At 32.2% G+C, this 68,668-nt stretch overlaps 5 protein-coding genes across 5 annotated transcripts; 2 read left to right on the plus strand and 3 right to left on the minus strand.

The window, feature by feature from the left end:
• Positions 1-5,930: 5,930 nt before the first annotated feature.
• On the plus strand, positions 5,931-9,461 carry HELRODRAFT_188636 (hypothetical protein). Its single transcript, XM_009021416.1, has 9 exons — positions 5,931-6,119; positions 6,727-6,822; positions 6,935-7,144; positions 7,345-7,419; positions 7,526-7,666; positions 7,820-7,888; positions 8,069-8,215; positions 8,572-8,655; positions 9,124-9,461. The coding sequence occupies exons 2-9, from the start codon at positions 6,757-6,759 to the stop codon at positions 9,175-9,177; spliced, it is 846 nt and encodes a 281-aa protein (XP_009019664.1). The 5' UTR covers positions 5,931-6,119; positions 6,727-6,756; the 3' UTR covers positions 9,178-9,461.
• A 4,359-nt stretch (positions 9,462-13,820) lies between these two features.
• Positions 13,821-20,615, minus strand: HELRODRAFT_161503 (hypothetical protein; the record flags this gene model as incomplete). The annotated part of the gene is made up of 8 exons (XM_009021417.1): positions 13,821-14,711; positions 14,822-14,898; positions 15,536-15,586; positions 15,705-15,866; positions 16,997-17,521; positions 17,717-18,007; positions 19,211-19,320; positions 20,563-20,615. The coding sequence occupies 8 exons, from the start codon at positions 20,613-20,615 to the stop codon at positions 13,821-13,823; spliced, it is 2,160 nt and encodes a 719-aa protein (XP_009019665.1).
• A 431-nt stretch (positions 20,616-21,046) lies between these two features.
• Positions 21,047-22,551, minus strand: HELRODRAFT_161504 (hypothetical protein; the record flags this gene model as incomplete). The annotated part of the gene is made up of 3 exons (XM_009021418.1): positions 21,047-21,787; positions 21,894-21,982; positions 22,293-22,551. 3 exons carry the CDS (start codon positions 22,549-22,551, stop codon positions 21,047-21,049), a joined length of 1,089 nt encoding a protein of 362 aa, XP_009019666.1.
• A 10,279-nt stretch (positions 22,552-32,830) lies between these two features.
• HELRODRAFT_184981 (hypothetical protein) lies at positions 32,831-35,736 on the minus strand. Its single transcript, XM_009021419.1, has 7 exons — positions 35,612-35,736; positions 35,232-35,401; positions 34,688-34,764; positions 34,358-34,429; positions 34,008-34,141; positions 33,746-33,838; positions 32,831-33,418 (listed from the first exon to the last, which is right to left on the minus strand). Exons 1-7 carry the CDS (start codon positions 35,653-35,655, stop codon positions 33,322-33,324), a joined length of 687 nt encoding a protein of 228 aa, XP_009019667.1. The 5' UTR covers positions 35,656-35,736; the 3' UTR covers positions 32,831-33,321.
• Positions 35,737-36,329: 593 nt separating this feature from the next.
• HELRODRAFT_65246 (hypothetical protein) lies at positions 36,330-38,846 on the plus strand (the record flags this gene model as incomplete). The annotated part of the gene is made up of 8 exons (XM_009021420.1): positions 36,330-36,386; positions 36,696-36,775; positions 36,946-37,001; positions 37,161-37,306; positions 37,698-37,778; positions 38,256-38,314; positions 38,460-38,538; positions 38,781-38,846. 8 exons carry the CDS (start codon positions 36,330-36,332, stop codon positions 38,844-38,846), a joined length of 624 nt encoding a protein of 207 aa, XP_009019668.1.
• Positions 38,847-68,668: the final 29,822 nt, after the last annotated feature.

Below are 68,668 nucleotides of genomic sequence, written 5' to 3' on the forward strand. Positions count from 1 at the left end.
TATCAAAGTTTTCGCTGATGTGTTTTTTGTTTGTCTTTGTCGATTGTGAGTGCCGTTCGGAAATGTTATTCCTAGAAACGCAATCATTTCATCGTTGTTCATGTTCATGTAATCATTTCACAATTTCGCATCACGTACATGGTTCAATTATTATTTTATTCTCTTGTCAAGAAACCAGGAAAAAAGTTTCTGTTTAATACTCTCTTTAACGTGCCCCCAGATTAAGTTAATTTCATTCTTTAAAATTATGACTATTGATTTCAAACTTCCAACATTCAGCTTAACTAATATTTTTTTTATAAAAAAAATGAAATTTTTATTGTGATTTTTTAAAATTTGAGTATGGGAGTCTATTCATGATAACATAAACAGCCAATCCATCATCCATTTCATTCTCCAGATCATTCAACACACCACCTACTCCATACTACCATACTACTTATCCTATCTTGCTGGCTCTCCGCAAGTAAAATAAAATCTAATATTTTAATTTTTACTTAAATTTTTTCAGACCACAAAATAAATTGATACTCTTTTGATACTCTTTGATACTCTTTGATACTCGTGAATACTTTTGCACATTCTGAAATATTCTTGCATACTCTTCAATTTTTTTTAGATACAAATTACAGCGACGTTGATTTACGAACTATGTGACACCGTTCACATGGTAGTCTGCAGGCTTTGTTGCATCATCAGCATTATTTAAACCAAACTAAATTTCAACGTAAGATCTTTACGTGTGTGAATGAATGGCTGGTTAGTAATAAAGTTTTTTGAGGTCTTGTTTGAATAAATAGGCCCTTTAGAAGCTGAATTAACTTTTAGAAAATTTCATATAGTAGTATGGTTGGATTTAATTGAAAGGAATTTTTATAACACTTAAGTTAGGATAAAAGGTCTTACGAAGTTTTTGTGAGTGAATTTGAAATAGTCATTTGAAATTGTTGAATTATCTATTGAAAATGATGAATTTTTGTTTTGTCAGAGTTACAATTTTATGAACATTGATTCAAGCGCTTTTAGTTCTTTGAAATTATTCATCCATTAAGCGCCATAATCTAAGATAAGTTTGAGATTTTTTCAAGAATTAATCTACAGGTATTAGAAACCGTAAATTCAATTTTATCTTAATTGGTTTTATATTTATTTAATGATGTCACTTTATCCTTTCTATTCAATTCATTTCATTTTTCATCATCAAAATGTCAATTTATACGATTTCAAACTGAAAAATGTTCACCTCTCAGAATTGTTTGTTTTCTTAATTCATTTTCATTGTGATATTTTAATTAATTTTTTTAAGCGATTAGTTTTAAAGTTAATTAGTGAAATTTTAATCAATTCTATGATTAATTTATCTGCGATTTTCATTCACAAATTCTTCACATGATTGATTTATAATTTAAAATTGTTTATTTTCTGCTTTTCAAGATCATTTTCTCAATTTTTTAGATTTTTTTCATTCAATTTTTTTAAGTTCAATTTTTTCATATTAATTAAAACGTTTAGTTTCATCGATTTTTAACGAAACATTTTGCCCGAATTTATTTTCATATTTAAGATTATCAGTTTTAAACTTCCAAGTAACTATTTTGTTGTTTGCAGATTTCTTTCGTACTGACGCCACCAAAACTTCTGGTGAAATTGAAATGAACAACATAACTTTCAAAATATATCGTTGTTGAACAACTATTATTGAAATTTTCATACGTCAAGTGTTTTTTCAATTTTTAGTTGAATCTAACCAACTTCATTTTCTCAAAAATTTCATTACTCAGAATTTTTTCAAGTTTTACACAGAAATCAGTTTCAAATTTATTTTAATTTAAAAATTATTTTATGTCTGAATTTTTTTAAGTTCGTGCACGAATCTATCAATTATTTTACTGCCAAGTTCTCAGCATAACTTCGAAATTTGACATTTCAAAGTTTAATAGAAGGATATTTTGTAATTAAAAATGAAAAAATAATAAAAAAAATCGTAGATTACTTATTATTGAAGAAATAAACTTAGAATTTGTAATACTGATGTGTTTGTTCATATATATATATATATATATATATATATATATATATATATATATATATATATATATATATATATATATAAAATCTTATAATGTTAACATTTTTTAATGTTTTAAGCATATCTGTCGAAATGGATAACTAATTGGATCATCATGAATCTTGAAATGCGAGTAACTCACTTATCATACGAATGAATGAATGAATGAATGAACGAACGAACGAACGAACGAACGAACGAACGAACGAATGAATGAATGAATGAATGAATGAAATGATATATATCATCCCACCAGCGCTGGTTTTTTGTGTCTGGATGAACATTTTACAAGTTACTACGTTGAATTTTTATACTGTATCGTGATTAATATCTGTTAATTTTTCGTTTCGTTTGAATTTTCGTGCAATTTTTTCTCATTTTATTTGATAAAATTTAGTTCTTTAATGTAACAATAATGGTTTTTTAACGTTTTTTAGTGATAATTTTTTTTATAAAATTCTTTTCGTTATAATAATTAAATCGTACAATTTAACTTACTATTAGTTCAGTACTTTGGGTTTATGCTATTCTCCATACGAAATTCTTTCAAATAATTTTAGGTTTTTTTTTGAGTAGCAAAATTAACAACAATTTATAAATTTAGATATACTTTAATATTATTTGATGATTTTGAAAAATGATTTTTTCTTAGTTTAACGTGGATTTGATTTATTTGTTGAAAAAATGTATCTGCTTTACTTTCTAATTTATTCATCTAATGTTTAAAATGTTTTTTTTTAATTGTAAATAACTCATTATAATAATTAAGTAGTTTTATAATTTGAAAGTTTAGCAAAATAAAATCTATTTCGATTGTCTTACAACATTTATTCAAATGTCTTACAACAGGTTTTGTCAATAACTTTTATGAGAAGGTATTTTTATACGAAAATGATTAAACAAATTTGAAGAATGAACAACGAAATACATTGATTCTTGCAAATAATACTACTACAATCAGCCTCATCATCAACATCATCACCAACACCTTCATCGTCATCACCAACATCTTCATCATCGTCATCCTCACCATCATCTTGCGTAGAGAACTGTCCTAATAAGACGGTTGATAAAAATAATCTTACATCCCCATCAGTCATCCGCAACAATCTTGATACAGTATCTCTACATTTAAATGTATGCTAGTAGCAAAGTATCCAAAACAATCTTGATACAGTATTTCTATATTTAAGTGTATGCTTGTAGCAAAGTATCCAAAACAATCTTGATAGAGTATCTCTACATTTAAAACATAAAAACTTGACTCAGATCAACTTGTTTTATAGCAATTTTAACGAGCCTTGCTAACCAGTATTTTCATCATCATCACAATAAGAAAAAGAAGAAGAAAAAAAAACAAAATTAAATGACTTAGATGTAATTAATGCTTTTTATGGCATTTTTCACCCTAGGACGCTAATCATTCTCCTTATCATCATCATAAGATAATAAAAATAATAATAAAAAAAAAGACTTAGATTCATAATCTTCATCATCTAAACAATAACAAAAAAGAACATGATTCACTATTTTCGATCATCATCAAAATGTTTATAATAACAATAAAGAATAATATAAATTGTTATTATTAATTGAATGTACGGCAAGGACGACGTACATAAGTTTCACCGAAAGCCGGTGCGTACATACATTTGAATGAATGAATGAACGAACGAACGAACGAACGAATGAACGAATGAACGAATGAACGAACGAACGAACGAACGAATGAATGAATAAATACATTGTTTTCTTTTTTTTATTTTTTTTTTCACTTGTATAATTTTAATTTAATAATTAATATAACTAGAAACAGAATATAAATTTTAAATAGAATTAGATAACATTTTGACATCATATTAAATTTAATCTTAGTAAAAATTATTTAAGTTATTAAGGTGATCTTCCAATTACAACAATTACTAATCAAGATTTTTTTATTACAGGTGTTAGAAAAAGAACTAACAAAGAAGCCTGAGCTTATGGTTTTACCAGAAAAATCTCTTCATAAGTTGCTTGCCCCATCCAGATAGTCCGGCAAAAATGAGGATGTTATTAGGATGGGTGTATTTGGCTACCCATCTCGACCCCTCTATAAAGATTTATGGGGAGAGTTTAAAATATTGATTAGAACTGGGTTAGTTAATCAAGTTTAATATATCTTTTATTTTTTAATTGTAGAATTATGAGCATATACATGCTAGATTACTAATAGATATCAATCTTCTGATAACCTAACATGTTATTGTTTATTAAATGCGTTCTTTGTTAGTTATTAATTTGTAATCAATTTAATGGGAACAAAATATGACTTAGTCCTTCTGCTGAAAACAAAATGTTTATAACAGATCAAAGGTCTATTCAAGAAAAATTGATGATTGAAACAAAGTTATCGACTCCAATATTTTTATTAGGTTATAAAGCAGCCTGTCAAATATGAATAACAGCTAGGAATGTTATGATTCGAACTGTAATTAGCGAAAGCAGTGTAGTGGAAGTACATTTTTAAGATATAAGAAAAAGTACGAAGAAACATTTTGGTAAACATAACTCGAACAAATTAGAGTGCATTCAACGAAGTTTTAAAACAAAAGTATACCACCAAGTAGAAATATGACGTTAATCACAGACATACCGAAATAATTTGAGTGAATAATTTGAGTGATTAAGAGATCGTGAACCTCGTCAGCCGTCAACAACGCCGCTAATGAATTAATTGCACGATTGCAATCTTGGTTTGTGCGTCACTGTAACCTCCTATTTCAAAAAATGTTGTCTTTCAACGTTAGCTAGCTGACAGAGCTTTTTATACACATTGCATTGTCAAGCTGTTAGCATGAGCTAACATTACACATGTTTAATTAACGTTCTATTTATAATTTTTTTCAAATAGATATGCAATAAATTGTTAATGAATGGTCATTGGCCGTTTGAAACAATAACAACCCATCACTGTTATTATAACTGTTTAAATTTCCAACTCGTTTGTATGCTCGTGAATGAACGTGATGTTAACAGATGCGGTGATGCTGTCAAATGTATGTGAGATGCTGGTTTCTGTGTGTGATGATGTTGAGTATTGGAGAGTAATGTTGATTATTCAATGTTCTGTGTATGGCTAACAAAGTATGAAAGCGTGGGATTGTCAACAGTTTAAGTGCGGTTGATTGGGGCTGGTAGATAACATTTAATCATCTCATGCGTTTTTATTTGGATGTGTGTAAATGTCTGCTCTCGAATCTTTCTTACGTTCGTGAGAAGAAATGATGCGTGACTATGTTTGCATTGAGTTCGTGCTGTGTTGCTTGATAGTTGTAATTGTAAGGTGCGACAATGTTCATCATCATCTTTTACAAATCAGATTACTCTTCGATAGATTAATTAGATTAAAGCATAACTAAAGATGCACAATTAGAATTTTTCAATAAATGCTAATCAAACATCGATATGATGTTCAAATTTTGGGAATAATTTGCAAACTAGCAAATTAAATAAAAATTATTAATATTGTAATAATAATATTTATTATTACTATTATTAATGTTTTTACTATAAATATTATTATTAAGAATATTTTATTATTATTAAATTATTATTTCGAATGCATAAACTAGATCGATGAGTGGATGTGTGTTGTGTGTACACGAACGTGCATATGTGTGCCTATATGAGTCTAAGTGTGAATGTATAAAACTTCCTAAAGATGTGTGTATATGTGTGTTAATTGTATACTTTATATTGTTTGCAGTACAGTTGTATGTAGACTCTATTGTTATACTATGTTTATTGATCAGCGAAGCAACGTCAATAAATATTATTATAATATAATTATATTATAGAAAAGTTTAACATATGCGTCACACAAATACGGCAACACCTTTCTGTAATGTTCATGAGATATTTTGAAAGTTTTCAATTTAAAGTTTATTTTTATTCTAATTTTTGAAAGAATTTAACTTTAAAAGATATTTAACACTAAATAAAAATCATTTTATATTACTTTGTTCAACAAAAATAGTCTAGACTTTAAATACAGTCAGCTCTAAATAAGGTGGGTGGTTTGAATCTATTTATATACGATTTAAAATAGAAAAACACATTTTTTTATTTTATGTTAATATGGTTTTATTGTATAATATTAAGAAATTTGTAAATGTTAATAAATATTTTATTTGGTTTTATTTGATTGCGTTGACAAATATTTAATTCAAATAAATTTTAAAATGAAAAAATTTTATGACGCTTGATCAACAATCCGAGAGAATGGTAGATTTTTTAATCGTGTGGAAAGAAATTTTTTGATTTTTTCACTGGATATTGTGAGGTCATATTTTCAAAAAATGGAACTTGAGCAGGCTATATTCCGGGATATTTTAATTCGTATGTGTTTGAGAATTATTAAAAAATTAAGTCTAAGTTTTATTTGAAAATATATTGACCTGCTAAATAAACTAACAACGAATATTAAAATAAAATTTGAGGACACCGAAAATGGATGTAATGTAATGTTATGTAAACCTCTAAATTTATCTTTAGTCTATTTTTCTAATTTTTTTTAAATCTATTTATCTGTGAACTTAAGAGAAAATAGATTTTAAATATTTGATTACCGCATTGAGTTAATAATTGATCAATTTGTTGCTTGTTTGTTCGTACAGTGAAGAAGTCAGGACATCAGGTTTGCGAAGATGGCAGCAACATGCGGTGCTAACTTTGCCAAGATTGTTCTAATCATTTTCAACATCATATTCTTTGTTAGTATTTCTCACTTGACGTTTACAGAAAAGTATAGAAACCGAAATCAATATTTTGCAATAGTTTATTTATTTCAAATTCCCAACATAAATGTAACCCATTCACTCGCAGTGTGCCGGCGTGGTGTTGATAGCAGTTGGCATATGGATAATCGCAGACCCGAACATCATAGAACCGATAAAAATTTTCAGAGATGCGTTTGGTGCTAGGTTTTTGAGGAACGCTTCCATCCTTCTCATCACCATGGGTGTCGTCGTCCTTCTCGTCACCGGCCTTGGAATCTTTGCCGCTATCAAAGAAAATGTCATTGCTCTCTCTGTGGTCAGTCGAGTGATAACAATTTTCCGAATCTCTGCGCTTTAAACTGCCAACGATTGACCATTTCGTTTATTGTATATTTCAATTCAAAATGAATATTTTGAATAAGTTTTTGATAAATTTAAAAAATTTACACAAATAAACAAGTTTTTGAAACTTGAAATGTGAAATACAATTTTATAACAATTCACTACTACCTCCAGTACATCGGCCTCTTGTGTTTCGTCTGCTGCGGAGAAATCGCAGGCGGAGTAGTGGCCATCGTCTTCAAAGACAAAGTAGGTCTTTTGAAATAATTCAATATATTTCTCTTAAAAACATTTGGCTGATAATTTACATACCAAAACAAGAAATTAAAATTTGAAACCGTTAATAACAAAACAGGCTATAGAACAAGTTCAAACTTCGATTGGGCAGCTACTCGTTGAACAGGCGTTCGCTACCAACTTTACATACTACAGCGTCACCAGCGGCAAGTGCTGGGTCGGCGAGTGGCCCAAACTTGTCGACTATTTACAAATTAAGGTATTTATACTATTTCTTTTTTTACTTATTATGAAAGAATATCTTTTTATAAAATTTAATTATTAAATATAATGTTGACACGTAATAATTAGTTTATTTTTGGAAAAGTTTTTTTATAAAAATAAACTTTAAAACCAATAAAAAAATCAAAAGTTCGAATGTTGCGGCATGGACAGCTATCAGGACTACAAAGACGTCTTCCAGTTCAACACCACGTACACTGTTAGTCACTCAACTTTTTTAACAACAAAAATCATTTGATCTTTTCACAGCTATTAGAAAATTATTGAATTCAATAGTTTCAACTTAAAATCAGATTAATTATTTAAAAAAAACTATTTTAGTAAAATTATCCAAATACTTTGGTAGATATAAAATACGAAATAAACTGAAAATTTGTAGTGCGGCATCAACGACACAGCGGGTTACTCGGAAAGCGTGCCGGTCAGTTGCTGTCTGCCGAGGCCACAACAGACGCCACTGGACGTTTATTCAGATATCTACGCACTGACCACAAGAGTCAACTGCACGACTGGCTACTATGGAAAAGTACGTCCACCTTGTTGTATAGGATGTGTAGAATAATAATTGTTAACGCCTGACCAACGCGGTGTAAATCCCTTCAGTGTAATTTATTTTTTAGTTATCTGCTAAAAATAGTAATTAAACCTAAACGTCTTTTTGATCTCGCACTTGCTTCATTCCAGTTATAAACTTTTGTACAAATGTTAATACATGTTTTGTTGTTATGTCTCACATAAATAGAAGATACTAAAACAACTAAAACATTATTAAACATTTCACCATTCACGCAAATTAGTTAGCTAAAATATTTAAACAAAAATGAAATAATGGCCACCAAGTTATATACTATGAAACAAAATGAAATTTTAACGACAACTCAGGGATGTACAGCGAAGTTGATATCATTCATCGAGCGTTACGCACCAGTCATCATCGGCATTGGCCTAGGATTTGGATTCCTAGAGGTAAGATTGTACAGATTATTATCACTTACATGAACAATTGATTTGTGAAAAACCAGCCTACTGAGTAATTTATCAATGATTCAAAACATAATGTGTGGATCTCAAAGCAGAAAACAGTCAGTATATAGTCAGAAAAATAATAATTGTGTAATTGTATGTGCAATCTAAAATGGGTTTAATTTGGTAATAGAGCTTTCCATATAAATATATGTAAATAAAATATTTCCTATTATAAATTGTTATTTAATATAAAATGTTGCTTAACATAAAGTATTCTTTAATATGAAGCTTGGAATAATGTAAAACTAAACTTTAACAAAACTAAACAGCTTCTAATATCTTTTTATATGGAAAGCTTAAAATTGCAAATATCGAAAAAAATGGGAGAAAATATGGGTTTGATGTTATTTTTTTAGCAAAAGTTAATCAAATCAATTTTTTAAATTCACGTAATTTAAAAAATTTCAGCTTTTTGGGATCATATTCGCCGTATGTCTCTGTCAGAACCCGAAAGATTATTAATTTCATTTTTTTTCATTTTTTTTTATTTCTATATTTACGTTTTCATGAATTATAATTCTTTTCAATCGAAAATGCTTCTCCACTGCTTAGGTTTGATTTCAATTTCAATTGTTAAATATTACAAAAAACGATTTAGATATTGATTCGCTGTGTTTTTCTAATTTATTACAAACACCAATCTCCAATCATTATTGCATGACGGATGAGTATTTACTACTATGATTCATCGCCCGAAAACATTTGAAAACCTTTATTTACGTGTGAAAAAAAAAATTACTTCCTATATTCTGATTTACATAAGTATTATTTATTAATATTTACAATGGTAGAATTGTTTGCTGGTTGGTATTAATTCTAACGCTACAAACAAACCGACTGACGTACATTATTATAAATATACACGAAACACACTTACACGCACTGTATAGAAATAATTAAATGATATATATACGTGTGATGTGCGTGTGTGTGCGTGTGTGTGTGTGTGGTGTAAACTCATTCCAAAACACTAACACGTTGTACGTATTAAAAGAGTTTAACGATATTCAAACGAATAACTGTACGTGGAATCACCATCAACTGTACGAAACATGAAGAACAGAAAAATAATTCGAAACTTATTATGTTAGCGCTCTTTATTTCGCACTCTAAATTTCAGATTTCTACAAAAAAATTCGATACACTGACAGGTAATGAAGTTAGTTGAACGCATCTTCATCCAATGGCAAGTGTATTAAAAATATGACATATTAGCACTGCTGAGTAGGCTACATGTTCTGTACGCTGTCGCACATCCTGTTACGTACAAACTTAATTTTTGTGTACATATGAGTGTACGCCATTTAGTATGTAACGTACATGAGTTGTTGGCGTTAAAAAATTTAAAGTTTGTCTTTTCAATTTTCCTTACCGGAATTTTTTGAAAATTGTTCAAAAATTTTCAATTTCCAGAAAACAGTTTCTTGAAAATTTTAGTAAGTAAAATTGAAAAAACAAACTTTAAGTTGATTTATATTAACAATTCGGTAAAATTCGTACAATACTGTATAAATACATATACGTACATACATACATACGTGTTATACATACATTCACACATACATGCATACACACACACACACACACACACACACACACACACACACACACACACACACACACACACACACACACACTAGCATACATGCATGCACATGCGAACACACGCACGTATGCATGTATAAACATACACAAACAAACAAACACAGATGTATATATTGTTTAACAGCAGCATCACACACAAGAAACAGCGAAACACAAACTCCTGGTGTATCACATGTTGTTTCTTTCTAGCAGCTCCTACTACACACATATTAGACATCGATCACAACAGCCTCAATTGAAGCTGATGCGATCTAACAACAACACACATGACTAAAAATAACATCAACATTTTAGGGCATTAGCATTAAATAACATCATTGACTAATTACATTAACAACAACAACAACAACAGTAACAACAATAACAGTAACAACAATAACAGTAACAACAACAGTAACAACAACACATTTTGCATCAATAACCACAGAAAAAAAGCAGCAAATAGAAGAAGAAAGATTAATAAATTAATTAATAAGACAGTCATTCAGCCTTGGATAAAATTATTTCTGGCACCAAGCGTACGATTCAATGACGCGCATGAGTGCTTTCAGATGTATCCAATTACAATTCCTAATGAGGAGATTTCGCAATCATTCAAAATTCCCACGCTAATCTCTCCTCAATGTTAGATTGAATCACGATTTAACAGCGGCAGCAAGACTTTGACACTGAAGCAGTGCAACAATTTTTGCCGAGCAAATAAAATTCATAAAATAAAACTCATAAAATAAAATACTTAGGTAAACCGTGTCTGTCAGATACTGATTTTATGATAAAAAACATATTTTAAAAAAAATGGAACAATACAACCGTTATTATTAGTGTGAGAGTTAAATCGAATTTTCAAATCGGATGTAAAATATTTTATCACATTACGTCATCCTATGTCGACGTTCATTGCTGCATTGTTTTTCGTGCAATTGACCTCATCGTCAAATCTTAATACATCTATTTTACTCATTCATATACTCTTTCATTCGCTCGTTCATTCATTTAGACACTTTCTAAAGCAGATACACAAACTAAGATATGCATGCAAACTCAGACGCGTTTTTCACAGTACAACAAATTACCATTGATCCGTATCTAAACAGCATGTATATATATATATATATATATATATATATATATATATATATAGTACATATTGTATGTAACATGTATAGGCCTGGGCTTATAAGCTTCCTGAGTATGTTTATTGAAGAATGATGACATCGCCAATATTTTGTTGGCCGGAGCTGGTGGTATTGATAATGATGTTGTTGTTTTTGATGATGATGTTGTTGTTTTTGATGATGATGTTGTTGTTTTTGATGATGATGTTGTTGTTTTTGATGATGATGACAAGGAGAAGGAGGATGGTGATGATGATAGTGTAGACACGACACCGAACTTCATGCTAGCGATTGATTTTTGGTAACTGCAGAAACAGTGCTGTTGCCAAATGATGGTCTCTATGATCATAAAATAATGGTGACGATGAAGATGACGATGATTATGACGAAGATGGGGAAGAAAGTAGATGAGAAATTGGATGAAAAATTGTGGTACATAAAAAATATAGCCCAAAGATTAAAATACTTCAATGTTCAACTTGAATCACATAATAGTTAGAGGTAGTAAGATGTAATTGATCGATATAAAATTTTGAGTGTATAACTCATTTATAAATATTGACACTACGATCTAATCTCTAATGATTAATAAGACGATTTAGATGATAATTATTAATTACGGTTAATAATATAATAATAATAAAATAATATTATAGATTATAAATATTGTGACAACCCACTTTATGTAATCGTATATTGAGTAAAACCTAATCACGATAAACCAGGAGTTGGTAAACTTTTTGCTGTGAGGGCCGCATTGAGAATTATTTTACCTTTGAAGGGCCGCATATGTACTTAAATAGCAAATAAAATTTCAAAAATTTGTAGCTATTACTTTTTTGGTTCTTATGATTTTTTTGGTTCTTATGTCAGGCTGACGACGTTTTTTGGCGAATAAGACCTCGAGGGCCGCATAAAATAGCTTTGCGGGCCGTTGCATGCGGTCCACGGGCCGTAGTTTGCCCACTCCTGTGATAAACGAAAGTGATAGCCTTTTAGATAAATGTAATATGATGACGATGATAACGCATTTGAAATGATGACGATGAAATGTTTTTAAAAATCTCAATATATAGATAGTTATGTTAAGTCAAAGCGCCTTTGAATTGATGTTAATAGCAAGGATTATACAAAAAATAACAAAAAATAATCATATTTCGTCTAATTAATCTCGTAAGACAATTCTATAAAATAATTTTCTTAGTATAATATTACCATTGGAATATAATTAAGTTGTGATTCATGAGAAGCAGCTTAAATAAAAGCAAGGAATGACGAGGTATGTCTTATTTGATATTTTCCGATCCTTTGTCTGAATGTACAGGTGTCTGGGTATGAAAAAGTATGAGACAAAATGTAAACAATCCCAAGTTCGCCATTGTTTCTTTGAATAAAAGTATTTGTTGTATGTAATAGAGTTATAAGAATTAATACTAGATTTAGATGCAGCATCCTCTTGTCGTTCTATTAGCAGCAGTAGTAACAGTTGAAATATTACTTAATAAAACAGTATTTAGTATATAGTATTATAACAATGATTGAAAACAAATTAAACTTGAGATAGCTAGCAGCGGACAAAAATCTAGGACTTTTAATGATCATAAAATTCTTCAAATGTATCTTTAATCAACCGTAAAACTGCTTAATTAAAAAACGAAGCCAAATAAGAAGAAATGATATTGAAACATCGTAATGCTGGGGTTTCTAACTGGAATGTAAATAAAGAGAACGTTGTTACGGGTATGAAGCTAGTTCGATTTTATAACTCGGGTTTTTATATCATCATTGAATAAAAACGGTAAGCATGACATTAGTCTTGTCTGCTTTCACCTACATCCCGTATGTTCGATCGGAACATTTAAGTTGGATTGGAAGTTTTTTCAAGTTTGGAATTAATAAAATATTATGTTTGAAGTTGAATTTAAAAATTATGAAAATAAAAATTTGAAAATTTTTTCTATGTTTCCAAGTAAATGAGGTAGGAGACAATAAATAAGAACAACTGCAAGACAATGTCCATCATCTGAAAAGCCTGACTGGGCAGACCAAAATAAAATTGGAAAGAAGTGAAAATGTACAGAGGTAAGTGAGGTGAATGAATCATCAAATGCTAACAACCATTTTGCGCTGAAATGTGTAACATGGCGAAACTAGACTACCAGCGCGATAAATAACTGAATGATGAAATGTTTAAACAGAAATCTCAAGTCTTATTAAATTAGGTAACTGTGTTAGTTTTCTACAAATCTCACCAAATTTATAAAAAAAAATAAGATAAACATTAAAATGTGACGCTTTCAAAAGCCGTAACGCTAAACAAACGACTACAGCGATATTTCATAAAATCACAACAAACACGTTTACAAATAAGAACACAACCGCCCATCATAATTTGACACTCGCGGACACCGCTAAGACCTGGCGAGGGAGAGTTTTGGAACCTCTGTAGTCCTGGGATGATGTGACCATCGATGAAGCAGTTGCTACCGTTGTGATGACGTTCGTGTTTGTTGGGGCGGTGCTGTTCGTTGTCGGCTCGTAAAATGACAAAGTCTTCGCTTGACCTGATTTCACTTGCAAACGCATAGTGGCCGCTTTCTCGCGTCTCAAGTATTTCGGAGTTTCGTAAATGTGAGTGTCGTCATCACCATCGTATATCAAAGTTCCAGTCTGCTGTGGCTGGTGTGGTTGCTGCTGGTGCATCAGAGGCTGCTGAAGTTGTTGCGTTTGTGGGTGAAGAGGATGGGGATGATGGAGATGGTGGTGATGATGATGATGTTGAAGAGTTTTTCCACCCGATGTCTGACCACTTTGCAGATTGAAAGTTACGGAGTCTCCATATTGGAACAAGCTGGTCCCGTTGCGGCTGTCTGGTCTGTCAATTCCTGTCAACTTGCTGGCAATGGGAGGAGCCATGGGCCACATCTCTCTGACGTAATCGTTGTTGTTTGATGCCGTGGAGAGGGTGCTCTGTGGCGTGTGGCTCGAGTATTTGACGCCTTTCATTGACGACGGCAGCGTTCGACTGCTGTACTTGCTGATGTTCTCGTCAATGTTGCAGCTCGCTACGTTTTCGGAACTGCTTCCAATGGTACTGAGAAGTAAAGACGCGTCAACGAATGATTGGTTGTACTGTTGTTGCAGTTGTTGCTGCTGCTGCTGATAATTTTGAGCATTTCTTAAGATTGGTTTCGGTTTGATTTCTTGCGGTTGTTGTGTCAGAGGGGGTTGGTTGTTAGTTGCACACTGAGATGATGACGTCACTGATATGGAAGCCTGTGTCGTTAGTTGTGTTGGTTTGTGTGGAGTTTGTTGTGGTTGTGGCGCTTGCTGCTGTTGCTGAACATCTTGTTGCTGCAGATGTTGCTGGTGGTACTGCTGCAAACAGGATTGACTTTCAACGGGGTCGGTTGATGAGACCTGCATAGACTCTCGTCGCAACTTGTGTCTCCCTCCTTTGAACCTGACAAGTTTAAGCAAATTTTTATTTATAGTAATTACAAAAACTATTTAAAAATTTAATAATTAAATTCCAATATGTTCTTTAATTTATTTATTCAAGTTTTGGTTCAAATAAAGCACGTGGTATCATTTGTCCGATTATTACAAATTCAGAGTTCTAATAACTTTTCACGTTATTCTCCTTCATGACGTCAACTTTTATGATTATGCATCATAGCGTGACTTTTCCAATTAAGTTGAAACATAAAATTTGATTGACGTGTGACTAAGTGCTGGCAGTAAAGCCAACATCCAACCAACCAACTAGCCAACCAACCAGCTAGCCAACCAACCAGCTAGCCAACCAACCAGCTAGCCAACCAACCAGCTAGTTAACCAACCAGCCAACCATCTAGCCAACCAACTAACCACCCAACTAACTAACCAGCCAAACAACCAAAAACTAACCATTCGTAACAGAGGAGTGCTATGAGAAGGAAGATGATGACGACGATGACTGATAAGATGACCGTTACGACCACTGTTAGCGCTGTTTATTAATATTATTCATTATTTAAAAATATTTTTTAATTAATTACATATTATTATTTTTATATAATAATATTAATAATAATGTAAATATAATAAATTCTTCTAACTGTATGGGACAGCAACCTTGCCAAAAACAAGATAATGTGAATCGTAATTTTCTGTGGTGAAGAATTATATCGGCTTATTAATGAACTATCATTGATTATAATTTCAATGTTTATAATTTCTATTTATAAATTGAAAAATTTTTTTATAGAAAAGCAAAAAAAAACTGACCGGCGGAGCAGTTTTCATAATTTCCAACCCAGACATTTTCCATGTCGTCGCAGTTCATGGCCCAGGTGTGGTCGGAGTGATTGCAGCCCATCAACCACCTCTCGTTCTCATCCTTCCTCATCCAACCGTGCTGGGGTGGAGAGATTTCCGTGCAACCAATCGCTGTAAGGAGGAAAAAATATCATCGATCGAGAAATCATGCATGAGAGGTTATGGATGCTGGTACTTGTGTACTTTTTTTCAAAAATGTGTGTGTGTCTGCATGTACTTTGGCATATGTTTGTATGTCACTGGAGATTTACTTAGTATTCATGCACATTTGTTTGTCTGTTTGTGTGGGTTTGTTTGCATGTATGCTTGCTTGAAATATTTATTCTCTGTAAATTTATGTTCTATGATATGAGCACTAGAGTTTTTGGCTGTGTAAACACATACGATTGTGTGTATTCAATTTTAAGTGGGAATCTACATGCTTTTTTATGTTGTAATATTCGTTCAGCTTATATGCCAATGTTTTTGTATCGTTTTGTATGTATTCAACAAAATTCTGCATAAAAACATGAAGGCATGAATAGAAAGGATGTTTGCTTGGCGATGTGTTTGTAATGTGTATGTACAACGTTTGCCCATATAGTATGTTTATCATTTGCAGGTGTTGATGCATGGAGCTGCATGAATGGAAAGGTGCATGAATAAGTGAATTGTTAGATGTGAGGTTGTGTGTTTATGTGTGTGTGTTATATATGTGTGTTGTGTGTGTGTTATGTGTGTGTTATGTGTGTGTGTGTGTGTGTGTGTGTGTGTGTGTGTGTGTGTGTGTGTGTGTGTGTGTGTGTGTGTGTGTGTGTGTGTGTGTGTGTGTGAACGACGTATCATAGGCTTACGCAATGGAGTATGTGACAGGCGATGTGTGTCAGTGCCTTTGTGTAGGGATGAGAAATGAGATGCGAAACAAATAATTCAATGAAAGATGTCGACGAATTTTTACAATTTTTTGCAAATGCAAATTTTGTTTTTAAATTTTGACTGCATTTTACAAACAGGGTAAATATTTTTTCAAATCATCAAAATTTTATAAATTATAAAATTCAAGTTTGCAATAATTTTATTCGAACAAGTTCAACAATACGTTTCCATCTAGCAAATGGAATTTAATTCCAAAGAAGGAGCAAAATAATTAAAAACTATTTCAAATAAAACTAATGGAACATTTTTTTCAAACATGAACAAAACATCTCTTGCTTATAACATGCAAATTGACGAAAATTAAATTAAGAAAGACAAAAAATTACCATCAAATTTGATGAGGAACCAGAATTGATTCATTTGATCCTGCGTGTAGATCTTCAACTCGATGGCATTGCTCCTTGAAAAAAGAATATGCTTTTCTCGCACGTCTTTGCCACAAATTTTCTCCGCCAGTCTTGATATAGACGATTTATCCGACACAATTCCGTATTTTTTGCAATCGTTTCCGATCCCTCGACTCATCCCTGCTCCTCCATACATGTGACTGTGATACGGATCGAGATTCAACGGATATCGACCGCGATGATCGTAGTTACCGTATCTTCCAGATCCAGGACCGACAACATCCGCGTATTCTCTCCACAAATCGCTCGTTGGCATTGTGAAGTCGATGAGTGTCAGGTTAATCTTCAGTCCCTTGGGCACCTCGATCTTCCAGGGACAGTTGGCTGACCCCAAGTTGGTGCTCATCGTTACGTAGCTGGCTATGTATCCGTGTAGCTGATTATTTATGAGGACACTCCGACCACCGGAAGAAGCACAACTCACGTTGGCGGGAGCTGTCACCACTGAACAAAAAAAATTATTTCTTTTCAGTTTCTATAAGTTTGATAAATTATTAATTTTTCAAATAGTTTGTGTTTCAACGCGCTATGTTTTGAATTCTCATTAAAATGTTCATCAATTTGTTATTTGCAACCAAAAAAATGTTTGTAAGTATTGTGACGTGTGGAGGAAAATCGAAATCATCGGATGCAGCACACCTCTAAGACAATCGTAGTAAATCTTGAGGTAGGGTTTGTAGTTCTTGGGACAAGAAGGGGGTGAGCCAAATGAAACATTGTTGACGAGGACGTTGCAGGACTTCCTTCCGGAGCACATGCGATCCAGATGATGAAGGACACTCTTCTGACATCCCTTCGTTATCCCACTCTCGCCTTTGATGCAGTGGTGGCCGTCCATCTGTCCGAACGTGGCGTCTCTGAACACGATGACCTCATCGTCGCGACTGCAGGCCACTCTGAAGCTCTCGTCATAACAATACTTCTCTTCAACTGAGATTGTAAAAAAAAGATGGGTGGATGGATGGATGGATGGTAGGGAAATTGATAGATAGATGGGTGTTGAAATGGATGGATGGATGGTTGGATAGATGGATGAATAAATGGGCAGATGGATAGGTAGATAAATGGATGGATGAAATAGATGACAACAAATTAAAAAGTGAAAAATTATTGAAAAGTAAACGCTGGAAGGTTATTTTGAAAACTTTGATGCTGATAAAATGATGAAAACGGACGACGGTAGAGATATTAAAAATGAAGATGGATAGAAATTATGAAAAATTATATAGACGCAAAATGTAATTGAAAAAGGCTAGTCCTCTTTTACAGTAAATAATTATTATAGATATGTAATGATAGTGCAATGCATAATTAAACAGCTTTACACAATTTATTCAAAAAGAAATTGCGGAGAAAAAAGAAAGAATTTTAGAAAATGTAAATAAACAAAATTTAAACTAATATTTAAATTTAAACTAAAATTTAAAGTACACACGCACGTTAAAATGGTATGCGCTTCCTTTACTTTGAAGATCTTTCAAATGGAGATGCCACGCAAAAGAAAAAAGAAGAAAATAATGGATTGATGGATGAATGGATTGATGGATGGATTGATGGATGGATGGATGGATGGATGGATGGATGGATGAATATATGTTTAAAAATGAAAAATAATTGGATGGATAATTTAATACTTCCTAACTCTCAGTCATTTTTATGGTCCAAATTTAAATCAGCACACGTTCATTAAAATCTCCTGTTGACAATTTCAAAGTTTCAATCGACCGTAAATTATATTTATGAAATTATACATTTCATAAGAAAGGTTTAGACAAGAGATGGTTCTCTGTCTGAGACTCTAGCCTCTCCACAATAACAGGTGTATTTAGTTTTTGAAAAAATTCTCTATATAAATTTCTTCTAAGAACTGTTTCAAAGTTGATAATGTTTGGTTAATTTTTGCACACCCTTCGCAATAAACAACAGCCACGCTTCTTTTTTCTTCAAATCTCACATAAAAAAAAACTCTGCCGAAATAATTTTTTCATGATTGTAATATGAAATCGTTGTTATTTTTTTCTCCAACCAATATAAACAATAATTTGATAATCGCAAAAAATCAGTATATAGAGGACATTTGAAGTATGTAGAGCTGCTATATTAGTGCAGTAATAGAAGATGTTTTTAACGAACCTTGCAGTGAATTCTGTATACAGAGAGTTGAGATGAGGACGATGATGAATGCTAATGTTCTCCTACTACACAGAAAGTGTACTCTCATCGGAGCGATATGCTGCGGATATCTGGATGAAAAGAATGAACCAGAATGATGTTGTGTCGTGAATACGCGAAAATTGAATGCATGCAAAACTGTTAATGAATGAATACACAAACCCACAAACAAATACACATACATAAACATACAAACGTACAACCAAACGTGTACAAACACAAGCATACAAACAAATTTAATGTTTATTGACAAACATATATACAAACATGCTAACATACATACAATTGTACATACATACAAACAAACATACATACAAACAAACATGCGCATACATACAAAGGTACAAGCGTGAATTAAATAAACCCAATGACATTTCGAAACACACGAACGCACTATCCATCCTTAGCAAATATTTGAACAACAACAGACGAACAATTTGCCCAAACCCATCAACCTCATCATCTAGATGTGTGCTGTGCTATCCAAACTGCCAATATCATTGCTAATCGCTTTGTAGTTTATAATAACTACATAGACACTTCTTTAATCACACTTCTTTGTAAAGTCTACTCACCTACTTACTAGTTAATGTTTAATACTCAAAAATGAATGTGTTATTTTCACATGAGTCAAACTCAAAAGCACTGATCGTACAGCTATCCAAATAAAATGAATGAAACTTCGCCAACGACATCTTTAAAAATTCTAAAATTAATGTTGGGATTGGTGATAATATTTTATTTGATCTAATTCATGTGGCATGTTACGACATTTTAAGAAACATTGGCGAGCTAGACAATGAGCAATCAAAAATGTAATTACAAATAGAAATAATATACTTATAATAATTTAATTTATAAAACTTGTTTACCAGAGATTGTTATTTTAATTAAACACTTAAGAGAACCGTTGAAACGTTCTCATAAATCTAGGTTGATCTTATAAAAATATTCTGTAGGATTCTGAAATGAACTACTTTTTTCTGCTTATTCCCGTTTTGGTGATTTTCAAATTTCAAGCTATGAACTTTTTTTATACACAGGCTAATCAATTATTTTCATGGTCTGATAAGGAGAAGTGCTTTTTCGTATTATCCCCAACCCCTCCATGATCCGCCCCTCTGTGTGTGTATAGGGGAGAGTGGGGATGCTTGAGACACTTTCCGTCCAAACGTAAACAAAATGTAATGCCTTTCATCATTAAACACTTTTTTAGCATTTTAGTTAGAGCTGGGTCTACTGAATAAGATTTTATAACCTCATGCAACATTGTGAGTCATTCTAGAAGACAGTTTCAAAAGTTTTACAGGTACCTAAATGTCTCAACCATCCCTGCTACTGTACTGGTTGAGACAGCAGGAGTCATGCTTGAGACACCATTTAACTCATTGATATTTCAAAAGTTAATATTCCTTGCTTTTGTTTTATGGCTTGCAGAAGTTATTAGCAAGAAAACATTTTATGACATATTATTTAGAAAATATTATAGGATAAATTGTTATTAAATTTCACCAAAATCAAATAAAATTAATTTGAAAAAAATAAAGTTTCGACAAAATATTTATTTCAAATTGCATTTTTTACAAACAAAATTTTGTTCTGTCTTTGAAATACCAGCACAAGCAGTATGTGCCAATTCTTTACATTTTCCCTGGCATTTAATCCAGCTTTCACCATTTGTAGAAGAAGACCATGAAGAGCAACAATAAAGAAACAGAGCATCATCATCATCACCATTATTTTTTTTGCCAGAATTGCTTGAAAATTTCAATTGCCTGCGACTTTTCTTTTCACATTTTACTTTTTTTCTGTTTTTTGTCTTCTTTTTTCTTGTCTTTGAGAAATTTCATTTTTAATTGGAGTATCTGTTAAAATCCTCGTTTTACCTGGCCTGGGGTGTTTACCTTTCAGTTTCCTAGGTGGAGCAACTGGAAATGGCCTGACGTTTTCAGGTTTAAATATTGTAGCGATCTCATCAAGAACATTTTTGCAAGTTTCAATAGTGTAATTCAATTGGGGATTTGATGATTCACTTGGTTTGTAGGCACTATCCTGCTGTGAAAAAACTTGATCTGTAGACTCTAAATTATTCAAACTGTTAGGATTCACAGCTTCACAATCCGTCAATGTTTCATCTGGTGCACCATTGAATCTATCAGTTACTTTGGATGGCAGAAATTCTTCTTCAGCAAAAACATCTGAATTATGTGGCCAAATGCCTGTAACTTTGAATGAGGAAGTGATGTTTTCAATCGTCATTGCACTTTTGTATGCTTTTACCACCAGTCCCGGTATATCATAAATGTCTGGTCGATGAGCAGTATTATTAATCATAAAGTCTTTTAATGCAGTGTTGTAATACCTTTTAAATGGACCGTAAACAGTACGATCAAGAGGTTGTAGTTTGTGGCTACAATGAGGAGGGAAACTGAGCATAACTATTCCGTTGTTCATGGCATAATCGATCGCTTCTATAGACAAGTGTGATTCATGGTTATCCAAGAGAAGAAGCACAGGTGTCTGAATGGAACATCTTAACTTGAAAAACAATTATTGATTTGAATTTACCTTAAAATATGTAATTTGAATAACAAATCATTATCAGAGGTATTGCTTGACCAATGGCATTAATAGCACAACAAACTGTAACCAGTTTGCCTCGATCCTCACTACCCTTAATTGCTCCAACTTGCTTTTGTCCTTTTGGTGATAAAACTTTTATCGCACCTTGAACTGTTGTGCAACCAGTTTCATCGATGTTATAAATATTATTCGTTAGAAAATTATGACGAGCCTTTACGTCTTCTAGATTTAAAAAAAAGCAGCAACATTTGTTGTATTAAAACAAGACGCTCTTCCCATTGACGTTGTTTCTGGTTTTCAAATTGAAATTTGCGTGTTTTGTTTCAAGAAACCATCAAACCAATCCTTCCCAGCTATCTGTCCTGAATGCCAATTATCTGGAGTATTATTCTTATATTCTTATATTTTTGATATGCCAGTTTTCTCATTTCCATTGCCGTCAGACCATAATACATCTTACATGATGTAATTAAATAATTACAAAAAATCAATTCTTCTTCAAATGTGAAAACTCTACGATTTCCCCAAAAACCAATCATAGGTGAATTTTCATTATTTGCAAATCTCTTAACATATCGGGATGATGTAGTTTTGTCTATCTCAAACTGTTTGGCCACTTTTCTCAACCCTTCTCCATTTTTTACTATTAGAACAGCTTTGCGTACAATTTCCAAACTATACTTCCCTCTTTCTGTTTTTCGAATATGAGTTCGTGGCATGTCTTCCAAAATAAATATAATAATTTAAATAATGCTAATAAAAATAGATAAAAAAAAACATAAATAATTTATGTTTTATTCAATTAATTTATCAGATAAATTAATACAAACCAACCTAAATTTATATTTACTGATTATATAACTAAAAGGTAAAGAGTTATAAAAAACACATAATAATTAATTATTCAGGGTTGATTGAGATGTCTCATTCAACCCTTTAAATGATTGTCTCAACCATCCCCAACTGAGGTTTAGGTTATAAAAGTTCTATTAACTTTTTTATTGTCATTGTTTAAGTGACAATATTATACGAGAAGAATCGCTAAATAAACAATAAAATTAATAATAGCAAAGTGTATTTAAAAAAACAAAATTAATGTAAAATAAAACGAAAAAATGTGATCACCTAAATTTTACTTTCGAGGTCCAAAAACAGTCCGAAAACTAAAAACGTGCATGAAATTTGATCCGCTTTTAGATAAACATAAATGACATGATATTCGACAAAGATAAACTAAAAGAGTACCCTTAAAGCGCATAATTTTCTTATTATTGACCTGTCCCATCCAACCCTTTGTCTCAACCATCCCCACTCTCCCCTACGTTTTTGTTTGTGACTCGGCATTTGTTAGTGACTCGGCATTACCTATATACTAATTGCAAAAAAATTGCAGCAAAATTATTTATGCAAAATTCCGTTTGATCAACTGTTTCTAAATTTTTAAAAGTCAGTCTAATTTTTTTTGTCGAATTTTTTAAAAAAATTTAATAAAAAAAGGTAGAATATTATGTTATTATATTCTTGCAGCACAAAAGTTGAATAAAATACATTTGTCCTATTAAAATTATTCAACAAAATCACAATCGCATTACCCGTCATCGTATTAACACATCACTTCTTTATTACGTCACTCTTTTATAATATCAATCAATTCACCATCACATCAATTCATCATCACGTCAATTCATCATCGCATAAATTTATCATCACATCAATTCATCATCGCATCAATTCATCATCGCCTAAATTCATCATAACATCAATTCATCATCACACCAATTCATCATCCCATCAATTCATCATCACATCAATTCAACATCGCATCAACTCGTCACCATATCACCACATCGCTCCATTAAGACATTTATTCATCATCAGATCAGATGATCTAAACCAACTTTACTCTCCAATACTAAATCCATTTACACTTATTTCAATTTTCCTTCAATCTTCATCTAAAGCCGGCAATCTTTCCACATGATCTCAATAAATCATCCAAGAGCTGTGTACTGCGCATGTACAAACACGGAGATCGTATTCGTAACATCACTCGATTAGATCAATAGTTCTCATCCTAACTCATCATCATCATATTCCATCAGCAACATTCCGAACTACTTCTCGGTGCATATTTAGTACCATCCCATCATTTTATGATCCTACCAAGTCGTTGAATCCACACGAAGTTTTATCATCATCTGATATTAGTTTGATCCATATATTTTTATTTAAATCACGTGGTTTCTGTATGACGTCAGATCAGATCATTTTATTGGCGTTATGTGTTCGTCAAGTCAAAATCATATTCATTTGAAAACGCTCTTGCAATATATTTACACATTACACACATGTGGAGGGCCAACGTAATATTTGATTTTCAAAATATTCAATTTAAAATCTATTTATTCCATTGGAAAAACACACCAGATACATCAACTCTTACATCAACAAAATAACCTATTGTAAATTAAAGTAACAAAAATCTATGTACAAATTACAAAAACTCACACAACAATTCATACAACAATGCATGCAACGATTTCCACTACAATTCATCCAACAATTCATACAACAGTTCGCGCAACAATTCGCAGGATAAAACATACTTCAGTAAATCATATATTAACCAATCTTTTCGTACAATCACCATTATAATCAGACATCATCATCTTCATCATCCTAATCACCATTATAATCACACACCATCATCTTAATCATCCTAATCACCATTATAATCAGACACCATCATCTTCATCATCCTAATCGCCATTATAATCAGATACCATCATCTTCATCATCCTAATCACTATCATTCTCATCAGAATAGTGTTACATTTTTGATAAATTAGCAGTGGCGAATTTATTATTAATGTTCTTGAGCGGCAGACGAACATCGCCCTAATGTTGGCCGTTCTTTCTCCAACGTTCCCCGCGGTCATTGAATAACGACACTTTACATTTAAAAAAATTGTACACGCGATTGAACATGCTCTGAGTGTTGTAGTAGCAACAATTTCGAAGTTAATTTTAATGAATTAGAATAAGTAAATAAATGTTTAAATGTTGCAAAAAAATATCCTGGTGAAATAGTTTTTTTTTCAATTCATGTCATTTAAAACAAACACAACGTACCATAACAATAGGCTGAAAATTGATATTACAAATTTGCAATCTACTTGTACGTGCATGCACCTTTTGAACATATAGATATATAAATATATATAAAAAACATCATAACTTAAATAATAATAAAGAAAATAAATAAATATATGCGTGAATTTTGTTATTGATTTGCCTGTTTGAAGATGTTGTTTTAACAAATGGTTGTGTTGTAAGTAGCAGTTTAAACAAAAGAGATAAACAGGTGATGATTATTCATCTTCAACTTTTCTCCTCTATGCTGATAGTATTGTTTTGTGGCTTCAAACATTCTCGTTAACCATTTTTTTCAATTTTCAGTAGCGGGTGCGATAAAAGTTTAAACGCAAGCAGAAAATAAAATTTTACAAAAGCCAAAACTTTCGCGCAAATACACGCGCACACACACACACACACACACACACACACACACACACATACAAACGTACCAGTATTAATCTTGCGTACACGTACACACGCATTTTATATACAAGCTTTCTTTGGATGCCAAATTGTGGAGCTAGAATAAAAATCAATATGTGTGTTGCCGGCTCGTGTATATGAATGCATTGTACATTTGTATAAATATAATGACGCATGTACAAGTACATATGCATGCTTATATATATTTATATATTATATATATATATGAATATAAATATATATGTATATGTGTGTGTGTGTGTGTGAGTTGTGTGTATGTAGTGTTGGTGTATGTGCAGTGTGTGCGTGCGTGTGTGTGCGTGCGTGTGTTTATGTGGGTGTATAAGGTGTGTAGTGATTTGGATGGACCAAACGCTCTACTGGAAACTTTTTTTAATTTCACTGACATACCGGACGAACTGGAGGACAAGATGGAAATAAAATTTGATGCATGCAGATCTCCGCGCATGTGTCGTGCGTGCTTTCAAGTAGAGAGAACTGACCGCTGGATGTTCAAGTGGGAGATTATTTCGTTAGAGACCGGAACAACAAAATAGTAGTGTGAGAGATAAATGTGGAAAGATCTTGAAAACAGTTTTGAAATCAAACATGCATTACACAAATCGACGTTTTGGTATTATTCAGCAGTGCTTCTTATCAAATTTTGCAAACAATTAAGTTTTGAGAAATAGCCCAAACTTTGTAAGTGACTGAGAAGCAGTTAGAAAAAATGAAGGTTAGTGGTTCTATAAGAAAAAACTAAACAGGTGTGTCAATAGATATTTGTTTGTGTGTGTTTGTGTGTGTGTGGTGTGTGTGTGTGTGTGTGTAATGTAGTTCCTCCGCGTCTCATTTAAGTGGTGTAGCGTAATAAATCTCTTACATTAATGCAATATTTGTGCATAGGGGTTAGTAGATTTAATAAAGGATGGATGGATGAAGATACCTACCTAGGAAAATTATAATATATGTAATATTTTATAAGCATTATAAGGTTTTTTCATAATTTTTTTGTAACCGCGGCTTGATCGATGTGAAACCGCATCGGTTTTATTTGAAATGGTTCGTTTGAATATTTTCGTTCATTGCTGGGTTATGATTAAGAAATTATTCTGTTTAATTTTCTGCTGGAAACATCAACTTGCGATTAACAAACGAGCCGTCAGGTTGTTGCATAATTTAGCGTTAATAACATAGGCATTTCGGTGCACTGGCTGACCGCTAACACACATTCGCCAAAAAAAATTGAACTACTCATTGCAGTCAGTAAGAGGTATCGAACGGAAGAGCACTTCAAAGCTATTTCCATACATTTTCAAACTTTCTTTTCGTTTGTTTCACGTTCGTGCATGATGTGTGGCGAGGTTTTAATATATCGGAAGATCGGTGTTCGACGTAATTGGATGTGAATAACACTACGCAATACAAGCTGCAAAAAATCTTTCCAAATATCGCTCCTGCATCTTATTAGCATATGAATGTTCCTGTCGGCAAAGACTTAATGATATTATTCGGAGTTTAGTTATATATTCCTGCATGCTAAGCAGGCAGACTATGATGGTGAGTTGGGAAGTGTTCGGCCGGTTTATAGCGTTCAGCATCGTAAATTCCATTTATTTTCCATTTTGAAAATATTTTTAAACGCGCAAAACAAACAAATTATTATGAATAAATATTAATATAATAATTTTTTCTTATTGTATTAGCCAGTTTTAGAATTTTTGTATGGAAAACAGGCTACGCTGCACATATTAAAACGCACACTTCACTTGCAAGCGATGAATTGGTTGTGTTGAGAGAGAGAAGCACATGTGTCTGCTGGTTGAATGCCTGCCTGCCTGCCTGGCGTCAGTTGAACATCATTAACGCTTCTCTCTTCCTCGTCTACTCTTTTTTGTTGTCATCTGAAGTACAACAATGACCGGCACGAATGTTTACGTGTCGAAAAAGAATGGCTCTTAAGTTGCCTTTAGGATAGAACTTGCCATATTTCAAATGTATTCAGTGCATTTGTTAATTTATATCTTGCAAAATATGCTCAAATCAGATTAGAAACTGGCAACAAACATACAAAATTTTTTAAATGGCTCAACTTGCTTAACTCTGTTACAATAGGATGAAACGTCTGGAAAGTGGAAAACGTCTTTAAAAACATGTCAAGATGCCTTATCAATGCAACATCATTCATCTACCAAACTTTGCCCACATTAACAACAACACTGTAACGAAACAATTTTAATTTACATACGGCAAATAATTGCTGTTGAATAAATTAAGCGTGTGGCATAAATTTAATAAACACCAGCAAAATTAAAAAAACATTCAGGAACATGACAATCTCTCGATAAGAAATGACTTTCATTGACGTTGCCCAGCGTTGATCGATCGTGCGCCGATACAAACGACCATTTGAAAGCAATCTTGCCGACAGTCTATCTCTCCTCGTTGAGCGTGCCAAACTTGCTAATTTAACTACTTTCACCCATTTTCTCTTTATATACATTTTTCTCTAAGTTCTATTTTCTTCTTGGTTAAAAGTTCTCATAGCATTTATCTATATCTGGGCGTCTTAAAATAATTTCGTGTCTTAAAATACATTCAAACTTAGTTGTATACACATTTATTTATAAAGTAAACATTCATTCAAAACATCGAATTCACACGGATTGCTGATAAATCTCCATTTCGAGGCACATAATTTTTTGTTTATAACGCACATAAACAATGATTACACTTCAATTATTCGATAACTAATTTATTGCCGAGATAATATTATTTTAGTTTCACAAAGAACGTTAGCGATCTGAGATGTTTTTACATGAAAAACTTTTCCAAGTTACCAAAATTAAGATTCATCGTCACGGTTGTGTGTTTGACTCTGTGCTCATTTGTATACAATATTGTTCTATCTGCTGTCGTAAGAAAAAACTTGGCAAAAAAAATATAGACTTGTATTTTGAAATAAACCCAAGTGTCCTTAGCTGGTTAATACATCAATTAAGGAAATTTGTTTTAAAACATTTTGAAGTTTTTCAAGGAAGACAGGGGTAATAAAATTTTTGGCAAAGAACTGTATCAGTTCATAAAATTCTTATTTCTTGGTTTTATTGTTTTAGATTATGATAGTTCGCACACATTTTGAAGATGTTGGTTGATTTTTTATCCCAGTTGTTTGATATTGAAAATTTTATAAATATTGGAACTGTGACATTATGTGTGATTATTTATAGTTATATTGGTTCCTGTGTTGAATGAAAAATTTGATAGTACAATTTTACGTTCTAAAGTGTGTTTCGTTGATATGTTTGTATAATGGTACGCTATTTATAAAATTGTATGCAGTTGTGACAGAAAATTTTAGAAAAAGAGTTCTTAGATTCAATCATCTACTTGAAATAAATATTTCAAATCCTTTCAATGTTTTTAAAATAAATTTAGAAATTTAATTGAATCTCTTCAAATTTCAGAAAAATTGTTAAAGACAAATTTTTCTATATATGGTTTCATAAAGTTCATTCTTCAAATCTACAAATAATTTTACAACTTCAACGAGGAATGAACGCTTAATAAAATAAATGAAAAATTAACACAAACTTCCATAAATAATTTTTTATGATAACGCAACGAAGTTTGTCTAAAATTTGAATGTAGATGAATCTATTTAAACAAATTATTTTAAAAAATAGCGATTTTTAATTATATGTGATGCGTGTTCTGGAATTATTTCAATTTTTATTAACGTTTTCGCCGTGACACAAAATAATATACATAGCTTGATAATTTTTATTTCAACATAATATTTTATTCAAATAAATTTGAAAATAATCCGTGATAAATTTTATCAAAAAGAAAATGATGAACAAAATCGTTCTAACTTGTCTAATGTTCTGGTTAATCCTTTACCAAAACAGCATAAGATAAGCCGAAAAGTTTATACTTTATTTAACAAACAATCCTTGTACATGGTTTGAAATAAAATTTTCTACCAAGAAAAGACAATTTTTAATTTAAATACATTTTCCAGTTATATCGTCGTAAGGATGTCTGCCAGTGAGCCAGCCAGCGAAGGAAAACATGCAGAAGGAAGCCACGGAATATATCCTCTATGTGTCACTCTGTCACGTGCTCTATACAATATACGTCCACAACAACTGCAACGACAACAATAATAACAGTGATCACAACAAAATGGATTGATGGATGGATGGATGGATGGATGGACGGATGGACGGATGGACGGATGGACGGACAACGGACGACGGATGGATGGATGGATGGATGAATGGATGGATAAATGGATGGATGGATGGATAAATGGATGGATGAATGGATGAATGGATGGATAGATGGATGGATGGATGGATGGATGGATGGATGGATGGATAAATGGATGGATGGAAGGACGGACGGACGGACGACGAACGGACGGACGGACGGATGGATGGATGGGTGGATGGAACGACAGTTTGTTGAAGCTTCCTAAAAATCCTTCATCATCATCGTCGTCGTCATTATCATCTTAACCGTATTCGTAGCGGTCATAGCAAATTCATCATTTCATTATCCTTATGATCATTCTTATTATCGTCATTTTCATCCTCCTCCTCCTCATCATCATCTTCATCATCATCATCATCATCATCATCATCATCATCATCACCATTCTCGGCTCGGTCTCGTTGTTTCTACTGTTATGTTTAAAAGCATAGCAGCCTTACACACACACACACACACACACACACACACACACACACACACACACACACACACACACAACACACACTTACAGACACAGACGCGCATACACATGCACACAGACTTTTCATTCATATGTGAATATGGCACGCAGTTACACGCCTTGCTTATATAATATATCAGCATGCATAATAATGACTGTCTTTTAATAAATTTTCTCTTCCGTGCTTTCCCCTCTCGTGCTACGATGTTGCCAGGATATTGTTGCTAAGATGGGATTGTTGTTGTTGCTGTAGTTTTGTTGTTGTTGTTTTTGTTGTCGTTGTTGTTATTGCTGCTGTATTAGTGTTATTTTGTTTTTGGTGTTGTGGCAATGTTATCCTGTTGTGGTTTTTGTCGATGGTTTTATATTGTATACGTTGTATTTGTTGTTGTTGCTATGTTATTGTTAATATGTTGTTGTTTGTTTTGTTAATGTTTTAGATGTGATATTGTTATTGCATAACAATTCAAACACATTCGCTATTGAAGATAAATGTTAACGAATTTGTATTTGCCGTGCCTAATTTTGCACACTCTGTAACTCTTACTACATCGTTGTTTTTTCTTAAAAAAATAATTTGACGCTTCTTTCTTGCCAAATTGTTTTTTGCCGAAGATTTTTGTGTTGTTTTTTTGTTGTTGTGATGGCTATGTAGCTAATATATATATATATGTTGTTGTTTTGGTTGAGTTTTGGCATATTGTTTTGGTTTAGCTGCTGAAGTTGTTGTTGCTGCTTTTGCATTGTTGTTGAGTCTATGGTTTTTACAGTTGTTGCCATTTTTTTTCATTATTGTTGTTGTTGTTATTGTTCTGTTGATGTTATTTTACTCTGCTGTTGCAAAGCTGTTATACTCTCTCTTTCTCTCTCTCTCTTTCTTTCTTTTTTTTCTCTCTCTCTCTCGCTCTCTCTTGACAGTTCTCGTAAACAATGCAAAGTTCATCACATATTTATGTGTGGTTCTTTTTATGTGCACTTTTATGTAAGTTTACGATTGTGGAAAGCATTTGTTATTATACACATATATACAATACACACACTCATGTATTTCACATATCATGCTTATGATTCTACGCACGCACACACGCACACACACACAAACAAGCCAACACACACATGCACACAGTTGCAGTAAAATGAAGATTTTTGTGTGGCTAAAATAATTATTCCTGGCACAAACGATCAAGCGTGAACTTTAATAATTTGTCAGCATCATTTAGTTGAAGTCATCAAGTCGTTTCATAAATATATCCTAACAACAAAAACATAACCCACCTGCAACGAATGTCTTTTTAAAAGTGTCATCAATATAACATACATTATAATGTATGTATGTTATACATTATAATGTATGTTACACATTATAATGTATGTATGCATGTATGTATGTTATGTACGGAGAGATGTGCGGTGCATGCAACCTGGAATGAACACTTAAGATAACGATCTTTTGATGTCAGTTGGAGATGCATGTTAGTATTGCATCGAAGAGGAAAGGAAAAGTACCAAGGTCCATCTGTCAATCTATCTATCCCTAATTCTACAACCACTGATGGTTAAGCAAACAAAGAATGACAACCGTGATGACATCTTTCGACAAGTATTGACTCTATATAAAAGTGAATACTTGAAAAATATTGTAGATCAGATGGTGTTTCCAAATGAAAGATTTATTTCAATTTTTATTTAATTTAAATGGCTCTTTTAAAATTTTCGTAAATTTACATTTATACGGTTTCAAAAACTTGATAAAAAGCATTCTTCAACAATTTGCTTTTTTAATAAGAGATGAAAACTATTTTCAAAACAATTTGTGAGAGCTAATATGAAAAAATGCTCCTTTTGACATTTTGGGGTTATTGCAAGTTTTTATTTTTCTGAAATTTTGTAATTTTTTCATTCAACTTAGTGTAAACAAATTCCTTAACAGAAATTTGTTTGCATTTTTTATCAAAATTTCAAATTCAAAAAAATTGTTCAGACAGCCACGACCAGCCGAATTGACAAGTGTGAACCAAAACAAACAGCAAACATTAGATTGATCCCATGAATGAAATTTTCAAAAAATTTTGCAACGAATAAGCAGAGGCACAGAGCTGAGAACACATAACAACGCAGCACACTTCTCTGACGTCGCTATGGCGTTGCAGGCAGAGAATGTAAGCATGTAATGTAAGCATGTAACGTAAGAATGTAATGTTTCACCGATGCTGGTATTGATGCACATACAAAAATATTGCCTATAATTTCAATTAATATAATGATAAAGGAGAAAAAAGATTGTTGATAATGATGAGGAAGCATTTTTGATGATTGTAGGTTGTTGACGATAACAACGACGATGATAGATTGATGATGTTGCAGATGATGATGTCTTAGACGATGATTAAGTGGACGGTCCGCATTCATTCGTCTGTCGTGTCTCAACCACATCATCATCGTCATCGCGCACCTTTTTATGATGTCATTATATTCGCACCGCTGGGCTAATGTATAAATTAAGCATTTTCTTGTCCTCTTCGCATCATTCTCGCTCATTTATAGTCCATCTTGTTTACATGCAACGCATGAATAATTCTACCTTTGAGGTACTTTTCACGTGATGCAAGCCTAATATGAAGAAAACTAATTAATGAGCGCTTGAAATGCATCACCTCGAAACGAGACTGACGAACGAACAGACCCCGTTACGCCCGGAAGCAAAACGTTAAAAGCGTAAAATATTAAATCACGAGAATTGGGTTGTCTTAAATCTTTAATTAATTTTTTTTTCTCAAGTTAGAAGTTAAACCTGATAGCAAAAAGTTGGCAACTTCATTCAAGTGACATGATTATATAAGGATTGGTGCAAAATTTGAAGTGAGTTTAATAAGAAAATATTATTAAGTGACCATTTGCACATCAGGTTACTTATAACTGAGGTATTGAATCACATAATTTATTTTTCAGTTAATACGAAGTTTTTGTAGAGAAAACTAACAAAAAAAACACAGTACTTCAATTATTTTATCTCAATAAAAGGTACCCAAAGTTATTCCAATTGGTTTGATCAAAATATATAAAAGTTAAATGACCAAATAATCCAGTCAGTGAAACGACTTATTTGCTCACAAATCACAATTTGTCAGCACCCATCCCCCCCATCCATAAATGGACAGGTCTGTTGGAATGCAATGGCGACATCTTCCACCTAACGTCTTCTATCCCTACTCCTGCTCCTCGATCTCCTCCTCCGGCGGTCCCTTTCATGAGTCCCTCTCCTTGTAGGTGGTGATCTAGATCTGGATCTGTTCAGTTTGTAACATAATTATTCACAGGCTGATTTTTATAATAGCAGTTTGGTGACCGTCAATGTTGTAGTCAAGTCTAACATTTTTACACGTTGAAATTTAAAATCTATTATAGAAAAGTGAGATGTTCTCGTATAATAAGCAAACACGTTTGGAAGACACTGCCTAGATAGTTAAAAGATCGTTTTAAATAACAAAAAAATAAATTGCATTGAATTTTATCTTTGTACTTGCAAAAATGGCAGAAAGGACCTCAAATATATCAACAATTTATATGTTTAGAGCCAAAACACTCCTCTACATAGAACACAAAATGATAGAAACCTTCTTTTGCTTCTTCCATAGAGTTCTCTTCTCAGTTCTCTTGAGATTGGTTTCAAATGCATGAAATTGCAGAATCCTCCCCTAGTGCACTCACTGTAAATATTTGTGTGAATATTAGAAGCACATGGCATGTACTAAACAAGAATTATACAAAAAAAATTGTTCACTGGTTGCTTCCTCAAAATCAGTGACAAATGCTCGTCCAAAAAATTTGAAAGGAAATAAAAAGATTTTTAAATAATGAACGGGATACGTTACTCACCCTAGTTCATACTGCCTACAGCAAGCCTCTCTGAAATCAGTGACTGGAGACAACTCGGCTGTGATTGGTCGCCCGTTGAACCAACGATTGTTCAGATCTGCCACTGCCCTCTCTGCTATTTCTTCACTTTCAAACTTTCAAGAACATCATTAGTTTATCAATATTGATCACACATGCAGTGACATAATTGAATATCTAGCAAATGTTAACTGATGCAGCAACAACAATGACATGGCGTGGATGTTTATAACATTTTTCTCAATTAAATTTTTATTATAAGCATTCAAAAAAAAGATCTACTTCCAAATGGAACAATAAGCACTCTGACATGAAAATATTTCAAATACTACCTTAACATACACATTTCCTAGGAGGTGGTCTCCTAAATTGTCACAGACGTTCATCTCTTCTATTCTCCCATACTGGAATGAAAGATTAATTGGATTAATTTTACGGACAAATATTTCTCATTACAAGAGTCATGAATTGTAACATACCCTACTGTTGCGGCTATAAAATAAAGGATAAGTTAACGTAAGAACAAAGATACGTGACATTTATGAAAGATCAAGTGAAAATAATGATTAAAACCTCAAAAATATCAATTACTCAAAAAACTAGGATGAATCGATGTATATATTCAATTGAAAAATGTTTATACATAAAAATAACTTCTCAACCTTTTCCTCGAGTTCAGTGAAAACTTCTTCAAAAAAGTTGTCATATTCTTCTTGATTTTGTGCCTCCTCAATGCCACCTAAAATGATTTATGTTACATAAGAAACGTAGTAGCCTATCATTCATTACAAATTATTGTGGTAAAAAGATTTACAAATGAAACAAAATGAAAAGAAAAAATTTCATTTGCAGTGGTGCACCCGTGTACTATTGACGGAGAACTTGATCAACATCAATTCAAATAATCACCAGAAAGCCACAAAGCACTTGCCTCCATTTAAAAATTATGGTGTCAAAACTTTCTAATCGACTGAGTACCTAATCTGGTATCAGTGCAAGAAAATGATTCTTGTTACAATAACATTTTGGTTTTGTTATTTTACACCCAGATTTTAACAGATTTTAAATTAAAACAATTTTTTGAAAACTATCAAAACACATACCTGGACTTTATTGACATTAATGAACAGCACTAGTAGTTCAAAACTAAAGTGGCACACTAAAGAAATTAGAAGTGACAAAAGTTGAATCAATGAAAATACAAACTGATGGAGTTATCTGGTCCTCCAGTGCCTGCTTGGGTGGCAGTGTTCAGTGGATTGTTGTAAAGACTCTGCAACAAAACAGTCTGACTGAAGGTTGGTTTGTTGTGGAGACGAGAGCACCTATCTCCATGTCGGCAGGCTCCAATCTTGAAAAAGAAAGAACAATTGACCCTGCAAGTAAAATATTTTTAATCAGTTTATATTATTAACATTAAACATGAATCCCAAATTAATATTATCAATTTTATTTTATTAGTATTTAATAAGTTAACATTATTTTCAAATTGAGAAAATTCCCAAGCATTCTAACTAAACTGAACTGAACACCAGCCTACTAGATAAAAAATTATCATTGAGAAAAAATTTATTTATTAAGCCTACTTGTCTTTTTCAGTGCCGAATATTGAAGCTAAGTACTCCGCCATAGATCGACTTTCTATGACTTAGACGATAAAAATCAGATAAAAACCTTTTGGGTAATGCCTGTTACTACTACTGTTTTTATACAAACATGGAGGGAGACCAAAGACAAATGTTTAGGTGATGTTTAGACAAATCACTCATTCCATAGATATTTGATGTGTGCAGAGAAGACAGAAACAAGGAAACCTCCGGGAACATAATTTCTAATTATATAAAAAACCAATTTGTTAAATTTTGTTGTAGCTAAAATATTGTACTTGTAATTTATAAAGTTTGCTGATAATTTAAAAAATTTAAAATTAATGTAAAATCTCTTGATAGTGCGTAAAATTTGTTTGAAATTCACGTTGAATAAATTCCTTACAGGAGTATTCAAACGTAAAGTTAATAAAGCAATCGAAGCTGTCAATTAAGTCATAAATTAATTAAATAATTTAAAATATAATTATATAATTAATTTTTTAAAAGATTAGCTACAAACTATATAAAACGATACAAATTGTATGATTAATTTACTTTCTTCATGATTGCACGTGAGCTCAAATTTTACATAATAAAAATTTAAATGTCTATGTTTAAAATAAAATTTTGATTTCGATTTTTTAGCCGATCCTGAGGTTGAAAATATATTTATTTATTTGTTGGCGTCCGTATTTTTTCAGCGCAAACTAAAAACATGGGTGAAATCAGCGATGTCTATAAATTGTGGAGAATTCGAAAAACTATATATGAGGTTATTTTTCAATTTTAGAGTTTTTATTTTTTATCGCCCATGTTACATGTAGTATGCAATGCAAGTATGGTGTGCTGGGCTGATGGTGTCTGATGTGCCACCAATAACATAAGCAGATTTACATTGAGCCAAATTATATTATGAAGAACTGTTAAAATTGGTATGACATTGTGTCATTGTATGTTACTTTATACAACTTGCAGATGACCGTGTAATAAACAACTGGGTTTTTGATTGATAACTTTTTTATTTAATTATTTTTTTTATATGTCATTACTATTTAAATTAAACTTCTAACTTCTTCTTCAGATGTGCAATGATCGAGGTTATAGAGTGACAGATGCAGAGTTGAATGAGCCTCTCCAAACTTTTCAATCTTATTACGACCAGTCAGTTTGTTTTGTATACTAATATATACCTGTTAATTATGTTTCATATTTTTATTTTACACAGTTAATCTCTTAAAAGTCTGTCCATTTTTTAAACAACATAGCAGTATATCATATAAATATAGCACTTTGTGTGTGACTAGTCAATTTTTAAAATGTTACCCATGCAGGCTACCTTCAAAGACAGAGCAGACAATGATATTTAAACATTCAACTAATTCAGCAGGTTCGTCAATTCATTTTAATTTTTATTCAATTTTTCCAAATTTTAATTTTTACATTCCTAATTTTTTTTTTCAACTCTGGCCTAAATATTTTTTAAAACGTTATAATTTACTATATTGATTTGGTACTGATGGAGAAGTTTTGAAAAATAAATTGATAGACTCTCTAATGGTTTTCTTTGGTGGGGCTGAGAAGATATCTGGGGTGATGGCTAAGAATTTCATGGCCAGGATGTTGGAAGAAAAGTGTGGGAGAGCGTTGTTGATCATTTCCAATGTTAAAGCGATGACCTCAATTGCAAAAAAGGTGCTTGTCAATTTTTCTTTCTTTATATTTTTTGTTTTATTTTGTTATCTTGTTTATTTTTGTTCTTTATCTAGTTTTAATTTTTCATTAATTAATTTTTCATTTATGTTGTTCCAATTTTACATTGTTCATATATAAAACTTCTCTTTATTTTAAGTTACGTCTTTCTTAAAACTACATGACCAAATAATTTCTACAGTTGAACTTAAAAATAATTTTCATCTGATACATGCTCACTAAATACTTTCTTAAGTATTTTTTCATAAATTTTACAAATATTCCAATCTAGATTTTTTAAAAATATATTATTTATAATAAATTTTCACGAATATTCTCATTTAAAGTTAAAAAAAATCACATAGTATATAAAACGATTTTTTCAAAAATACAGGATATTGAAGAGGCGGTCCCAACATACAACATTGATGTCTTCACCGAAATAGAACTCCTCGTCAATGTCACCAGACATAAGGTCAGGGTTAGGCTATCTCTCTTGATGGTGATGGTGAAATGTATGATGGTGATGGTGAAATGTATGATGGTGATGGTGAAATGTATGATGGTGATGGTGAAATGTATGATGGTGATGGTGAAATGCATTATGGTGATGATGAAAAGATGACGACGATTGTATTATTCATAGTGGTGAAAATTGTAAAATGAGAAAATTTATGCCAATGATGAATCCTTTGATGTCGAATATGATGATTTTTGTGATAATTTGTTTCATGTATTGCCTTTGCACATTTTTATGTCATTGACTTGCCTACTGATTCATTGTTGATCACTTCAATTTTATCCTGATCATTTTTATTTTAGTAATTTTTTTTTGGTCAGTTTTATTCATTTGAGGTGTTTTCTGGTCTAACTTTTCGTTTCTTTTCTATTTATTTATTATTAAATTGATTAATTAATTGATTAATTAGAATAAATTTATTCTTAACTCCAGCTGGTACCTCAACATATTCTCTTATCACAAGAGGAAGCAGCTAAAGTCTTAGAAAAATAGTTATTGTGACTTTTTTGTGGTTTTTTTCTAATTAAATAGCGCTCATATATTAAATAAAATAATTTGTTTAATTGATTAATTAACATTGAATAACATTAAATGGCATGACCAAATGATCAATTACATTAATTAACTTGAAAACAGTAAAGCCAAAGACCACCATCTGCCTCGTATGCTCTCTTCCGATCCCATTGCTCGATACTATGGCATGAAAAAAGGACAGGTCAACCCTTTTGTTTAGAGCTTTTCTAAATTTCATTACATACTTAACATACCTTGCTGAATTAAATTTGTACTGTTAATTTTCAAGTAATTTTTATCATTTTTTTTTTAATTTTATGTAGTTGGATTAATAAAGTTTAGTCATATTAATTTATTTGCATGTAGTTAATATCACATAATGCGTTAATTTTTAATTTATTTTTCTGGCCTAAATTTAATTTTCAAATTTTGTTCTCTTTGCAGATAGTGAAAATTATAAGGAAGAGTGAGACAGCCGGGGTGTATGTCACATACAGAGTTGTTCTCTAGTTGTTGGCACCTTGCCTCTATTGCCTTCTTGCTCGTTCTATTCTGGCTTCTGTGATACTTTCCACGTTGTGTTATGTCATGTTACTATTACTAACAATGTTTGACATTTATTTAGTTTCTCATTGCACATGTATGTAATTCGACTGTCTTACCTATTGAATTATAGTTCTTGTATATAAAACATTTATCATTAACTGACCTAGGGCTATGTTAGGCTATTATTATTTACTGATATTAAATATACCTAGGTTATTTACACGTTGTTACAGTTTACCTGCTTGACAATGCACACTCGAGTTTTATCATCATCATTATTATTATTATTCATTTTATGTCATGGTTAGGTATCTTTGTAATTGTCGAATATCAAGTCATTATGCCGATGCAGTATTTCTCATGGCCGTCGAGCATGTGATTTGATGTATCGTGCCTATATATGAATATGTATGTGTGTGTATGTATCTACCGTGTATAAATGTAAATATGTATGTGTGTATATATGTAAATATATATATATATATATATATATATATCTTTTCTCAATGAATAAAAAAACTATATAAATACGTACTTTGTTTATGCTTATCAACCAGTCTTCGTAATTATTTTAAAATTGGGTAATTATATTATACTATTGTGTTTTTTCTCGTATCTGTTATATTTATCTTAAATTTTTGTGAACGTGGTGTAGCTATATATATATATATATATATATATATATATATATCGTCTGTTATTCTGTAGAGATGACAATACAGAAGAATTCCGGATCCAATATTTTTCTTGCATTGGGATGCAATCAGGTTTGATTGATTGGCGAGCGCCTCTTCCTTAATCCTCATCTTCGCTTTTTCGACACGCTTTCTCGTCCTTCCTTTGAGCTGTTTCGTTGACATTTTCACTGAAATGTTTATCGGTGGGCGAGTGCAGTATTTGCATATACCTACATTATTCATAAAACAAAAGAAGTCATTTCGTCTAATCCAAATTAACCTTGACGATCTATCGATATTCAAATCGTGAAAGTTATAGATGAAAGATGAAAAGATAGATGGGAGGTTAAAATAGTTTCAAAAATTTCTTATGTCGTTAGTTTTACTAGATTATTATCGAAAACGTAAGAAGTGTGTTTTCATCGGAATTCTAATGTGATGTTTAAATTATTTGAAGCCAACTACCTACCAACCAACCTGCCTACCTACCAACCAACCTGCCTGCCTACCAACCAACCTGCCTGCCTTACAGCTTACGAAATAATATTTCTAAATGCTTTGTGATGAGATGCCGTGTAATTAACGCCAATGTATTAATAGCAGTACAATATTCATGAGAAAGTTGAAGAATTCAAATAATGGCTGAGCTTGTCACATTTTTATGTGTGTGTGTTGTTTGTGTGTAGTGAATGTTTGTTTGTAGGTTGTGCTGCGTGTGTGTATGTTCTGATGATTGCGTGTGTCTATGTGTGCGTGTGTGAGTGTTTTGTGTGTGTAATTGTAATGTATCAAATGCATGTGTGCCTGTAGTTTAGTTATGATTGAAGCGATCATCGTTCAAATGTTCAAATATTAATTATTTTTCTTGTTTTATTGTCATTTTATGGCAATGTACTCACTTACTCAGTAATTATTTAATGCTTGAATTTTGATCGTTGGAGCAATGAATGTTGTTTTATATTTTGTCCATCAGCTGATATGCGAAAAAGTTGAACATGTCATGCAGAATTAATTTTCTTTTTGGAAGTTAGCGGAACAGCATACCGGAAGACAGGGACTTCTCACGTTTGACTGGACGAAAAAAATAAACCTGATTGTTGCTGAAATTCAGAAATATGGTAAATTGGGAAATTTTTTTCAGATCAATAAACAGACGTAAATCTCTCGTAAATAAAAAAATCACAAAACTTTTCTAAAACAATAAATAAGCAATAGCTCTTTAAGCTCTCTGGCTCTCCGTGCATGACAAAATCATCCATAAATTTTGAATCAAGAAAAATGCGTTCCGGGCCACATGTGAATGTTCTAAACGACGTCCATCTCCAGCTTCACAAATGGGGTTTGTAAATAAAAACTTAAAACTTTTTTTATTGTTCAATAATATTTTTCAGCAGTGAGATAGCGCAGTGGATACGACGCCTGGTCCAGCAAAGAACGGGTATCGAATTCGAAGAAATACCTGATTCGTCGAATCTTGGCTACTCACATTTGCATGGGTACGTATATTACCTACGACGCATGTTTTTGTTGCTGATGATTGTTTGATACCTCTGATCAATGCTACGAAAGAGTCTTCAAAAAAGTAGTACAGTTTCTATCATATGCTTGTACGTACATGTTTATATTATATTACATACATGCGTGATACTTCAATTGATTATAACATCAAACAACAAACTATCTGAAATAAAAACTTTCTTACTTCTCATTGCCATCATTTAGTAGAGAATGAACATACATGTATTCCAGCATTACAATACAATACATCTTCCTACGCTTTATCGTTGTATATGGTACCTTCACGTAACGAACATTCATATAATACAAACAGCCGATCTAATAGTGATGTACACAATACATACATACATAAAATACAATGCATACATACATATATACGCACATACACACATACATACATACATACATACATACATGCATACATACATATATAAATACATACATACATACATACATACATACATACATACATACATACATACATACATACATACATACATACATACATACATACATACATACATACATACATGCATACATACATACATACACACATGCACAAACACACACATACGTATATATATATATTTATATATATATATACATACATTTATACAAAGCATGCATACATACTTAAACATATTTGCTTGTACCGTGTTGATGTTTGTAAATGCTCAATGCATATAAAAGCGATGCCAAAGTTGAATTAAACGTCGTGTTTATGCGTCGTGCGTGGCAAACTTGTTCACCTGTATTTGTTCACTCGTTTGTTCGCTTTCATCTTGATGAGCATTGTTATAAACGTTTTTGATTTGTTTATGTTTATTCTTGTGAAAATCGTCTCGGTTAAATGTTGATATTGACGCTAACTAAACATGTGATAAACTAAACATAAGATGGTTAAATGACGCTCTTCCATCCATTTGCTTGGCTTCAAACGAATTCATTACCATCTAAAAAAAATGACGTTTGATATTTTCAAACTCCAAAACTAACATTAACATTGAATTATTGGGAAATAATATATAGATAAATAATAATAAATAAAAATAAATAACAACTCAATAAAATAAGAAATGGATAGCAGACTGAAGATGATGACGCTGGTCTCGATGGTCAGTCTTCTACTCGGGAACATTGATGCCCTCATACAGGCCAGAAAACTCAGATCAGGTCAGTGTGTGTGTGTACGCTCTTCTCCTATTTCGAATAGGAGGTTATTCAAATTCAAAGTTTATCCGACTAACTGTGTGTTTGTAGTTTTCTAATTAGTAACGCGCTAATACGGTTGTACTGTATTGTAATATAATAATATATAATAATAAGAATAATATATAATAATAATGTTAGTTATATAGGAAGTGATGATAGTATCGATTATTATGATATTATTATTTTTATGTTTAGTACATACCTTAATTGATCGCAACAAATTATTGAAATAAAACATTTCATTAACTGACCGCAAAACAAAAGCCCAAATACATGATTGATGATAACGATGACGATAGTACTGATGATGATGATGATGATGATGACGACGATGTTGAGGATGATGGCATGGCGGTGATGGTGGTAATGATTGTGAGATATAATAGCAGCGATGATGATGATGACGATATTGATGATGGTGATGATGATAATGATAACCGGTATGTCGAGGTCGGAAGAAAAATATCCGATTCCAACAAAAATCGCCAACCAACTCCGACTCTATGATGACAACAATGATGATGACGATGCTGATGAAGACGACGACGATGATGATGATGATGGTGGTGGTGATGATGATGATGTTGGTAATGATGATGATGAATGATGGTGATAATAACAACGATGATGGTGATGATGTGATAACAATGATGACGATGATGATGACGATGATGGTGATGATGATGACGATGATGGTGATGATGATGACGATGATGGTGATGATGATGACGATGATGGTGATGATGATGATGACTTTATATAGAGCGCGTCTCTCAACGTATAATTTCGTAAACACGTCAGGGAGGGTAATTTGAGATATTGAAGAACAAAATAATAATAATAATAATTATTATTATTATTATTGTTGTTGTTGTTATAAAAATAATACTAATTATTATTATTATTATAAAAATAATAATAATAATTGTAATAACTTAAATATTTTATTGTTGATTTTTGAAATAATAAAAATAATTATGATAATATAATAATATTGATGATAATGATAATAACATTGGGCATCAATGCAAACACGTACAAATTTTCACTCAACACACAAATCTAAAGAATGAATGAATAAATGAATGAATAAATAAATGAATGAATGAATGAACGAACGAATGCATGAGTGAATGAATGATTGAACACATGCATGTAAGCACAAACTTAACTCGCGTATAAAACACACAAAAAATGTATGCCTTATACCAAAGATTTCAAAATAACGCCATAGATCTCTAAATAATAATACCACCATTATACGAAAGTTCATGGCTTTTACATACACTAAACAAACATGCACCTTACAGCGACTGCACGCACACACAACAACACACGCACACACAGCAACACACGCACACACAAACACACACACGCACACGTCTGCGTACAAACACATGTGCACAGAAAACCACAACATCATGTAGACATATTACAGACAACATGCACACGCACACATACATACAACAACACACACAAACACACACATCAGCACTTACACACACACACACACAAACAAACAAACACACTTACTGATGTATGCATACGCAACATAAACCATCTTAAAAGTTGAATGAATGAATGAATGCATTAAAGTTTGTTCCTTTTCAAGCTTCAATGGTGGTGATGATGATAATAATATAATTATTCAGGTGATGGTGATGATGATGGTAATGATGTTTGCGGTGTTGCTGATGATGAAATTATTGACAATCACGATCATCTTGTTAGAGTCGTCACTGATTGTGATGAATGATCAATAAATTTGAAAATACATATTAACTATGTGTGAGGACGATGACGACGATGATGATGATGGCTAGCTAAGGCTTTGATGATGATGATGATAATGATTGTCCTGATAATGGGGATCGTCATCAGCACCAGCAAGACCCGCCCCTACCGACTGAACTTATTTAAATCGAATGAGCATCAAACGTAGTCGGTTAATAATGGAAGTGCCTGTCATCCCCATGGTTGAAGTGCTCATCAACCAGCCAACCAACCATTCATTCAACCATCTAACTAACCATCCAATCAACTAACTATTCTTTCAACCAACCAATCAACCAACAAACCAATCAACCAATCAACCAGCCAGACAATCAACCAACCAACTAGCCAACCAACCAACCATTCGTACATTCATTCATTCATTCATTCATTCATTCATTCATTCATTCATTCATTCATTCATTCATTCATTCGTTTGTTTGTTCGTTCATTCATTCATTCATTCAAAAATCCATCTATTAAAAGGTTTATTTATTATTCAAACAATTGAACAAAAAATGGAAAAAACAGGCTTATGATATATAGCGCCATCGTCATCCAAACATCATTATTAAGTTATTATTATTTTTTTTTTTATTATATCGCGTCTTGTTCATATTTATGCTGGCTGATGGTTATAACATGATAAATATATATAACATAAATATGAATGGATGAATGAATGAATGAATGAATGAACGAACGAACAAACGAATAAATGAATGAACGAATAAATGAATGAATGAATAAATTAATGAATTAATGAATGAACGAATGAATGAATGAACGAACGAATGAATGAACCAATCATTTTTTATGTGGTTCAGGTAGATTATTTTGATGTTGTGTGTGCTTTTAATCCAAATACCAATTACCACAAATAAACAAAAAAGAAAGAAATCAAATAACTACAATATCAGGGGATGTTAATAAGTGATGTGGTGATTATGTGAGTAAGATACGATGTAATGTGTGTGTGTGTGTGTGTGTGTGTGTGTGTGTGTGGTGTGTGTGCGTGTATTCTAATCTATCAAATCTAAATCTAGTGTATTCATGATGTTGTTGTAATGTATCTTTAATGTTCCAAAGGGAGGTAACATTGATGTCATTATTAATGAAATCCTTGTTGTTCCACTTGATGATGTTACGTCTGCTGTTATTGAAATAACAGTTACTATTGTTTATATCGTAACTATTGTTGATGTAATTGATGTTATTAATGTTATTGTTGTTTTCATTATAGCATTGCTTCTATGGTTATAAAAAGCTCTTTGATGTTTGGATCCATCTATCAGTCTATCTCAGCGTGCAATTATCACTCTGTGCGCTCCTTCTTTAGGGCGTCTATAATGCTGATGCTGATTATGATGATGAAAGTAATGCTGATACTGATTATGATGTTATGATGAAGAAGATAATATTGATGGTGATAACGATGACGACGACGATGATGATAATGATCGATGTCTCTCTTCTTGTCTCTTCTCTCCCTCCCTCTCTCTCTCCTTCTCTCTCTTTCTTTCTGTTCATTTGTCTCTGTACGTACAGGGTGCACATTCTTCCAATCATGAATAAACTAAACAAGTAGCCAGCTCGTTAGCGAACTGGAGGTGTTAAACGCTAATTCGCGGATCTTTATGATATCGGTCCGACTATTTTGAGTATGTAAATGAAATGAATACGTAACAAACTTTAACACGCAATAACCAAGACGCTATGTTTTGGCATTGTTTCTTCAGTACACAACCTATATAACAAGATGATAATTTTACTTTACTAACTGTTCCTGGTTGAAATGGAAATTTTTTGTGATCATCCCACTCAGATGTATATCGCGTTTTGTTTGGTTCATTTTCATTACACGCAGTGCGTCAATTTGAATAAAATTTGAAAATTTTAATGTTTCTTTATGAGTATATTTTAGCAATTGAGCAAACGAATTTCAGAATTTTTTTAATATTTCATTTTTATAATCTATAACAATTTTTCAAAAAGTGCTCTTTTCTTCCTTTGCCATATCTTTTAATCATTTTTTTATTAAATTTTTACATTTTATAAATTTCTCAGCTTTAGACTTTTACTTCACATTTTAATATTTTGTGTAGTATGTGTTAAAATGTTTATTGAGAAATATTTTTGCTTGGTTTTCGCTGCTGTTGTAGTAGTTGTTGCAACAGTTGGTCCTGTACACTTCAGACACAACATTCAGCAACACGCAGGCTTGAATTTGGAAAAAGAGCTAGCTCCATAAACACGTTTGGAAAAAATTAACTCTTAAAAGACAAAAATTTCCTGGCATTTAAAAAAGAAAGACAACTTTGAATTCTTGAGACTCATGGCTATCACAATCAGTATTACAACAGAAATTGCATCACTATTATCATCACCAACCCAAAAATTGTCGTCGTCATCACCCCGAACATTGAACTAATCAATACTCTAAGACAAAACAGACGCAACAACAACTTTAACGAATCATTTGAACGTTAAAACGTGACTAACATAAATTTCCAACAACACAAACAAACAAAAACAAAGAACCAAAACAGCAAAACAACAAACAAAACATTAACAAACAAGCAAAACATTAACAAACAAAACATTAACAAACAAACGACAAACAAACAATACAAACAACAAACAAATAACTTCTGCATTAAGAATGAGACATAAAGCACAGTCAAACTCCAGAAAGAAAAAAAAATGATGAAACAGTACAGAAACGTGAGCCTATTTAGAATGTACACATCTACATATTGCTGCCATTTAGTCACTTTGTTACATATTTACTTTGCCACATATTTAGAATGTCCTCAACATATTTTTGCATTGTCACTTTGTTCACTCTGTTTTTATATGATCTAATAACCTTACTTATTTGTTACATTTATTCGAGTTATATTACAGCATTGGCATGAAATGGCAAAAAGTTTTGCAACTTTGAACTTTTTGGATAGGATAATTAAGATCCAGACTACCACAAATCTTCCTAAAAACTTCCTCTTACATCTTCCTACACGTTTCCTGTGTCTTTTTCTCATTTTTCCACAACTGTCTTTTACTTTTTTCCATTTTTTCTTTTCCATCATTCATTTTTTGCATTTTCTGATTTTCTAACCCATCTCTCCATCAGACCTCATCAAATCGATGTTGATGATGGTGATTGAGATTTTATGGCATGATTTTAAAAATTAATTTTTAAATATTTTACTAATCACATTAATAAGATCACGTGAAGCCGTGCTAGTCACGCACGTTGTAACCTGGTCAGTCGGTTATCACCTTGGCAGAAAAAATTTAATTAGAAAAATTTTTTTTCTGTTTGCCCTGTGGTTAATTAAGTTTGAGAGTAAAATCAGTATCATGTAGCATTAGGTTCTAATATGCAGTATACACAAATCTCAAAACATACACGACTATATTAAGGTAGTCGCGAAATTAGCCCCCAACAATAACAGCAACATTTCGTCAAACGTCCCAACAATCACGTTAACTCCAAGAGACACTAGGAAGAATATACTGACATCAAAATAAGATTCATTCAACAGACAGCAACCACACAACAAACTATTTAGATAAAAGTTTATCTTTTTCGCAAGACGACAACATCGTTTTTAAATCATCCAGAACCAGCATGACAGAAGCTTCTCCTGTTTGTAAATAATATCAACACCTTGAAAACATTATTAACAGCGCTAATAACGAATTCTGAATTTCGTTAAACATTAGCATGACAATCGTAATAGCAATCGTAACAATGGGAACGATCTTTTAATCAGCAATAAAAAACAATAAAAATGGCAGTACAAATAAAATAATACAATTAAATAAAGTGTCAAATGCAATAAATAGAGTATTAATCTGAGAAGCCCATCATTCGAATCGAGAGAGTACGACTAAAGTTAATTAGTTTTAAAATTGATTTATTTCACATTTCTGTCGCAATAGATAGCGTATGACGATGATATGGCAGAGTTTATAAGGTTTATAAGATATTAATAACAACAATAATGGGAACAGATCTTTTATTTTTCATCAAATGCGTAAAGTCAATAATTAGTTAATTAATAGAGAAATAGTCATGATTAAAATAAAATTAAATAATAATAATAATAATAACAATAATATTAATAATAATAACCGATACTTCCTCAACGATATAAACAGCCCAAATTTTCACACGACATTTCTGTTTCTGATCGCTAAACTGAATCACACCACACCACGGGCATATGTGCAATATAAATATATTTAAAGAAATTTTCTAAAAAAAAATTTAAACTCTTAAAATCTTCAATCATTGTGAAATTTTAATCAGTCTTATAATATAAACATTCAGAGTGGCCTTTCATCATACCATATTTTTGTCTCACTCAAAATTCGCTCTTACACACACACATGCACACACATACATACGTACACACAAACAAATAAATACACACACACACACACAAACACACACATAACAACAACAGCATTCAATCAACGAATGATATAATTATTGTACGCTTCAAAGTTGGTTCATATTATTAGTAACAGAACAAAAACTCATCTACGTCTAAGTGATTGGAAGAACGAGGTCGCATTTTTATTGAAATTTATCATCAGATTTATTTTTATTTTTTTTATTAGCGGGTTTAAACTGTTTGGTTCTAAGCAATAATTAAAATTTTTGGAGTGAAAAATCCTTGCAAATTATCACCATCAATTTATTCAACAGTTTTTTATTACTTCCCCTTGCTAGGAATTGATCCTATCGATAACAACTGAACGCCTACAAAACGTGTTTCAATTTGCGCGCTTTGATGGCATTACAAACGTTAGAGAGTAAAGGAATGAAAAAAAATGAGAGAAAAAAAGAAAATGATAAAGAGAGAGGGAGAGAAAAAGAAAAACTGAGGCAAACGTAAAGGCATAAATAAAAATGCCAGCCCGACCATAAAATATTTTCACCAACAATGAAAAATAATCTATAAAATATCAATGGAACATGAAAGATCCTTTCTTCTTTCCGAACTGCGCCGTGCTTTTTATTCTTTGCTATCAGTTCTTTGGGGGTCATGATGGTGATGATGTAAACAATCATGATTATGATGACGTCAAAGATGTTGACGTCATGGGGATTATGATGACGTTAATGATGTTGTGATGATTGTGATGATTATTTATTTACGATCATATTCAATGATTACACCAAGTCGTAATTGACTTGTTTGTCCGTTTGTTTGTTTGTTCGTGTATTTTTTTTTGTATGTTCATTCATTTGTATGTTCACTGGTAGTAACATGATCTAACATACATCATCTTCGACGTGACATTTTCTCCCAATGGCATTTTCGACTTTTTTATTATTTTTTATTTCCTTTTTTTATTTTTCAAATTTGTCATGCCATGGATACAACAAGCATCACAACATCAACATGGGTAGTACACTACTCAGTGCATCACAAGCATCACAACATCTTCAGTAGTACACTACTCAGAATACCAAAAAAATTTCGTACAACTCTATCAGTATAAGAACGTGCAACTTTACGTATACAGTATTATCTGTATAGTACGTAAATGATAATATACTAATTGTAATACAAATAGGTGTACGAAATATTATACAATGTTACACCGTATACACAAAATAATATACATAATAAGTTGTATATCACAATGTACAGATCGAACATACAATACAACATGCAACATAACATACAACAGCACATACAACACAGTACACAAAACAACATATACCAATATCACATACAACACAATGCACAAAACAGCATACAACGAAATCACATACAAAAATGATACACAAAACAGCATACAACAACATCACACACAAAATAATGAGATACCATACAATAGGATACAACCTCACAAGCAACTTGACAACGTACAACATCCGCCCAAATATACGTGCCCAGTTTAATCAGGCTCATTTTCTCATCTCATGTTTTATATTATCTCTTCTTCTATATGCATAAAAACACTACGTCATGCATATGAACACGCACAAACGAACGCGCACACATGCACGCACACACATGCACGCACACATACATACATATAAACACATGCATGTGCGTGTACGTAGATACAAACACATACATAGTAAGGTGAAACTGATGACAGTAAACTAATCTCTAGAAAGATGACTGAAGAAAAACCATCCTTATTATAACAGAGCGTGGTTGTAGTTGTGTGAGGCAGTGAGGAATAAATCGTAAAATAGATGTGAGTTTTTAAGTTAAACAAAAAATTACCACAGACTCTCTCTCTTTCTCTCTCTCTCTCTCACACACACACACAAAACAACAACACCACAAAATAAACACACCTCACCACTTTACATTATAACTACAATCATATTTCTATCACAAACTTTGCAATCACATATATTTTTCATTTCAAGTACATACCTTACTATCACATATGTTACAACATCTACACGTACATTTGATTCACACACACACACAAACACACACAAACACACTCAAACACACACACAAACACACACACAAACACACACACAAACACACACATGCCGGTCCGTCAGTTCAACTTGAATTCATTCATTCGTAACCCCAAATTCCGACAACGTCAATAAAAAAGTCATAAAAATTAAGCTGGGTGGCACTTCGCTACAACAACTGCAATAACAACAACTACAATAACAACAACAAGAACAGAAACAACAACATCAATAACGACAACAAAAACAACAACAGAAACAACACTAACATCAACTGAAACAACACTAACATCAGAAACAACATTTTCACAGACCTACATACAATCACAACAACAGAAACAACACTAACAACAATTTCACAGACGTGTTATTGTATAATCAACAACAATACCAACAAACAAACAAAGAGAAAGACAAACACACAAACAAGCAAACACAAACACACAGCAAAGTTGACAATACCCACTACTTTTGGCCATTAGTTACATTACCAACAACAACAACAAAGATGATGATGATGATAATAATAATAATAACAATAATAATAACAATATCGTCAGTGTATTTAATGTATGTTTGCATGTATTTGTGATGAAGTAATTATTTGTTTGTTTGTTTGTTTGTTTGTTTGTTTGTTTGTTTGTTTGTTTGTTTGTTTGTTTGTTTGTTTGTTTGTTTGTTAGTCTGCATGGAAAGACTTTCTTCCCCCTACCCAGAAGATGGTTGCATGGTTTGGATTGGTTCGCGAAGATCTGAGTTTTAAAACAGACAAAAAAGACTTCTGAAAAACAATTACTCTGCAGACTCTGCAGACGACGACGACAAAGATGACAATGATGATGATGATGGTCATTATGACGACGATGATGATGATGAGGATGATTATTTTGATGACGACGGTGATGATGATGACAATGCGGTTTTTTGTAACTTTTTAAAATTCCTTTGTGAAACAAATTAATATTATCATTTTCTAATTATAAATAATGAAAATATTGAAAATTCGGTGATAATTCAATGGCTGAAAAAATCGAAAGTATAAGTTAATAAAAAAATCTTTCTCGTAGGCTCCACCCCTCGACATGTCAATCAAAATTCATCAGTCGAAGCAAATGTCAGGCGGCCTTTCATACCACGTCATGATTGGGGAAAAAATATTTTTGTTGGTGGCGAAAAGTGGGATTAAATTTCGACTGCCATTTTCTGTTTGGCGCGGTTTTTTTTTCTCCTACTATTTCAAAAACGACGTCACGTTTAAAATGAGCTAGTGTTCTTTTTTTTGTCATCATCATTTCATCATCGTCGTCGTCGTCATTCTCGTAAACATCGTCATCATTATCATTATCATTCTGTCAAATATGTAAAACAACAATGCGTTGTCGTTTTCTTCATTGCGCCAATGATGGTGACGATGATGATGTTGAGGATGATGATGACGATGATGATGTTGAGGATGATGATGACGATGATGATGTTGAGGATGATGATGACGATGATGATGATGTAGATGATGATGACGATGTAGATGATGATGATGTAGATGATGATGATGTAGATGATGATGATAATGATAAAGGAAGGTGATAATGATGAAGAAGAAGAGGAAAAAATGATGATGATGATGATGATGATGACGGCGCGCACAAGAATAATAATAAGCAAATTTGCATTTGCTGGTCTTTTCACTTTTCAGAGATAAGCGACATCATTACCATCATTTACATTATGACGTCATCATTTCGTCGCCATGTTTTTCATCATTATTGTCAACATTGTCATCGTCATATCGTAATCAGTTTTGTATCACTATCTTCACTTTAGTCATCTTTTATTTTCATCGCTCATATTTTTACAGCCTATGCAATCATCTTCATTGTTGACATTGGTTAGCCAGAATTTTTTCCAACAAACATTATTTTATAAGGTTTCGGAAGCTTTTTAGTTACATTATAATAATATTAATATTAAATTACCACACTTGTTACATCATCATTAATTGTATCATTTACTCATTTTGTTGCCATCATCGTCGTCGTCGTCACCTTATTTCGAATTTTATCTTGAAAATGTCATCCTTTCGTTGTAATCGTCATCACCGTCATCTTCATCATCATCATCATCATCATCTTGTAACCATCATCAGGGTTTGTAATCCTTATCATCTTCATCATCATCATCATCATCATCTTGTAACCATCATCAGCATTTGTAACCATCATCGTCGTCGTCGTCATCATTGTTATGAAGTTTTTAATAGTTTCTTCCTTGGCTACTGATAAGAAGAAAAAAATCCGTGTTTGACGACTGTTTCCAAGTTGATGGTTTTAATGTTAGGCTGTTGTTGTTTGTTTTTGTTGATGTTATTTTGTTGTTGTTTTGATGGTGTTATTGTTGTACGTGTGTGTGTGCACAATGTGTTTTTACGTGCGAATAATACCGTAAACACTGAAAATAAAATTAACTAATAAATAAATAAATAAATACAACAGTTTTTCAAATATGGAACCGCCCCAAAAGCATTTTTCAATACGTGCTTAATGTTCTCAGACGTCAAAAAACTATACATTAATTGAGACACATTTTGGATTGGAATGATGCTAGTTGGTTAGATATTTTCTTAATTGGTTTAGTTAGTTGGTTTGGTTATATGTTTGGCTAGATAGTTAAGCAAGATACTTGGTTAGACAGCTTGTTGGGTTGAGTTAATAGTAGCTAAAGGATTCATTCAGTTCAGTTGGCATTGTTGGATTTTAAGGCCAATGTCAATAACAAATGAGGATTATTATTATTGAAATGTACCTGTGAATTAACTCTAACATTTCTTCCATGCGTTTCTACTGTATACATTGAATGATATTGTTGTGTGGTCAGGTTTTGTGTTGCAAGATGAAATGTGTGTATTTGCGACGTTGTTGTTGAATTCTTGGGTTGTATTTTGGGGGAGTTTTGAAAAGTTTTCCGAAGAATGAGACAGTGTTGACGACAACGATGACGTTAAAAGTCTGTGGTTACGATGGTAATGAAAATGTGACAAATTAACAACAACAACGACAATGTTGTTGATGATGACGACGACGATGACGACGATGATGACGAAGATGATGATGACGATGATGATGACGATGATGATGACGATGATGATGACGTTGATGATGACTAGTGTTAACGCATTGAATGAGAGTAATTTATTCAATGAATTAAAATCCAGACTCATTCAACTCTGAGTATTATTATTTATATATTTTATTTCATTTATTTCTATTCTCCGTCAAATATTTTACAAAAATTTTTTTCATATTTATTTGAAAATGTGAAAAAATTTACATAAATACATAACGTTTGAAAAACAATATGATGAAATCACATAATAACAATGTTATTCGTTTTTAAAACTAAAATAGCGCTGGCTGCGTGTGATTGTCGTTTTGTAAATTATAATTGTGTGCGTTTGTATGTATGTATGTATGTATGTATGTATGTATGTATGTATGTATGTATGTATGTATGTATGTATGTATGTATGTATGTATGTATGTATGTATGTATGTATGTATGTATGTATGTATGTATGTATGTATGTATGTATGTATGTATGTATGTATGTATGTATGTATGTATGTATGTATGTATGTATGTATGTATGTATGTATGTGTGTATGTATATATGTGTGTGTGTGTGTGCACGTATGTATGTACTCTGTGTGTTGTATATGTGTGTGTGTGTGTGTGTGCGCGTGTGTTTGCATGTTTTGATTGAGAGCGTACAGCACGGCCAGCAATCCTTCGTTGAAAGATTATTTTAATTGCGCTCTAAATCATTGAGAAGATTAATAACAATAATAACAATAATAATAATAAAAATAATATTAAATAATAATGAAATAATAAAAATACAGTTATTGATAGCGGCAAAAATATTAGCAATAACAACCAATTACAGTAGCGTTTGAACAGCAGCCAAAGCAACAACTACATCATAAACAAACTAACTTAGCATAGCACAAACACACGCGCACACTCACACACACACACACACACACACACACACACACACACACACACATATATATATATATATATATAGTATAGTTTTTTTGTATCATGTATAGAGTTATATAAAAATTTTATTGTTGTTACCGTGCTAATATGTTAAGCTCTTAAATGAATGCCTGAATGAATGAATGAATGAAACTCATATTTATCATTCATTCTCATTTACTTAATTCATTTTTAGTTTTCACTCATTCATTCATCCATTCATAAATTCTTAGTATTCGTTACGATTGTTAGTGACTTGTTAACGGCAATGTTTTCTTGTATATAAGAGTAGTAGTCGTGATAGAAGAAGCAGCTGTAGTAGCAGCAGTAGTTGCAGAAGTAGCAGTAGTAGTGGCAGCAGCAGTAGCAGTTATAGTGGTAATACAATTAAAAATTTAATCCTGAAAATGTATATAGGAATAATAAAAATACTGTTACAAATACATTCTACCGCAACCACTAATACTACAAAATGATTTTAATAATAATAAAAAAAAGAAGAAGAAGAAGAAGAAGAAGAAAAAGAAAAAAAAGAAGATAATGAGATGATGATGTTGATGATGATGATGATGATGATTAAAAAGACAACCACAACAATAACAGTTATGATGATGACGATGATGAGAAAACGATGACGTCACGTCATTGCCAGACACAATAAAAGTGATAATGATCAGAAAGGTGTGAGGCATTTTGCATAGAGAGTTGAATTGTGATGGATTCCTCTGATTGCATTGGTGATGGGCGATAATAGCATGTGTAATGTTTTTTTTATTTCCTCGTTTACATTTTACTTGCATGTTAACTCGTTTTAATACCGAAAGTTTGCTAATTTGTTAACATTTTTTGTATGAAACATTACTCGCCTCATCATTTATCATCATCTTCGCTGATAACTAAAAATATTATTTTCGTCGCTCTTATCATCTTAATTTATATCATCATTATAATACATCAGTGGTGTTGGTTTTATGACTGATGTATCTGTTGATGACATTATCACATTCTTGTTGTTTTTGTTGTTGTTAATAAATTGTTGTTGTTGTTGTTAATAAATTTTTTTCAATTTTTTATTTCGCCTGCCCATTGTAGTCTCGTTATATTTGTCTTTCAGGAGTTTGGATGATTAACGGTCTTCATTTCGGCTCCTACAATTTTTTAAAATTTCGCCAACTTTTCACGATTTTTCATTATTTCAAATAAACAATTATTATTATTATTATTATCATTATTATTACTCTTTTATTAATTTTTTTTACCAAATTTATTTTTCAGTAGTTTTTATTGGTACCAAGTACAAGCAGAGCTGCGTGTGGTTGGCTGTAATCTCTCTGCGATCGAACCTACTCACTACAACACTAGTGCCTAGCGTCTTAACCTTTACACTACCGCCTTATCATTATCATTATTTATTTACATTGTCCTCTGTATTTATTCATATCTGATATATTAGTTATTATTGTTAGAGATATATCTAAATTAATTTCCACGTCTATCATCATTTCATCATCATCTTCTTCTCTCTATTTGCAATCATCATCAACATTAATCATCCTCCTCCATAGATTGATAAATATGGGCGCAGATAAAATAATGAAAAAAAATCTTTTCGCGTTTATTTTAGAATTTTTCTTGGAGTTAAAAAAAAATATTTTATCTATTGTTATTGTTTTTCTGCTTCTCTCAGTCTATCTATTAAACGTTTAAATTATTTATTGCATTGAAAAAGTAGTAGAAATTCGATTACAAACTTTATAGAATTGTATCTCGAGCTGTTTTTCATTCCTAATAATAATAATAATTTTGGTTTTTAATCTGTTATGGTTTTTTGGTTAATATTAGCTTAGCCGCTTGCATTTTTCGGCTTAACTCTTGTTACCCATTAAAATGTAGGCCTTAAACATTTTTCAATCATTGAATTCCGTTGAATAAAATGTGTTACTATACGTAGTTGGCTAATTCATGTTTTTTTACTCGGTTGTTCGTTCGTTCGTTCGTTTATTAATGATTTTCTCTGTCTTCTATTTTTTTTATTCGTTCATTCATTAAGTTCATTCGTTCATTCAATAAGTTCCTCCGTTCTTTCCGTTCCTTCATTCATTCATTCTGTCATCCATCTTATTTTCAGCTTTCGCATCAATGACTTGTTTAACGACGTTTTCTTGATTTATTGCCCCGCCGCTACCCATTATTTGTTCTGCTAATGAATGCTGCTCTATCCCAGTTTATCCCAATCCAGCGTGCCTCTGCTGAGATGCTGTTTGCTCTGCGGTAAAGTCTTCACAATAATTCATTTTTCCATTTAAACAATTCCTGCCTACAAACTTATATATTTGTTTATGATGTTTATGATTCGTTTATGATGCTTGCAATATATTTAATTCCTCTATCACTACCGCATAGTCGTGATTTTGTTTTTTTTTTAAATTTTAAAATTATTCAATAGATAAATAAATAATAAATAAATAATCTCTAAAAATCATCTGCATGGGGTTGATACATTCGCGGCCATCAATGTTTGCTGTCTATCTTGTATCACGTTAAACTGATTTTGTATAAAAAAAAAAAACATCTCTTTTTTTCAAACAGTTGCACAGTTAAACAGTTAAAAGTACACAAACAAACGAATTTAAAAATAAAACAAAAAAGACAAACTGAGATACATTTGTCATCTTAATTTTGGGTGTCTAGTTAAGCAAATGAACACTTGTCATATGAGCTTTGAGAAGATGTTCATAATTTCTTCTTCTTCATAATTTAAACAGGTCTGTTCATGTGCTACCAATGCTTTTCACGACGAGCTTGATATTGGTTTTAAAGTTACGACAGAAAGTAGCAAAAAAAACCTTTTTTCGCACTACAGTTAAATTAGTTTCATATATCAATTTAGGTATTTATTTTTGATTAACTCTGTCTTAAGAAAATATAAGCTGTATAGAATAAGGTAATCGGAAGAGTGTTTTGCTTGCTAGTAGAAAATGTTGGAAGTTTATTAACGTTTTAACATCATTTCGTAATCAGAAGATTTTCTGTTATTGTTTATATTTTTTGGGGTCTAAAAATTTTAATTCATTTTTTGGTTATTTTATTTTATTATATAACCTTTATTAAATTTTTTGGTTATTTTATTTTATTATATAACCTTTATTAAATTTTATTTATTTATAATGTTTAGACGGTTTTTTAAAGAAAGTTTTTCATGCATCGATTTAATGAAACAACGTTTCATCATTTTAGTATCAATAAACAACCTTGCGTGTTTCCATCCGTACATCCTCCTTACGTCATTCTTTCCTACCTACCTACCTACCTACCTACCTACCTACCTACCTACCTACCTACCTACCTACCTACCTACCTACCTACCTACCTACCTACCTACCTACCTACCTACCTACCTACCTACCTACCTACCTACCTACCTACCTACCTACCTACCTACCTACCTACCTACCTACCTACCTACCTACCTACCTACCTACCTACCTACCTACCTACCTACCTACCTACCTACCTACCTACCTACCTACCTACCTACCTACCTACCTACCTACCTACCTACCTACCTACCTACCTACCTACCTACCTACCTAGTACCCGCCATGCCTAATTGTATGAATTGCATTGTTTCGTGTTTAACACGTTTTTGTTATTGATATCTTCTGTTACTACTACTACTACTGTTATTATTGTACTTATGCCACTGTCGTTACTGCCGCTACTACTACTGCTGCTACTGTTGTTGAAAGTTGTGTTGTTGAATATTTGCGATTGAGTTATTGTTTAATTTTGATTTTTCTCTTTTGATGTTATTTTTAGTCTCGTTATTTCGTTCATTGTGTATTGTTAGGTTTGCTGCTGTGATGTTGTTGTGGTGTTGCTGTGATGTTGTGTAATTTTGTTGTGATGTTGTTGCGATGTTGTTGCGATATTGTTGCGATGTTGTTGCTTTACAAGTCGTACAATTGCCTTAGAAATATCCCATCTTCAAATGTGTGTTATCAATTTTATGACTTGTTGTTTCAGCTAATCAAATTTGCTGCTTATATATTTGTTGGTAAAAAATTTGTTACAAAATTTGTTAGAACAGTTTTCCCAAGTGTAATATCTCAATAAAATGTTTTTAAAATTCAACAACAACGTTAATAAAAATAAATTATAAATATACAGAAACAAAAATAGTTGAGAGTAGAGAGTGTATGTAATGAAATGTTAAATGCCAGAGAGTAAGTATCCTTATAGGATTCAAAAAGATATAAGACGGTGGTGAATTTTGTATGGAAGGAAACCAAAAAGCTACTGCCAAGTCATTCTTCATTTAAATTTTAAATTAAAGTTCGAATCACTTCTCACACATTTTGTATTCTTATGCGTCTGTCTCTGTCTGTCTATGTGTGTGTGTGTGTGTTTATATGTTTGTGTGCGCACTTTTATGTGTGTGTGTGTGTGTGTGTGTGTATGTGTGTGTGTGTATGTATGTATGTGTTTGTGTGTGTGTGTGTGTGTGTGTGTGTGTGTGTGTGTGTGTGTGTGTGTAAAAAGGTGCCTGTGTGAGTGACTGTGCATTGAAAATAACGCACCTTATTCTTGTATTTAATTTGTTTATTGTATTTAATAATTGTATTTATTCGTGAGGCAGACAGAAGGAGAGAGAGAAGGGGGGAAAGAGAGAGAGAAAGTGAGATTACACCTGTAGGTTATATATTAAAAAATTTATTATGGTATGATTAATGATAAGATAAAAGAATAAAATGCATCGTAGTTTATCAATTAATCACCTATACAACAGCTAGGAGATTGATTCTGTGATAATATCCAATATCCAATAGGACATTATCTTAGTACGTTAGCTAGCATAGTAAGTGACCAGACCATGTTATGTGTAGCTGATGCATGTAGTTTAGTTGGTGTGTAATCATGGATGTATATAATAATATTCATGTGTGTAGTTTTTGCTTCGTGCTGTCTCACCTTACGTATTGTTGAAAAATAATTTAAAATCTTAAAATTTAGAAAAATAATCTTAAAACAATTATTTATCATGGAATCTTCAAAACATTATAAACGCTTCTATAGGCATTTGGTTAATTATAACCATTAATAATAGCATAATAAGCTAACATATTGAAAAATTATGGATGAAAAATCTCCGCCGATCATACACGACAATTTGAATTCGTCGTAAATGTAACGTTAGCAACCCATAGCTTACGAACCAGACGCCGTTTTATTAGCTAAGTAGACTGTCTCAATGGATTGCTAAGAATGAGTATAATGATTTTATTTGTTGAATAGTAGTTGTAGTAGTTGTAGTAGATTTCACATACGCATACACGAATACATCTATGCATACGCCAGCACTCAGACATCTACACACATACACACACATACACGCACATACACACACACATACATACATACACGCACACATTTTTAATAACGCTTTTTTCATAAATGTCTGGCCTTATGAGATAACCTTCGTCAAGAAATTTAGGAATTCAGTAAGAATTTCTCTTATTTATTGACAGTTATTCAATTAAAATTATTCAATATAACATTTGTTTTTGGTTTTAACGTCCGATCTATGATCTACGATGGAGTAATGGATGAGACGCTTGGTACTTTTGCGGCAGAAACCGGATTCGGATGCAGACAGATTCTCGTCTCTATCACGTATAATATGTGATTCATTTTACGATCGCCGTTAAATAAAGAAAAAATATAATACGATCATTATTAAATTCCAAAAAAGATTGACCTAGCGAAATACGAGTTTTATATTAGATTCAATGTTATTTTGTTAAATCTGAAAGAGTTCCCTTCATAAGTTGTCTTCACTCCGCTTTAATAATATTGTATTAACGTTTTATATAATAATATAATGATAATTAATCAATTAATATATTAATTAATTTAATAATACCTAACAATGTTATTGTAACCTTAACTATATAATTTGTATTGTAGTATTTATCACGAAAATTTATAGCTAACATGTTCGTATTTTTTTTAAAGTTAATGTGATATCGTCTGGTGTAATGTCTGTGATGTAATGCTACCTGATGTGATTTCTGTAATGTCTGTAATGTCATTGTTATATATTTTCTGTTGGGGTTTATGTCGGTCGTTGTATTTGCCCCTTTCTACTCTGTCACGTTTCATTATTGATGTTATTTACTTTGTAGTCTTGTTTAATGTTATTGTGTTAGTATTACTAATGTTATTGCTATTTTGTTGTTATTGATATTACTGTTATTATTATTATTAATATCGTTTTACCTGTTTGATTAATGTCTGAGGTTTCCATTGTTCAGCCTGTTGACGGTTCAACAACGACAGCAATATCAGAAGCAAGCAGTTGAAATGAATTTTACATAAGAATATTTTGATATAGAAACTTAGCTACATACAAATTTATTTTTATACAATCATTTTTGTTTTGTATTAAACAGTTTAATTTGTTTATTTTTTAAAAACTCATGCTTCATTTTGCGTCTAACAAATTTTCCAATAGTTTTCATATAGTGTTAATATATAAACCGATCTATCTAAAAAAAATTGTGTTTGAGTATTTTTGTGTGTGTGTAAGTATGTATGTATGTATGTGTGTATGTGTGTAGTGTGTGTGTGTGTGTGTGTGTGTGTGTGTGTGTGTGTGTGTGTAGTGTGTGCATCTTTGGGCGCGTATGTTTTTGTTGTAGACATAATGTTTAGCTTATATTAGCCCTAAACAATCAACTTCTTATCCCGATCGCATAAAAGCTTATTTGTTTATGAATTTGAATGAACATATATATTCGTAAGTTTTAATGTTTAAATGTTTATATTTTAAACAAAATTTTTCACTTGTTTATGTGTATGCATGCAGGCAGCTCTTTAGAAAGCAAATAAATGTTAATAGTAGTTGTGTTATTATCAGCTGTTGCTGATTAGAGAAATCAGTCAGTAGTTGAAGAGTGTTTTGTTGTTGTTTGTTATTGTTGCTGTCGTTGTTGTTGTTGTTGATGTTGTCGTTGTTGTTGTTGTCGCTATTGTTGTTGTTGTTGTTGTCGCTATTGTTGTTATTGTTGTTGTTGTTGTATTTTATTGTTTTTGTTGTATTTTATTGTTGATGTTGTCAAATGTGCTGTAATAGTACAGGCGATAATATTGTTGCTACTGACTGACCTTGATGTTATATTCAAAGTTATTGTTATTGATGTTGTTGTTACTAATGTTGTGGTGTTGATGTTGCTATTGTTACTGGGGAATTATTTATGGGAACGATACAAGGAGTATCATGTTGGCTTGATAGCTGACTTGAAAGGCTGATGCCTTTTTATCTCCTGACATGTTGTTGTTGTGGTTTTTGTTGTTGTAGTGTACCGTAACAGTAACAAACACGCTCTACAGTACATGATGAGGTTTAACATTTCGGGATCTCTTAAGAACTGTTAACAAACCTGTCCTAGACGTTTTGTTTGTGTGCGTGTGTGTACGTGTATATGTATGTGTGTGCGCGTGCGTGTATGTGTATTGGCATTATTGTCCGTTCAATTATGTGTGTAAATTTTTCTAATATTTTGATTTTTTTCGACTTAATAGGATTGCACATTCTGTTTAATAAATTTATAAAATATTTATTAAAATGTTACGAATTTATTTAATTGCATATTTTAAATTCATTTGATTATCATTGAAAAGTCAGACCAGTCTTGAACATATCAGCAAAAGTGATTTGAACTTCAGTTAGTGTCAGTTAATCACCATTGTTATCATCGTCACCATTGAAACGCACGTAAGTTAAGTAGATTAATTAGAAGTACTTGTAGGCAAGTTAGTACAAGGAACGAACAGTAGTTCAGCAAAACAGAGCAAGACTGCATTCAGAGTACTACAAGGTTGCATAAGAAAGACATTTAGGTGTCCCGCGATTAAATCGCATTGCACTCATCATGTGTACGTTCGTGTGTGTGTGTGTGTGTGTGTGCGTGTGTGCGTGTATGTGTACTTAACAAGTGTACGCAAGTAGGAACTTAACAAATGTACGTGTGTATATATACCCAACATGTGTGTACTCAAAATGTGTGTGCAAATGAATTCAAAATGTCCTTTAACACAAGTACGTATGAATTCTATTGGACAGAGTCACATAAACAAGTTGAATGGAGAGGCGAGTTTGTTTAAAGTTGCGATGACCAGTTGTTCATTTGAGGATCTGCAGTTCATAAAATGTTCAATCTTTTTCCTGATGCTTATTGGTCAGCATTTTTAAACAATGGTTTACTGGAAGTAATTGTCGTGTCTTACGAGCCACGCTAATATTTTCTAACCAGTCATTTAAAACAGTTTAATTAAAACCCATTTGTCATACACATTTATGTCAGGTATGTCAGATGTGGCAGAGAAATTTATTAAGATAGATTTATTTCTTTCAAAGACAGTACTTTAAGTCATAATTTCTTGTGTAAATAATCCGAGATAAATTTTAAAAGTTGAAAAACATTGTTGAGTCATGCAATGCAAACCACGCCATTGAAGATTACAGATAGATTTGACGGGCTGTCGTGCCAGCCAACTTCGGATGAGATGATTTTAATTTGGACATCATGAGTTTCTTGTGTGTGAAGATTTGTCAAAATTTCCGTATAATCAGAGTCACTAATCCTATACTTTTGATATGCAAAAAAACATAGGATCACCAATCCTAACTCCATGCGTTTTCAATTCTTCATACTACAAAAATGTTCATAGCAAATTATATACAGAAGCTGGTTGCGAGTGGTATTTTGTTCAGTTGTGTGTGTACGTTGTTGTTGCTACTGTTTGAGCAAAAAACAGGGTTTTTTAACTTTCCACTTATTGAGCAACATGTGTCAGTGATTACTTACACACTCACACACACACACGCACACACACACACACACACGGACATACACACACGGACACACACAAAAACACATACACACACAACCACACATTTATACACACCTCTTCCATGTACTACACACATTTCAATCGGCAAATAATTGACACAAAGATTAATCATCATTCATTGACTGACACTTGTGCGTGTGTGTGCATAATCGTGTTTTAATTTATGTGTCACTGTATGTGGTGTGTGTGTGAGTTTGTATGTGTGTAAGAGAGAAAAAGAGAGAGAGAGAAAGAGAGAAAAAAGGAGAGAGAAAAAAAGGAGAGAGTTTGGGCGTGTTAATTGCTTTGAGAACCTAATTGACTATTTTAGTATTGGACTTGATAATGTGTAATTAAGTAGTAGTAGTAGTAGTACATTAGTGTACAACACATAACACATACATAACACTTCTATACAACAGACAACACGTACGCATACACAAGTGTACAACATGCACAAACAGTTGTGCACTCATTTATACTAACTATTGTGCACTGTAAACCAACTTACCATATAGCACACTCTGCACTCTCGTAATAATACAAATATCAACAATAATAATAATAATAACAAATCTGGTTGAAAATAAAATCAATAACGTTAAACCAATTTAGCAATAATATTTTCGATAATAATTTTTCTCTTATTATTATTATTATTATTTCTCTTGAGATCGCCTACTTATAATCGTATGCTAACAATTGTCGGTTCCTTCAGTTCAGCCAACTAGATCAACACGATCGACAAACTCAGATGCTTGTGTGTGTGTGTGTATGCGTGTGTGTGTATGCGTGTGTGTGTGTGTGTGTATGCGTGTGTGTGTGTGTGTGTACCTGTACCTGTGTGTGTGTAAATGGGTTTGCATTTGTGAAAACATGTTTAAACTTTGAATAGATTTTAAATAATTTGATCATATGAAGTATTGTTTGTTTGTTTGTTTGTTCGTTTGTTTGTTTGCGTGCGTGCGTGTGTGCGCGCGCATGTTTTAATTCACATCTTTTATTATTATTATTATTATTATTATTCTTTAAAAATCAGGATCTCACAGACGCAGAAACTGTAACAACATGCAAGGCAGTAAAACAAAATTAAACAAATAAGTGAGAAAATAAATACAAAAAGTGAGGAAGAGAAATGATAAAACATGAAAAATAAAATATGTTAGAATAAAATAAATAATAATAAGAAGAAAAATAAACATGACAGTTCTTAAGCAGCAAAATATTCCTACGAGTGTGAACGTGTAAGAAGACGCATAAACAATGAGTTAGTGGTTGACAGTTTCCTCAACTGTTGAACGTGCTACACTAGGACAAAGATTATTTCCAATTAGTCACTTACTTCCCAAAATCATAAGTGGTTGATTGATTGATGCATCTGCACTGCCTGGCTACACTTACTTGTTGATGCTCGCTTCCGTGTAAGTTGTCGTTAAAAGATTTGCAACTGATGGATTTGTGTCAATCATTCATTCATCTATTCACTTGTGTATGCATGCATTCATTCATTTATTCGTTCGTTCGTCCGTTCATTCAGTCACTTGTTCATTTGTTCATTCGTATATTCTTTCATTCATTCATTCTTTCATTCATTCGTTCGTTCGTTCGTTCGTTCGTTCGTTCGTTCGTTCGTTCGTTCGTTCATTCATTCCTTAGTGCAGGTGGCTTGTAGTTTAAGGTGAGGTATGTTGTATGTGTTCAGTGCACAGTTGCATACCAGTTTTCACGCACACGCACGCACAAACACACAGACAGACACGCACACGCACCATAAACCTCTTTATAAGTTCATGCTTTAACAGTTGTTTATGATGAATTCAATATTTAAAAAAACGTTTCTTATTTTTTTCTGCACCTGCACGCTTCAAGTGGTTTTATGAAAAAATTTCATCCTATCATGAAATTAATTTTTAATCCTGTTTATATGATGACCGCCTGACATGCTTTCATTTCGTTCCCTTCTTCCGGCTGTTTCTGCTTCGTTCAATGTCCGAACACATAAAAGGAGGAAAATATTTTTGTGGCTGTTTCGTCAAATGCAGTCTGTTTGTTTGTATATTTGTTTGTTTGTGTGATTGTTTGTTTGTTTGTTTATAAAATGTTATCCTGCAATTATTTACTTAAGTTTTGCAGTCTATTAATATATAATACTTTATATTTTAAATGTTACTGGTGTGTGCGTGTGTATGTGTGTGCGTGTGTGGTTGGTGTGTCCAGTCCAGACAAGCAAAACAACAATCACCGATTAATCATCCTACCATTTTTTCAATCAACCACAAATTCATATCGTCGACTATTCCATCGTTTGGAAAATACTGAACTCCACAACAAGCAGCCAATCAAAATAACCAACCAATCAGCTGGAAATATTCAACCAATCAGCTGAAAGTATTTAATCAATCAGCTGGGTATATTCAACCAATCAGCTGGAAATATTTAACCGATCAGCTAGAAATATTCAACCAGTCAGCTGATTAATTTATTATCATTCAACTTCAAATTATGTTGCTATTGATGAATAAATCATACACATTACATATACATTCTAAGCCAACAAACAATATTTCATTCATTTTCAATCATTCTTTCATTCATTTGTTTTCTTTCTTTCATTCATTTGATCTCTTTTATTCGTTCATTTGTTTGTTCGTAGATTTGCGACACTTTAAACGAACATCACTCACATGCTTAACAAATTACTTAAGCCATGCTATACACAATACAGTTCAAATGATTTATAGTCTATATTATGTGTATAAATTGCGAGTTTGTGTCTGTCTGTCTCTCTCTCTCTCACTCTCTCTCTCACTTTCTTTTTTCTCTTTTTATCTGTGTGTGTGTGTGTGTGTGTTGTCTGTCTGTGTGCGTGCGTGTGTAACGTTTAATTTATCATTTTCGTGTTAGGCGAGCATTCAGTGAACGCATCATACATAGGTTGTTGTCATTCTTCTGTTGCATTCATTCACTCAGAACTTGTTTTAAAAAAATTCCAAACCAAATGAAACTTTCCATGACAATGATAAAAAACATTAAATCGAAATGGTTTCGCAAAATACAACATCGTACAAAACATGATGATGATGATGATAGTGATGATGGTGATATGATGCTGATGATGATGCTGATGATATGATGCTGATGATGATGCTGTTTATGACGAATATGATTAGTACACCTATTTAAAACTATTATCACAACATGACAACGTGATATCCTATCATTATTATCATATGATACACATGTAAATACATATGATATATATATATATATATATTTTTATCAACATATATATATATATGATATATTAGCTTTATCACATGATATAATGATATTTATTTACGTAATGATAGAAATGTACGTAATGATATTTATAATAACTGGATGACGACCGCCGAAAGTGAATAATTGCAAAAGGTGGACGGCCACATGCAACTGACAGACAGGCACGCTATCTATGATGATGATGATGATGATGATGATGATGATGATGATGATGATGTCATGATGTCATGATGTCATGATGACGTTGAGGTTACTGACGATGATAATGTTGTTGTTGTAGTTAGTGATGGTGATGATGTAGTTGTTGTTGATGATGCTGTTGTTGATGATGATGATGATGTAGTTGCTGTTGATGATGATGAAGAAGAAGATGATTATGAAAATGATGATGGTGTAGGTAATGATATTGATGATGATGTTAATGATGATGATGATCACGATGTCGTTAACGATGATGCTAGTGATCATGATGATGATGTTGTTGTTGTTAAAGATGATGATGCCAATGATAATTGTAATGAAGACAATGATAATTATATAACCATAATTTACTCTGACATTATATTACCATCCAATTACAATTATTGAAATCATTTTGTAACAGTTGATCATCATAAAGCGCTAAAAAAAGTCTTATGCCAAATTATGAAGTGACATAGTGAACAAACACCTTGATGTTGTCTAAATGTCTTAACCACACTTTCTTCTTGTTTCTTAAACAAAATACCATTTTAAAATGACGACTTGAAAAAAATAAAGAAGACATGGGCAAGGATGGAAAATAAAATGGAAAAAACATGACAGAGAAAAAAACATAAACAGTGGAAGAGAGAAGAACTGGAGCATGGAGAAATTTTTTTTTCGTATTCATCGAGGAATGATATGACGTTCGTGACTGGGTTGGTGATGATTATGGCCGACACGATGATGATGATGATGGTGGTGGCGACGATGATGATGACGATAGTGATGATGATGGTGATGATGATGGTGTTGGTGGTAAGATTATTGTATCTACATAATTATACCCTGTAAATAGCATATATACCTACGTATGGTACATTAATTTTATAGCAAACCATCAGCATCCCATTTTTAAACTGGCTCTATTTGTGGTAAGAGTACGTGAACACTGGTGAAGTTAGTAACAGATGTTCACTTCCTTTTCTGGGAACTCGTTAGCTATGGAAAGCCAATTACTGCAGCGGTTAATTGTCACTTGTTTGTCATGTTTATGTTTTCATGTCTTTGTTTATTTTTCACTGTGTTGTTGCACTGAATTTTAATGACCTTAATACATCCATATTATGCTGGTACAGCTGACAATCAGACTATCACATTTTCATCATTGAAATTGAAGCCAATTCAACTTGAATATGATTCATCATTACACTGTAATTTATTGCTCTCGATGAATGTTTGAACTTTTAGAGGCGTTTAAAAGTTATTAAATTACTATATCATAGCTGGATGGTAAGTAACACACCTGTTTCGCTAATTAAAATCAAATTTCCTATAAATCATATGGCATGGAAATAAGAATGTTGAAGTAACAACAACAACAACCACGTTTGTATGTGTGTAGATGCGTGTTGTTGTTGTTGCTGCTTTTGCTGCTCTTGTTTCCTTTGCATAATTTAAGAGTAAGAAGTAATCTGCTGTGAGGATTCATCTGACGATGAAAAACAAGAGAAGATGAAAGATAATTGCAAAGCAAACACCCTCATTAAATAATTAACATGATGAATCTGTCAGCGGTCAGAGCGAGAGAGCCAGCATTAAATACCCCACGTAATTGCATCTTCCACATTACATTAACATTACACACACCAAAGACATCTTATTACTCTCATGACAATTTATTAAATTTTTTCTTCTTTTTCGGGACTAGTTATCAATCATTCTAAATCTTCCTACATCAT

The sequence above is a fragment of the Helobdella robusta genome (genome assembly GCF_000326865.2).
Source record: "Helobdella robusta unplaced genomic scaffold HELROscaffold_3, whole genome shotgun sequence".
Lineage (NCBI taxonomy): Eukaryota > Metazoa > Annelida > Clitellata > Rhynchobdellida > Glossiphoniidae > Helobdella > Helobdella robusta.

Bases quoted from the DNA above. Each gene is read 5' to 3' on its own strand.
- HELRODRAFT_188636 (XM_009021416.1), top strand. From the start codon at position 6,757: ATGGCAGCAACATGCGGTGCTAACTTTGCCAAGATTGTTCTAATCATT. The intron at 6,823-6,934 runs GTTAGTATTTCT...ATTCACTCGCAG, and splicing joins TTTTCAACATCATATTCTTT to TGTGCCGGCGTGGTGTTGAT. The intron at 7,145-7,344 runs GTCAGTCGAGTG...TACTACCTCCAG, and splicing joins ATGTCATTGCTCTCTCTGTG to TACATCGGCCTCTTGTGTTT.
- HELRODRAFT_184981 (XM_009021419.1), bottom strand. From the start codon at position 35,655: ATGGCGGAGTACTTAGCTTCAATATTCGGCACTGAAAAAGACAA. The intron at 35,402-35,611 runs GTAGGCTTAATA...TTTTACTTGCAG, and splicing joins TTCGGCACTGAAAAAGACAA to GGTCAATTGTTCTTTCTTTT. The intron at 34,765-35,231 runs GTTTGTATTTTC...AAATCATTTTAG, and splicing joins AGGACCAGATAACTCCATCA to GTGGCATTGAGGAGGCACAA.